Source organism: Sciurus carolinensis, chromosome 11 (genome assembly GCF_902686445.1).
Source record: "Sciurus carolinensis chromosome 11, mSciCar1.2, whole genome shotgun sequence".
NCBI lineage: Eukaryota > Metazoa > Chordata > Mammalia > Rodentia > Sciuridae > Sciurus > Sciurus carolinensis.
The window spans coordinates 25,082,493-25,143,440 of NC_062223.1; the positions used below are offsets into that span (position 1 = coordinate 25,082,493).

General features: G+C 35.0%; 3 protein-coding genes and 2 pseudogenes across 3 annotated transcripts; 1 reads left to right on the forward strand and 4 right to left on the reverse strand.

Annotated features, from left to right (window-relative positions):
• The first annotated feature begins 4 nt into the window (after nucleotides 1–4).
• On the forward strand, nucleotides 5–940 carry LOC124959246 (olfactory receptor 4S2-like). The gene has a single exon (XM_047517817.1). It carries the CDS (start codon nucleotides 5–7, stop codon nucleotides 938–940), a length of 936 nt encoding a protein of 311 aa, XP_047373773.1.
• A 24,913-nt stretch (nucleotides 941–25,853) lies between these two features.
• LOC124960090 (olfactory receptor 4S2) lies at nucleotides 25,854–26,792 on the reverse strand. The gene has a single exon (XM_047518647.1). The coding sequence runs from the start codon at nucleotides 26,790–26,792 to the stop codon at nucleotides 25,854–25,856; it is 939 nt and encodes a 312-aa protein (XP_047374603.1).
• An 8,630-nt stretch (nucleotides 26,793–35,422) lies between these two features.
• Nucleotides 35,423–36,350, reverse strand: LOC124959247 (olfactory receptor 4P4-like; annotated as a pseudogene).
• Nucleotides 36,351–48,933: 12,583 nt separating this feature from the next.
• Nucleotides 48,934–49,851, reverse strand: LOC124959248 (olfactory receptor 4P4-like). Its single transcript, XM_047517818.1, has one exon. The coding sequence runs from the start codon at nucleotides 49,849–49,851 to the stop codon at nucleotides 48,934–48,936; it is 918 nt and encodes a 305-aa protein (XP_047373774.1).
• Nucleotides 49,852–59,290: 9,439 nt separating this feature from the next.
• LOC124959249 (olfactory receptor 4P4-like) lies at nucleotides 59,291–60,236 on the reverse strand (annotated as a pseudogene).
• Nucleotides 60,237–60,948: the final 712 nt, after the last annotated feature.

Genomic DNA, 60,948 nt, shown 5'->3' on the forward strand with positions numbered 1-60,948 from the left:
TTACATGGAAAAAATAAACAATGTAACCGAATTTATTTTCTGGGGACTTTCTAAAAATCCAGAGGTTGAAGGAGTCTGCTTTGTGGTGTTCTTATTCTTTTACACAGTTATTCTTCTGGGAAACCTCCTCATCATGCTGACCATTTTCATGGGGAATCTTCTGAAGTCTCCCATGTATTTCTTCCTCAACTCCTTGTCTTTTGTGGACATTTGTTTCTCTTCAGCCACAGCACCCAAGACGATTGTTGACCTGTTAGCAAAGAACAAAACTATCTCGTATGAAGGGTGCATATTGCAACTCTTTGGGGTGCATTTCTTTGGAAGCACTGAGATTTTTATCCTTATTGTAATGGCCTATGATCGTTATGTGGCCATCTGCAAACCCCTGCACTATATGACCATCATGGATCGGGAGAAGTGCCATAAAATGTTGCTGGGGACCTGGGTAGGTGGGTTCATACACACTGTCATCCCTGTGTCCCTAGTAGTTCAGCTACCCTTCTGTGGACCCAATGAGATCGATCACTACTTCTGTGATGTCCGCCCTGTGCTCAAACTTGCCTGCACAGACACACATGTTATTGGTGGTGTTGTGACAGCCAACAGTGGTACCGTCACTCTGGGGAGCTTTGTGATATTGCTCATCTCCTATACTGCCATTCTGGTGTCTCTGAGAAAGCAGTCAGCAGAAGGAAGACGCAAAGCTCTGTCCACGTGTGGAGCCCACATTGCGGTGGTCATTATCTTTTTTGGTCCCTGTACTTTCACATACATGCGCCCTGATGTTACATTTACAGAGGATAAGATGGTGGCTGTGTTTTACACCATTATCACTCCCATGCTAAACCCCATGATTTACACACTGAGAAATGCAGAAGTAAAGAATGCCATGAAAAAAATATGGGTTAAGAAGGCTTTCTGGAATGCTAACAGCAAATAGTTGGAAATAATAATTCAAACTGGATGACTGTAAATGTGGAAGCCTTAGTTAATGAACAAAATAATAACATCAGAGGGTTTTCAGAAGTAACACATGAAATAAACACTCATAGCACAGAATTATTCTTCATCATGATCAATATATTTACTACTTCACAATCACATAATGTTTTAAATATCCAATGCCAGAGAGTCTTAATATGCTCAGAATCTCAGCTTGATCAGAGTAAGCATCATTGTTTTCTCCTCCTACCCTTTGTCTCTTGTCATTTTCTTTAAGTGATTAAAAACCTACTATGAAATATTTAGGATTATTTCTGGCATTGCAAACTATGTTTGGAACATATTAGAGAATCAATAATATATAAATTGGATGAATGATAGAATACATAAAAACATCAAATCTTACCTAATGAATTTTTATGTAAGTCTCACAAAACAGTGAAAACTCAGTCTAGTAATCTTGGAATGGGAGCAGAGGTGTGTTAAGAAAGTTGTAGATAAAACACAATCTTGAAAGATAGAAGAATTTGCTTTCATGTGTTGGTCTTGGGAAAAAATTCTTTTCCACTCTTAGGTTTGATTTTCTTTATACACACACTACTGTCTCCAACTCCCGTCAACTGTTACCATCTCACAAAATTCCTTCTTCTGACTCTCATCTTTGCTTGCCGTTTCTACCAGCTATAAGTGACTACCAGCCAAAGTCAAGAGTGAATGTAAGCAAACCACATTTGAGAACCAGCTACTGTGACTTCATCTCAAGTGTAAATGCAGCCTAATTAAATGCATGTGTTGAAAACAATAATCCTACAATATTTTTTTGAACCAAACAGCTTTACTGAATATAGTAAGCCATTTATTATTGACTGGACTAACACTATTTTCATCTCTGGGTCCCAGAGAGTCCCATAGTGGACAGATATTCTTTTCTTGATGTTAACTTTTATGTGCCCCAGTGGTAGATTCTTTTCCCTTACCATTTTTTCCCTCACTGCACATTATTCTTCATGGTAAATGAACATGTCTGAGATTGTCTCTCTGCCATTGTTTCCTTATCACAACCACAAATCTAATAGTATAGATGCTGCATCAACTTAGAATTGTGTTTATAATTGGGGTGGAGTATAATATGGTAAAGAGTGTGGTGCTCAAAAGTGATATCTGGTGTGGCTGAATTCCCAAAAATAAAGATGGAGATATTTTAAGTCTGCAAGATATCTATATAAGGAGCTATAAAAAAAGGGTAAGGCTTGCTTTAAAACTATGCATGTCCATGGCTAGTGCCCAGCTTGGAGAAGCATGCACTGGGCTTCCATGTGCCTCTAGTAGATCAATCATTAAATGAAAATTAGATTTATGCTCCTCACTGTATGTTGATCATTAATGTCACCTTCTGGGGTTTTCTGGAAATATAACAAACTATTTTTAAGACAGTCTGATTCATTTAGCCAGGAATATGAGCTATGCCAATATCTGTATTTTTAACTCTGTCCTGTGGTTATTTTCATACAGTCAATGGAACATCTGTGTACTCAGATTTAAAAATCTAGGAATAGATGATTCTTGATGTACTTAGAACACAGGAGATGTATGCATCAATGGGATTCTAACAGCACCATCTGTTCTGCTAAAACTGAACTGAATTTAGAAAACGGGGTTAAAAGTATGTTTTCCATTTGATAACTTTTTTCCACAACTGTCTTTCCACTGTGCCATTGAACTAAAGGATTAATGCTGTGGGGGTATTGGTGACATCAGAATGATGAGTCCCTGAGAAAATTGCAGTTTCCTGATTTGTGCTTTTGAAAGATAAAGTTGAACACATGACAGAGTACTCAAGTCTCCCTCAGTGACTTTATAAACTCATACTTGTCCACAAAATTCCCTGAGTCACTCTCCATCAGAGGATCTCAGAGTCTAGTGTGATTCCTAAGAAGATGTACGAGAAACATGAGAACTGACACTCTCTGCAGTCTAGAGAGAGGAAATGGTCCACAGAACCTTTGATTCTGTGGATGCAAAAGCAAAAGCATGACTGCCACCCTGGGGTACAACAGCATGAGTTTGGTTGGAAACTTGATAAAAAGTTGAAATGATTCTAATTTTCAAGATGAAAAATACTAAAGTTTTTTATTCCTGCATTTTTCATTCAGTGGCTATACTCCTCTCCCCTGGACAAGCACAAACCATTGGAGACACATTTCTAAGCAAGGCTCAATGAAATACATAACCATGTTTTTAATATTTGCCCATGCATCATCCTTTTCTTAATTAAATATATCCAGAAATGAAAACAGGTCTCATATATAGGGGTACTTCTTGGTTTCTGAGTGAGAATGCTTTATTTTCCAGTGTTCCGTTGCGCCCAGTTCTTGTATGCTGGGCAGTTGTGCAATCTTACTGGTAGAGTAAGAGAACATTGCTACTTTGTGCATGAGAAAGAAAAGCTACCTGGAGGAACCGGGGCCCACCTTGAAATCTGGAATTAAGCATAGCCACATCCAGCCTAAATCATCTGAATCCCATCTTCCCAAAGACACATCAAAAGCATTAAATGTAATTTTTTTTTATTAATCATGCATTATAGAATGAACTTTTGCAGAAAGTTACCAACCTTGCTCTTTCAAGAATAGTACTGCCAAATAGAAGAAGAAATGCTAAGATACATTACATTCTTATAAATAAAAATCACAAAAACATTTACAGTAAGATCCCTTGAAAGAAATAATGTAAAAACTCAAGCTACAGATAATGGACATGAGAGATAGAACATATTCTGGTTTCTATCCATAATATCCAGGCATGAAATAATTATGGATGATATGCAACTGTAATATCAGCTACTTGTAAGGTTGAGGCAGGAGGATCACACTAGTTTGAGACAAGCCTCACACTTGTCTCACTAAAATCAAATAAAACAAAATAAAATAAAGTAAAAATAATGAGAGGACCGGGAATGTAACTCAGTGGTAAAGCACTCCTGAGTTCAGTCTCCAGTAACCGGAATACATACATACATACATACATACATGCATGCATACATACATACATACACACATACTTAAGCCTAAGTATGCAGCCAACTTCTCTGCCACTATTTTTCCATGAATCCCACAAATGAAGAATATCCTACTAACCCAATACTTGTGTTGATTCCCTTTCACCCTGATTTTTTTGACAATTATGAGGATTAAAAAATAAATCAGAGTCATATTAACATATACTCTTGTAAGACCTGTTAATTTGGGGTAGAAATGAAATAGTCAAATTTTCACAGTAACTGAAATCATTTTGCTATTGGAACATGTTGCCCATATACACATCAATTACAAGCTTACTGAAAATATACACCAGAATCAGACACCTGTCTAGGCAGCAATGAATGTTCTGGTGAGCTTCAACTTTCTGAATTGGATGATCCCACCAGGGGTACCCTCTAGATCAACAACCAACCTCAAAACCAGAACCTGACTTGATGTCCAGTGGTCTTCTTATTTCTTTTTCAGTATATCCCATTTCTAAACCTCATCTCATTGTTTTAAATTCCCTAATTTTTCAAGTCAGACTCATCCTTAGTATCTTGAAAGTGAAACACTGTGCCAAAAACTTTATTTTTACCCTAGTACCATTTTCTACAAACTCGCTCATGACCTGGACACTTGGATCCTGCTGTCATAGGAGGGTCCATAATTCAATATCTTAATGGGGACTGTGAATAGGTGACAGAGCAGCAGAAAAAGGCAGCCCTGTGTTTCTCATATTTGAAAACCTGATGAATATTCACCCGTCTCTAAGATCAAGTTCTGCAGTTATGTGGTGTGTTGCAGATGATACAGGTGATCAGAGTTCCCTTCCAAGTCACAGACGTTGAAAATTCATACATAAATGGAGCAATTTCCTCATCTGACTTAAGTTCCAGTTTTCAGCAAATTTTACTTCCTTTTTTTTCCTAGTTTTACTGCAGTATAATTGACAAACTTTAATCTTATGTAGTCACTGTATACTATGTGATAATATGACCCACACATACATTATGAAATACTTACCACAATTAAACTGATTCATATGTCCAATGCCACATTCACTTTCCTTGTATGAGGTATGTATGTGTGTGTGCTATGAGCTTGCTTAATTGATAGCCTTTCTTCCTTCCTAGGATGAGGATACTCATTTGCTTAGTTCGAAAGCTAAAATAAACCCCTCAATGCTATTCACATGCCTCATCTGCAGAGAGCAATAACTAATTGCACACCAGGAACATCCACTTTCTTACCTGTGTGCTTACCTGACTTTGGGCCCTAAATCAAGATGAAGAACCTCCACTCTGCACATTTACAAAGAGTATCATGAAAATGTAATCATGAAAATACATTGATAAGTTTAAAGAAAGATGTCATCTCATGGAGGTAGCGTGGAATGGTGATTGCCAAGAGGTGGGGCAGTTGGGTAGGAGGACCTGGGGAGAAGATAGTGAAGGCATACAAAATTTCAGTGGATAGAATTTCAAGAGATTCATTATATACCATGGTGATTGTGATTAATGACAATAGACTGTACTCTAAGAATCTGAAGAGAGTAGATATCAAATGTTCTCCTCCATTAAATGAGGAGTATATGAAGTTAAACCTTGTGTTGTTTTGCTGGAGTTAGCCATTCCACACTTTATGATATAGAGCACTATGTATTCTTGCTAAATGCATGAATTTCTATTAGTTAATTAGAGGGGAACATTGAAAAAATTCTTTATTCATCTTGAGACTTCTAAGTACTGGAATACATCACCAGTTGGGTATAACATTGATCAAAATAACTTTGATAAATATATTGTGAATAGTATAATCACATTGCAATTTTTACATTTTAAGCATAATTCGATTTAAAAAAATAAATTAAACAATACATACTTTTTCAATTGATTTATTGTATGTATAGCAATGAAAATCTCAAAAGGAAGTGCTTGGAAATTCACTTTATTTGTAAGAGAGATCTCTGTTAAGATATATTTGCTACTTAAAGAAGAGCACAACTACCAAATCATATAGTCTTTATAATGGTCATTATAAAGTAGGATAATTCCTATTAAGTTTGAAATAAGAAAGAAAAAACTAATTTATAATATGAAATGAACTTGGAATATCATGAAATCTAAGTTATCATTAAGGGAGTAAAGAAATATAGTTGTTGCTTTTGGCTGGTGTTTTGTGTCTTTTTTTAATTAAATGGCAATAATTGGGAAAAACTTGAGTATATTTCAAATCTATTGTGATTGCTTTTATCTCTGAAATTCCTGGCAATATTGGTGTGTTCCTAACTTTTTCTCTTGTCTATGATGTAGGGGCTCCTATAATAAAAGAAACAACATGAGGTTTTTTTCAGATGTTAGTATCATTCATATGCACATAAATATATAACATATAAGTAATAGTAACAGTACTGATTGGTAGACACATAGAACTTACTCTGAGGAAGCATTATACAAAAGGACAATTTATAATATGGCCTTTAGAAGTTTCCAACTTGCCTTGAATGTTATAATAGTACTTTAAGTCTTTTCCTATCTGAAATAAGTTAGACATTACATAGAGCAGTCCTCAGATGTCTGGAGTGCCCCCTGCCCCAGTGCAGCATCACTCTGGGAGGTGAAGTCTTCTCAACCTGTTCTTTCCCTCAGGACGCCCCTCTTCATATCTACTGCTGTAACTTGTAATTTTGCCCAAGTTCCAAGAAGATAGATGCCCATGGAGACTTATTGCAACACATGGCCTATTCAATAGCCTCCCATAATCAAATAGATTTAGACAATTGAGTCCAAAAATCCCAAGACTCGTTCTTCAAAAGTGTCCTCCTAGCATGCAAACTTCCCAATAGTGAATTCAGATCTTCTTCTATGCAAAACTCTCTCCTTTCACATTGGGAGCTTTGCTTATGTCATGATGAATATTTGGCTCTATATTTTGGTCTGTAGGTATTGAAGGTCTGTGGTACCATTTGGGGAGAAGAACAAAAGTCAGTCTTTGGAGATTCTGTCCTAGTTGAACTCATCATGCATTCATCAGTCAAAGGAAAACTATTGTTTGGGTGACAGGCAGAGGACTGACTCCAAAGACTAAAAGTTCACATAGTTTTCAAGTTCAAGATTTTAGGTCTTCTCACCCATATTTGTCCTTTCCATCTTGGAATATACTCCACAAGATAATGCTGAGGCTGTGATTTTTAGAGTCCACAAGTTTTGTTTGGAATAGCTGCTAAGTAACTTTCATAGAAATTGAACATGGAAACTCCTACTTAGAAGTAGAAAAAAAAATAAAAAAAAACACTCCTGGTGTTTTCAAGGGCAGGAATTTGGGATTGTTCAGATGTCATTAGGCCTGTCTCAATAGAGGTTTGAGTTCCAACTTCATAGTCCATATTCTTTGGGTGCTACATACCTTGGGGCAGCAGAAACTTGGATGTCTCTAGCAACAAGAACAAAAATTGCCCTTCTGAGCTGTACTGTGACCTCTCCTTGAAGGTTGAAGCAGAAGCCCTTGCTGTGGCCCATGTGGCCCACGTACATTTTAGAAGCAGGTGGCCTTGACTGAAGCTGCAAATGATTCATCTCCCAAAACTTAGTAAGAGTTATTCTGTCTGAATTATGTGTATTCAATGATCAAATAAAATGTTGATCTTATGAATTATAATAATGATAAATAGAGATTCTTAATACCTGTTATCTATCATATTTAACAGAATATTTTCACATCTTTCTCTTCTGGTGAGATGCTTCTGATGATAGTTGCTCCACTGCCTTTTGTTCTATAGAATTGTTCACTAGCTTTAACATTTATATATTTTCAAAGTTTAGTTAAGATTGAATTCACAAACTCAAAGTGTTTAATTTGAGGACATTTACAACATAGGGTTGTGCAGCCATCAACATAATCTTAAGTTTAGAACACTGTTCATCCTTCAAAGAGAAACTTATAGTCTTAGCAAGAACCATTCATGCCTCACAACCAGCATCTTGACCAGTCCTTGGGGAACCCTAATATCCATCATTGTATGTTTGCTTTTGAGGTGTTTATCAAACAAACAAACAAACAAACAAAAAACATACAATATATGGCCTTTTGTAACACACTTCTTTAACCATTATTTATTTAAAGTTCTTGTAGAATGTTTATTACAGAATTAATATTATTGTAGAATGTAGTATTATTTCCTTTTACTATCAAATAATATTCCATTTATCAGTTGGTTGGTTTATGGTTTCTAGATTCTGGCTATTTTGAATAATGCTGCTAGAAGTATAGAGTACAAGTTTTTGTGAAAAGGTATGTTCATTTCTCTTGGGTGTTTCCCTAACAATGGAATTGCTAGGTCACACCACGACTACATACGGAACCTGCTGAGGAACTGTCAAATGTTTTTTTCAGAGTGGAAACCCTCTTCTGTGTTTCCGTTGGCAATGTTTGAGAGCTCCAGTTGCTCCACACCATGGCTGCTCTTGCTATTTTCTGTCTACTATCTACTATGATTCTGGAGTGTGCTGTGGCATCTCAGTGTGACTTTGGTTGGTCTCTCTTAAAAGCTCAAAGATTTAAATATTTTTTCATGTGCTTTTGACTTCTTGCATAAATTTTGTGGAGAAAATATTATCTGTACATTTTCCCTTCTAATTGGCTTATTTTTCTTCTTAGTATGAAGTGTGTTTTTTTATACATATTCTGGAAATAAGTTCCCTTCCTAGATACCAGATTTGCTAGTATTTCTTCTACTCTGTGTGCAAGATTTTAACTTTGCTAATGACATACTTTTCAGAAGGAAAATCTCTTAATTTTGATGATGTGTAACATATATTCAAAGTTACTATTATGTACTAATATTTCAAAAATATTCTATAACTTACATTTATGGAAATCAGATTAATCAATTGCAGTGTCTTCTAACTTATTCTATAAAAACAAACACTAGTTTTGACAATTTTTATCTTAAGATTAGAGTAATAAATTAATTTGAATACAATTTTAACTGAGATCAAACTTACATCCATGAAGGGCAGAGATTTAAAATATAGGCTTTAATGTAAAATAGAAAGTGACAGAGCTTTCTTATACCTCCTGCCTGTACCCAAGTTGAGGGCCATCTTGGACAAGATGGCACCTGGCAGTGAGCCAAAGGGCACTGGCTACCAAAATAAGGAAGTACCCAAAAAGGCTGCTTGCTTACTAGTTCCTTGGAGACTTATGATGTGTTAACGTCAGGCTCAAGGATTGGCTATCCAATATCATGCTGCGCGTGGACAGCTTGTGATTCATATAGTGTTATGCTGGCATTCCTCTGCATGCTCTCCTGCATGAGAGAAAGCTTTGCTATAATTGGCTGATAAGCTAGGAGCCTGGGGGAGGAGAGAGGGAGAGGGAGGTAGAAGGAAGATAGAGAGAGAACAAAAGAGACAGAAAACAGGGAGGATGCAATAAATCTCGTCAACTAAAGATTTGTGGTGTCTCCTTTCTCCACTCTGGTTCCACTGGACAGAACATACCCACGGAACACTTCCTCATAATTGCCATTCCCCACCAAAGTGATGCAGTTGTTATAACTGATGAAACTGCATGGTCATATGATTTTTTGCAAAACAGTTAACAATAGGCTTCACTCTTTATGAATATTCTGTGGGTTTTGACTAACATGTGATGGCAGAACACATATTTATAGTAACATGCAAATTAAAGTTTTATATTTTCCACAATGGCATATAGTTGAAATCATGCAATATTAATTTTTGCATTCTGGTTCCATTTACTAGTAATGTGCTTATAAATTTCCTCTGTGTTTTTCCCATGCTTTGAAGTGTTATTTCTTTTTAATAGAGAATAATAGTCCATTCATTTTATATGTAATATGGATATACCACAGCTTATCTATTTATTAACCTTCTGAAAGACATCTTGATTTCTTTTAATTTTGGCAATCAGTTTTGAGAACACTGATACAAATATCTATACACAGCGTTTGTGTAGACATAAGTCTCCAACTTGTTTTGTGAATAAAAAGGGTCGTGATTGTTAAATCTTATAGTAAGGGTGTAGAAAAGAAACTGCCGATCATTCAATGTGGTTCTACCATTTTCCATTCCTAGTGGCAGTGACTGAGAGTTCCTGTTTCTGTACACCTACACTGCTTTTGGATTTGGACATTTTATTTTATTGTCCAGCAGTATTTAATTTTTGTCTTGATTTGCATTCTCCAGTGACATACGTTGAGGAGCTTCATCAGCTTATAAGTAGCCTATCTTCTCTGATGATGTGTCTACTAAAGTCTTTGACCCAATTTTTAATAAGGTTGGTGGTTGCTGTATTATTACTGAGTTTTAAGGATTCTTTGTGTAATTTGGATAACAGTGACTTTTATTAGAAAATTTTTTGCTAATATTTTCTCCAAATCTGTGGTTTGCTTTTTAATTATCTTATATTGTGTTTTACAGAAAGGAAAAAATAAATGTTATGAAAATCAGAACACCAACTCTTTCATCTTCATGAATGTCTGCTTTATCTCCATGGCAGCCCCTCAATGGATTATGGATTTTGTGACCCAGCAAGAACATCAATTCCTACAATGGCTGCATAGTCCAGATATTTATGTTATCTTCTTTGGTGCCTCCAAGATTTTCATCCTGGTGTCCCTGGCTATGACCACTGTGAAGCCATCTGCAGGCCCCTTCACTCTCTGATCATCTTGAGCAGCCAATGTTCATTATGAGGGGTGTGTGCTGCATCCACAGTTGCAAGCCTTGAAGAATAAAGACCCCTATTCCCTCTCTTTCTGTTGCTTTATGTCTGTAACTGTACACACTGGAAATGAATCAGATTATCCCCAGGATGCTCACACTTGCAAATTTGGCAGTCTGTAACTTATTCTGCCCTTCACAATTCCACACATAAAGGACATACTAATATTGTTATTGGAACAAAGTATAAAAATTGTATTTACCTCCTGATTTCGGAAAAAAGATGTTGTAATGGAAATACCTACCACAGGTAGAAATATGCCCTATGCACTCCCATTTGGTGGTTTTCATTGCAGTAAAAAATAAGGTAATGTCAAAAAATGTACATGTTGTATATTTTAACTCTTTCACTTAACAATTTTTGCTTCTAAAAAATGCAATGCAGTGTACTTATTCTGCTCACATTTGACTAATGTAAGTTAACTATGAATTAATTCTTCGTACAATAATAGCAGATCAAGGAGGTTCCAGCTTAGATACTTAGATATTGATCTGGAAAAGATTACCTCCTGGAGGGATTATCCAATTCAGGTAAGTGAAGGTGAACAGAAAAGTCTATAGCTGCGGGGTCTAGATCTATATATTTGATCAAACCCAGGGATGCCTTACCACCTCTGAAGTACATCACCAACCTTTTTAAATTTTGTGAGTGTCTTGCTAAGTTTCTTAATACCTTACTAAGTCACAGAGACTGATCTCAAAATTGAAATCCTTCTTCAGCCTCCAGAGTTGCCGGGATTACAGAGGTGAGCCACCCTGCCCAGCTCTGTAGCATATTTATAATAAACATGTTCTTTTTGTGCATGTAGTCAGCGTTATTAACTCCCAAATTAAATTTATTGTGAGAACACTGTCATCTTTTGTCCCTAAATAAACAGACCTTCTTCTGTTTTACCATGTGTCCTATTTACATTTGTATTTATCTTTTCTTAACTTTCCCTTAACAATTAGTCAACAAAAGAGGGATGAAAGGGGATTTTACCATGCATAGCCAATATTAAATTTATCTCTTTTTATGTGTCTAAGGAAGAAATAGTGGAAGGGAAGTTCATTTTTTAAAATTTTAAATGAAAAAGGATGTTATTATTTTTATCAGCAAAGGCTGTGCACTAAGTGACATCTGCCATTGCTATAACACTGTAAGACTGGCAGTTGATATTGTCATCATGTATCTATAAAATAAAATGCTGTTGTTGATCATACTTGCACTCTGCATAACAGGGAGAGTCTGAGTTCTCATGCAAATTGGCCGTGTCCCTCATAACAATCAAGAGGAGACTCCCTGAGGTCCTCCAGGGGGATTAGCTCAGTAACTTCTGTGAATGACCTAAGTTTATGAAGTCACTGATGGAAACTTGAGTATTATCATATGTTCCACTTCTTAGTTTGAGCTCTTGGACTCTATGAAATACATCATTTTGAAAGTTTGCACAAACCTTAAATCCATCACTCCTTTCTTTCTTCCTCTTCTTTTTTAAAAAGTCATTTGTTCAGCTAAACCCAGATAATAAAAATATGAACATTATATCCTGGATTTTTTCATAAGAAAAAGGAAGAATGTGACATGGGTATTAAGGGGAAAGAAAAAACAAGGAAGCAAGCATAAAGTGAAATATAATAAGAGGAACAGGAAATGAAAAAGCAATACTAGTCACGTTTAAAAGTCAATATTAATTAAGGCTTTTACTTAAAAACCTAGAAGAATATAGACCACCCTTACAGTTCAGTTCAGGAAAATATCATAAATGAAAATGACCCTACCTCATGGAGAATTATACAGAAATGGATATATACCCAATTAGGTAGAAAAGCAGTGAACCCCCATATCACAATTAAATGCACACTATTGCATTCAAATAGAAATTTCAAAAGAGTAGCACAATTAAACTTTTATCAATGAAATAAAACACATTGTAATATTATATGAAATTACTATTAAATATGAAGATCCAAGGTTATTAACTCAAGGAACAAAGTACGGAATCATAAAATTACTTGTGCTTGATGAATTGGTTTGACTCAGGGTAAGGTCCTCAATGTGAGAGGTTTTAAAATAATGTGAAGATTTTTTACCTTCATAAAAATTTCAAAAGAAACCTCTACATTAAATCTCATTGTAAGGGTTGTGATTTGTTTCTGATTATGGTGGAAGTCTTTGAGAAAACACTCTCCCCATGGTCATTATGATATTACATCAATGCTTTAAAATTTACCTTATAAACAGAGAAAAGAGCATTCCTGGTCAAAGATTTCATGGAATGATAGTTTTCATTAGGTGAGAGAATCAGGAAAGCTGATGTCTAGAATCCTTTGTGTTTAGGGAATCAGAAATATCCAGGTACTGATTATTCAGAAAACAATTCCTCAAGCATTATTTATTTCATTCTGGACATTTGCACCAAAATTATACTAGGGAGACACAGGAAAAAAGGAAAACTCAAACCCTGCAAAATACTGATGAGATTCCTTTGTTCTGTAACAAATATAGTGTGTTTTATGCCATAGGAATTTGCGCAACAACCGTGTTTAAATATTTGTAATGTAACTGCAAGACACTATGTAATTACAGAGAAAAACATTAGGATGATAAGATGATAAAGTGCATCCATATGTAACCAAGAGGCAGGGTAGTAAAAGTATGATAAGAAGATGGCAACATGTGCCTGTATTCCCAGAGGTTCTGGAGGCTGAGGCAGGAGGATTGTGAGTTCAAAGCCAGTCTCAGCAAAAGCAAGGAGCTAAGCAACTGACTGAGACCTTGTCTCTAAATAAAATACAAAATAGGACTGGAGTTGTAGTTCAGTAGTCAACTGTCCCTGAGTTTAATCCCCAGTATCTCCCTCCCACTAGAAAAGGAAAATGTCAATCATTGCAAAATGTCACTTTGCATCAAAGCAAAGTGAGAGGCTCTTCCGCTTTTAAATGATTAGAAAGGGGAGGGGGTAGAATCTTTTTAAGTAGGTCTTGATTTCAGGAGATATAAGATTTCTAGAATTTTGTGGTATAGACACTAGAGGAGAAGGAGTGTGGAAATGCTCATTTTCTTCTAAAGCAGTCAAACAACATAATTCACAGTTGTTAAAAAATTCTATGATTTGGGTTCTCTTATACTGAAGTGATTCTCAGTGGAGAATAGTACTTTTTGCTAAATTCAGCATGAAAGCAACAGAGGAAGAAATGTGTCCAGCAGGGACATGTGCCTCATTTTGAATCTGAATTGCAATATTGTTATTATATTGTACCATCATCGTTATCATTAGTGTGTAATGCAGACTAAACTTGAAAGAGTCCAAAAGCAGAAAGTCTCTGGGGAAAGAGTGCTGCAGAAAGTCTAACTGAGAGTGCCAGGTTCAACAGCAGCGGGAAGCAATGAACTAGACAATCAATGAAGGGATGGGGTTACAGGGGCATGACCTACAATGACAGGAATTGTTTAAGTCTGTGACATGACTTTATGAAGAACCTAACAAGTCCCTTAGTCAGAGTAACTCCATGTGCCCTTTTCTATTAAAACTTAAAGTGGTCTCACTAGTATGCCTGCAACTCCAACACAGTAGCTCCACTTAAATTAAATCCATTTAAATTAAACCAAGCATTTCCTAAGCCTATCATAATAATCACTGAAGGACAATCTTTTCCTGAAATGTTGAGTTCACCTAGATGGAGAGAACTCATATATTCTGGAAGAAGACAAAAAATTGGAAAGACACATGAGGGATGTAGATATTAAAGGCCACTCTTTCCTTCGTATGTCTTGTTGTTGTTATTGGTACATTTTTCACTTACTTGACAAATGTTTAAAATGCCAAGCCAGAGTAAACCCTGGGGAATCCTCCATCACTCTGAGTTTAAAGGTAGAAAAATATCCTGAGACTCCATTTCCCCTCTTTCAAATCAAACAGGGTTTCCTCATCTCCACAAATTTCTTCTTTTCTGTTTATTTTCTATCTTTATTCTAACCTACAGGAGAAATTCACTATCAAGGTGGAAATTACTATCCACATGGTGAAAATGAAATTAAAAGCCTGTCCTTTCACAAATGAGATAACCAAAGCTCCTTAGTGGTGAATGATTTACCCAGTTTACAGCAATGCCATTCCAGAGTCAGGGTTGTGTAAGAGTCCTCTTCTTTCAACCGTACACTCCAGTACCTCTTCACTGTAGGAGCTTGAGCTCAGCAGGGACCATAAGGTCATCCACAGAAATACCTGAAGGGGATCCTGCAGAAGTCACTCAGTCTTGACATACCAAGGACACCTTAGCGGATGTAGTGACCAGACTTGGCAGTATTCAGAAGGGACAATATGGACATGTTTTTACTTCTATGATCAAAGTAAGGGAATTTCAGATATACAGTTAACTCGATATCCCCAGAGTGCTTCCAAATATTGATTATATCTTTTATAGGATGAGAACTAAGTGAATTATTATCCACAAATAATATTAACAAAAATATCTAAGATAAACTCTTGATTAGTTAAGTGACTTTGTTAACACTTAGATGTGATTTATTATTCTGGACTTATTTCCTCATTCAAAGTGAATACATTGGATGTATTATTGAGGAAAAATGATGAGAATACATGCACTATAACTAATGTAGAGATGTACGACCATCCACAGTCAGTACCCATTTTTCCATCTTCCACTACTGTGTTCATTGGTTTATTCTGAGTTGGAAATAAGTGCTGATCTTCTTTCTGTTTTTTTGTTTTTCAGGTAATGTAATTCTTTGGGGAACTTGGCCTACTGGATCCATTACATGGAAAAAATCAAAAGTCACTGAGTTCATCTTCTGGGGCCTTTCTCAGAACCCAGAAGTGGAAGAAGTCTGTTTTGTGGTGTTCTCCTTCTTACACACAGTGATTCTGCTGGGAAACCTTCTCATCATGCTGACAGTTTGCATGGGCAACCTCTTCAACTCTCCAATGTATTTCTTTCTCAACTTCTTGTCTTCTTGACATTTGTTATTCTTCAGTCACAGCACCCAAGATGATTGTTGACCTGTTAGCAAAGAACAAAACTATCTCTTATGCAGGGTGCATGCTGCAACTCTGTGGGGTGCATTTCCTTGGAAGCACTGAGGACCTGCTTCTCCAAGTGGCCCTCAAAGCCTCTCCATCTGTTGCTCAGACATCACTGTGGTTTTCCTGTTCTTCTTGTCCTTTTCTTCACCTACGTCAGGGCTGGTTCTGCCAGCAATGACAAAGTATATGCTCTGTTGACACCATTGTTTTTCCCTCGTTTAGTGCCCTCATTTACACTCTGAGAAATGCAGACATGAAGAATGGGACAGGGAGAGAGTGGGGCCAAGACAAGTTGAAGGACACTGGAACCTCTGGTGTTGGAGCCCTTTGCCTGATCCAGTTCCCTACCCAGAATCAATGTCAGCAAACACAGCAGTGACAAGGTGGGATGTGGCATCACCCAGAGGAGCAAGTCTTGAGAAGGGAAGACCCCTGAGCACTCTCTTTCTGTTGCTTTACTTCTCTGATATTTCACACAAGAGAAATAGGTCATATGACCTCTAAGTCCCTCCCAGCTCTGACATTCTTTAACTTATACTGTCCTTCACCATCCCATACAAAACGGGCTTTATAATTCTGTTATTAGGGCAAAGTATAAGAACTGTAGGTCTGTCCTGCTTTAGGAAACAAACATCTTGTCTGAAAAACTTGCTATAAGTCTAAAGAGCTGCTAACTGCCTTCATTCATCAGTTTTCATTGCAGCATAAAATATGAAACTGACTGAGCCCAACTGCTCACCCCACACTGCAGACAGACTCCTCCATACTTCAGATGGACCTGGTCACTGAGCCCGCCCCCCCCCCCACTGCAGAGGGACACTGTGCCTGCCCCCTGTGCTGACTAAGCACACCCTCTCTGGGGTTCCCCAGCTTCTTTGGAGGATGGTGTAGGCATTTTGAGTTATTCATGAGAGCGTGGCCATTATCATTGGAAGGGCAGCTCCCTTCCTGAGATACCTACAGGAGACTGGAGGCCCTTTGACAGGTACCTCTATTTACTCACTTACATCCTACACCCTTCCCCATCCTCTTTTTTCACAACTAAAAATACCATAAATATTAATCAAACTCATCCTGTTTATTACAATAATGTTAAAGTCTTTATAGGGTTATCTGCATTTTCTCAGTATTGGGTACTGCTCTTGTTGATCTCCCCTTCAAAGGAGAGGTACTGGAAAATGCAGGGTCACATTAAGCCTGCAGGGGGAAAATTTTGGTACCTCTGATCTTCACTGATAGAGGGGAATATATAGAAACAATATGAAAAAAACAGGAAAAAATTGTCCCTAACAAACCAAGAGGCTATTTTGATAGAATCCAATGACAGCATGACAGTAGAAATGTCAGAAAAAGAATTTAGAATGTGCATAATTAAAATGATCTGTGAAGCAAAAGATAAGAAAAGAGAGCAAATGCAGGCAATGCATGGTCATTCCAGTAAACAGTTAAAAAAGCAAAAGCAGGAAGAAAAAGAACACTTCAATAAAGAGATAGAGATTCTGAAAAAGAAAACAGAAATACCTTAAATGAAAGAAACAATAACCCAAACTGAAAACTCAATAGAAAGCATCACCAACAGAATAGATCTGCTGGAAGACAGAATCTCAGACAATGAAGACAAAATATTTAATCTTGAAAATAAAGCTGAGCAAACTGAGATTTTAAGAAGTCATGAACAGAACCTCTGAGAATTATTGGATATCATGAAAAGACCAAATTTAAGAATTTAATTGGGATTGAGTAAGGCACAAAGATACAAACCAAAGAAATGAACAACCTGTTCAATGAAATAATATCAGCAAATTTCCTAAACCTGAAAAATGAAATGGAAAATCAAATACAAGAGGCTTACAGAACACCAGGTGCACAAAATTACAACAGATCAACACCAGGACACATTATAATGAAAATACATCACATACGAGATAAAGATAGGATTTCAAAGACTGCGAGAGAAAAGTATCAGATTACATATAAAGGGAAACCAATAAAGATATCAGCAGATTTCTCAGCCAAGACTCTGAAAGCAAGAAGGGTCTGGAACAATATATTTCAAGCACTGAAAGAACATGGATGCCAACCAAGAATCCTATATCCAGCAAAACTAACTTTCAGATTTGATGATGAAATAAAATCTTTCCATGATAAACAAAAGTTAAAAGGATTTACAAATAGAAAACCTGCACTACAGAACATTCTCAGCAAAATATTTCATGAGGAGGAAGTGAGAAACAACAATACAAGTCAGCAAAGGGAGGAACTACCCTAAAGGAAAAGTCAATCAAAGAAGAAACCATGTTAAAAACAAAAAAGTGAGCCAAAATGAGCAGGAATACAAATCATATCACAATAATAGCCCTGAATGTTAATGGCCTAAATGCAATAATCAAAAGACATAGACTGGCAGACTGGATGAAAAAGAAAGACCCAGCAATATACTGTCTCCGAGAGACTCATCACATAGAAAAAACATCCATAGACTAAAGGTGAAAGGATGGGGGAAAATATACCATGTATATGGACCCAGTAAAAAAGCAGGGGTTTCCATCCTTATGTCAGATAAAGTGGACTTCAAACCTAAGTTAGTCAGAAAGGATAAAGAAGGACATTTCACACTGCTTAAGGGAGGCATAAAACAGCAAGACATAACAATTTTAAATATTTAAGACCCAAACAATGGAACATCCATGTACATCAAACAAACCCTTCTCAATTTTAAGAATTAAATAGACCAAAACAAATAATAGTGGGGAACTTTAACACACTGCTCTCACCATACGATAGATCCCCCAAACAAAAACTGAACAAAGAAATTATATAATTAAATAATACAATCAATGCTATCGACTTAATGGACATTTACAGAGTAATTCATCCATCATTGAGCAAATATACTTTCTTCTCAGCAGCTCATGAATCTTTCTCCAAAATAGACCATATGCTATGCCACAAAGAAGCCATTAGTAAATACAAAAAAATAGAGATACTATCTTGTGTCCTATCAGACCATAATAGAATGAAATTAGAAATCAATTATAAAATAACAAATAAAAACTACTCATACACCTGGAGACTAAATAATATGCTATTGAATGATGCAATGATAACAGAAATCATCAGGGAAGAAATACAAAAATTCTTAGAGGTAAATAAGAACAGTGACACAACTTATCAAAATCTCTGGGACACTCTGAAAGCAGTAGTAAGAAGAAAGTTCATTGCATTGAGATCATGCATTAAAAAAATAAAAAGTCAACAACTAAATGAACTAATTACATCTCAAAGCCCTAGAAAAAAATTAACAGATCAATACCAAAAATAGTAGAAGACAGGAAATAATTAAAATCAGAGCTGAAATCAATGAAATTGAAACAAGAGAAATAATTCAAAAAATTGCCAAAAAAGTTGGTTCTTTGAAAAAGTAAACAAAATTGATAAACTCCTAGCCACCCTAATGAAGAGAAGGAGAGAGAAAATTCAAATTACTAGAATTTGTGATGAAAAAGGAAAGAGCAAGACAGACACCATTGAAATACATAACATAAATAGAAGCTACTTTGAAAATCTATAATCCAACAAAATAGAAAATATCAAAGACATTGACAAATTTTTAGAGATATATGATCCCTCCAAACTGAATCAGGAAGATGTACACAATTTAAAAAGATCAATTTCAGGCACCAAAATAGGAGAAACTATCAAAAGCCTACCAACCAAGAAAAGTTCAGGACCAGATGGATTCTCAGCTGAATTCTACAACACCTTTAAAGAAGAAATAATACCAATACTCCTCAAAGTATTCCAGGAAAGAGAAAAGGAGGGAACACTTCCAGATTCATTCAATGATGCTAATATCACTCTGATGCCAAAACCAGACAAAGACACATCAAGGAAAGAAAACTTTATACCAATATCCCTGATGAACATAGGTGCAAAAATTCTTAACAAAATACTTGCAAATCACATCCAAAAATATATTAAAAAGATAGTGCACCATGATCAAGTGGGGTTTATATCAGGGATGCAAGGTTGGTTCAACATCTGGAAATCAATAAATGTAATTCATCACATCAATAGACTTAAAGTTAAGAATCATATGATCCCAAATGACTTAAAATCAGCAAACTACAGTAACACAGCCATATCAATGTTTATAGCAGCTCAATTCATAATAGCTAGATTGTGGAACCAACCTAGATGCCCTTCAACATATGAATGGATACAGAAACACTGGTATATATACACAATGGAATACTATTCAGACATAAAGAATAATAATATTATGGCATTTGCAAATAAATGGACGGAATTGGAGAATATCATGCTAAGTGAAATAAGCCAAGCCCCAAAACCAAAGGCCGAATGTTTTCCCTGATAAGTAGAGGATGATTTATAATGGGAGTGGGGGTGGGGAATGAGAGAATAATGGGGGAACTTTAGAATATGTAGAAGAAAATGAGAGGGAGGGGGTATGAAAAATGGTGGAATGAGACAGATATCATTGCCCTGTGTACATGTATGATTACACAAATGGTATGAATATGCATTGTGTACAACCATAGAAATGAAATTATGTACCCCATTTGTGTACAATGAATGAAAATGCAGTCTGTAAAAAATTAAAAGCTAAATACAAATTTTAAAAAATCATATGATAATTTCAATAGATACTGAGAAAGCATTTGATAAAATACAGCACCCCTTCATGATTAAAGCACTAGAAAAATTAGGAATAGTAAGAATATACCTCAACATTGTAAAGGCTATCTACGCCAAGTCCATGGCCAACAACATTCTTAATGGAGAAAAAGTGAAAGCATTCCCTCTAAAAACTGAAACAAGACAGGGGTGCCCTTCTTCAGCACTTCTATTCAACATTTTCCTTGAAAAAATTACCAGAGCAATTAGACATACCAAAGACATACCAAAGAAATTAAGGGATACAAATAGAAAAAGAAGAACTTAAGCAGTCACTATTTGCTGATGGCATGATCCTATATTTAGAAGATCCAAAAAGCTCCACTAGAACACTTCTGGTACTAATCAATGAATTCAGTAAAGTAGCAGGATATAAAATCAATATGTGTAAATCTAATGCATTTCTATTCATAAGTGATGAATCCTCTGAGAGAGAAATTAGGAAAACCACTCCATTCACAATAGCCTCAAAAAAATAAAATAAAAATACTTGGGAATCAATCTAACAAAAGAGGTGAAAGAACTCTGCAATGAAAACTACAAAACAGTAAAGAAAGAAATTGAAGAAAACCTAAGAAGATGGAAAGATCTCCCATGTTCTTGGATAGACAGAATTAACTTTGTCAAAATGTTCATTCTACCAAAGGCACTATACAGATTCAATGCAATTCCGATTAAAATCCCATTGATATTCCCCATAGAAATAGAGAAAGCAATCATGAACTTCATCTGGAATAACAAGAGATCTTGAATAGCCAAAAACAGTCCTGAATAGAAAAATTGAAGCAGGAGGTATCACAATACCAGACCTTAAACTATACTACAGAGCAATAGTAACAAAAACGGCATGGTGTTGGCACCAGAAAAGACAGGCAGACCAATGGTTCAGAATAAAGGACACAGAGACAAAACCACATAAATACAGTCACCTCGTACTAGACAAAGGAGCCAAAAACATACAATGGAGAAAAAATAGCCTGTTCAACAAATGGTGCTGGCAAAACTGGAAATCCATATGCAGTAAAATGAAATGAAACCTCTATCTCTCACCCTGCACAAAACTCAACTCGAAGTGGATCAAGTACTTAGAAATTGGACCAGAGGCCCTGCATCTAATAGAAGAAAAAGTAGGCCCGGATCTTCAACATGTTGGCTTAGGATCAGACTTCCTCAACAAGACTCCTAAAGCACAAGAAATGAAAGCAAGAATCAATAAATAGGATGGACTCAAACTAAAAAACTTTTTCTCAACAGAGGATACAATCAAGAACATGAAGAGAGAGACTACAGAGTGGGAAGAAATCTTTTCCAAATGCACTTTAGATAGAGCACTTATCTCCAAAATTTATAAAGAGCTTACAAAACTTTACACGAAAAATACAAAAACCCAGTTAATAAATGGGCCAAGGAACTGGACAGACACTTTATAGAAGACATACAGGCAATTAATAAATATATGAAAAAGTGTTCAATATCTCTAGTAATTAGAGAAATGCAAATTAAAACAACTCTAATATTTCAACTTATTCTAATTAGAATGGTTCTTATTATCAAGAACACAAACAATAATAGATGTTGGCATGGATGTGGGGAAAAAGGCACACTTTTACATTGCTGATGGAGTTGCAAATTGGTGCAGCCACTCTGGAAAACAGTGTGGAGAATCCTCAGAAAACTTGGAATAGACACATCTTTTGACCCAGTTATCCCACTCCTCGGTTTATAACCAAAGGACTTAAAATCAGCATACTATAGTAACATAGCCACATCAATAGTTATAGTAACTCAGTTCACAATAACTAGACCGTGAAACCAACTTATATGCCCTTCAACAGATGAATGGATAAAAAAACTGTGGTGTATATATACAATGGAATATTACGTAGCCATATAGAAAAAAAATATTATGTCATTTGCAAATGAATGGATGGAATTGGAGAATATCATGCTAAGTGAAATAAGCCAATCCCAAAATACCAAATGCTGAATGTTTTCTCTGATAAGTAGAGAATGATATATAATGGGGTTGGAGGGTGTGGGGAGTGAGAGAAGAATGGGGGAACTTTAGATTATGTAGAAGGAAATGAGAGGGAGGGGTACATGAAAAATGGTGGAATGAGACAGACCATTACATGAATACCATTACATGAATGGTATGAATCTACTTCGTGTACAACCATGGAAATGAAATGATGTACCCCATTTGGTACAATGAATCAAAATGCAGTCTGTAAAAAATTAAGAAATAAACTAAAAAAGAGATATTTAAAAAAAATGAAACCATTTCAAAACATGAATGTGTTGTGTATTTTAGCTCTTTCAAATTAACAACATGTATTTCTAACAATATACATTGCAATGTAATTATACCACTGATATTTTACTATTAGGAGTTGGTGTAATTAATTCTTAGTACCCTAGTGGTGGTGTATTTCAGTAATTAGAACATTGAAATGTGAAGATGAACATTATTTTTTTTCAAACTTTCAAGTTTACCACTATGACTATATTTATACCCTCATTTTTCAACATTTTTATTGGTTCATTGCAGTTGTACATAATGATGGGATTTGTTCTTATATATTCATACATGCACACAAGATAACAATGAAATTTGGCCAATTTACTCCCACCTTCCCACCTCTCACCCCTGGGTCCCTTCCCTCCACTGATCTCCCTAAAACTCAAATTTCTAGAAGATCCACCTGACCCACTTCTTTTCCTTCTTCCTCTTTAGCTTTCACATATGAGAGAAAAGATTCGATCCTTCATCTTTTGAATTTGATTGATATCACTTAACATTATGGTCTCTAGGTCTATCCATGTTCCCGCAAATGCTATAATTTCACTTTTCCTTATGGCTGAATAAAATTCCTTTGTGTATATATACCACATTTTCTTTATTCATTCATCCATTGAGGGATACCAAGGCTGGTTCTATTGTTGATATTGTCAGTTGTGCTTCTATAAAGGTATGTATGCAAGTATCGCTGTAGGAAAATGACTTTAATTCTTCAGGATAAATACTGAGGAGTTATACACTCATTTTAAAAATCTTTATAATTCCTCAAAAGGACATTGTTGATAAGTGTACAACATTAAATATTTCCCAATCTGTGCGATGCTTTTAAATTAGAATAAAATTGTAGATTAAAAAATGGATATTACTGGGATACAATTTGTTAATCTTTACATAAAGCAAGCATATAGCACTGAATTTTTTTTTTTTTTGGTACCAGGATTGAACTCTAGCCCTCAACTACTGAGCCACATCCCAGCCCTAATTTGTATTTTATTTAGAGACAGGGTCTCACTGAGTTTCTTAGCACCTCACTTTTGCTGAGACTAACTGAACTCATGATTCTCCTGCCTCAGCCTCCAGAGCCATTGGGATTACAGGTATGAGCCTCTACACCTGGCTTGAAATTTTTATTATAACATTCAAACTATTCAAATTAATATCCTCTTCATACATGGGTAGTCTGATCTTGGATTAAGAACTGGGAAAAGTCCGAGTTTTCCATGATTTTTTTTTTTTATGTTTTTGTTGATGCACAGCTTGCCTTTATTGTATTTGCCTATTTTTATGTGGTGCTGAGGACGGAACCCAGTGCCTCAAGAGTGCTAGGCAAGCCCTTGGCCACTGAGCTACCGCCCCAGTCCCAGTTTTCATGATTCTTGTTCACCTCCTTCTGAGGAATCATCAGAAATCCACCTGATTTCTCCAATAGGGACTGACTCAGAAAACTTCATGAACAAGTGTAACTTTATAAAGTGGCTGGTGAAAACTTGAATACTCTTTTATATGTCTTAATACTGGTGTCTGTGAATCAAAAATATGGCATCTACTACCTTCCCTGGGACATCAGACTATGATAATAATATTATTATTAACAATAATAATCAATTTGTGTAAAGGCATAAAACCAAGAGTACTGTATCAAATGCATGATATTTATTTATTATATAGTTTTGTAAGCTCAACTCAATTTTAGCTCTTTGTTTACTCAACAGCATAACATGTGGGGAAACATATTCAAAACATGTGTTGAAATCTATCAACTCATAGAATTCTTACATTCTAAGAATATAAAGAATCTTCAAGTTCCATCTTCCCAAATCTGTTTCCAGACATGTCACTGACTGCACAGAAATTAACAGGGAAACTTGTTTAAAATGTAGACCTTTAACCTGAGCCTAATTGATAAGAATCTCTTTTGAACAGTCCATTTGTGCATGAAAAAGAAATGCTTTCAAGGTATATCATGATGAGTTTGCAAAGCATTGACCTAGTCCTTTCAAATTAAAAAAAAAAAAAAAAGAAATGGAGGCATATAGAGACCCAGTAAATGAAGTCTAAAGTGGGAAAATCAACATAAAATTGTATTGTTCAAGCACAATGCCTAAACATGTTTTTAAATTCAGACATCTGATGGAATTTTTAAATCCTTTTTTACCTTTAGTTCTCTAGCTACATCAATACCATATGTTGTTTTTAAGCACTATGGTTCTTTCCGTGAATAATGTTCATACTCTAGTCCCAATCTTAGACAAAAACTCAAGAATAAACAGTAGCATGGATAATAGATTTCAGGAAAATACAATGAAACAGAGATAGAGGTCATTGGTGCTGTGTACAGTTACTAAAGAAAAATAAATTTCAACAAATATCAAATCAAATTTGGAGCAAATATCAATTCAAACAAGAAAGTAATAATTATCCAGGATGAGATTATTACTGAGATGTTGCAACTGAAAAGGGGACTATTTATTGCAGGTTAATCAGTCCAATCTTCTTATTGTTTGAATACAATGAGCACAAGAGTTTGAAAAAGTTTCTTCCTAAGACCAAGTGATGAAAACGAATCTTCTGTCTTTTCAGCTTAGACGTTAGTTCTTTGACATTCTGCAAACACCTCCCCTCTCAGTCTAGGTCTATTAGGTTAAGTTTTCCCTATCTTTTGAATACTTTAGATAGAACATTAGCTTCGATATGTTGCTTTTTTCTGTATTCTACAATCCATGCAATATATACATATGAGAGCTTAATATGCACCAATCATAGAAACAGCTTTAAATAATACTTCATAGGATATTCGCATTAAAAAATGACAAAAATCATAAAATGAAGAAGAAACTAACGATGCTGAATATGATCATGCTTAGGATTCTTTGTAACAAGAATATACTATCACACAGATTTCACGAAATTACCTGATTACAAAATAAGTATGAAAACAAAGATCATAACTTTCTTCTGTAAAATATGTTATTCTCTCATTTGTTCTTCCCTCAAATTCTGTGAATTTGTTCTGTTGTCTTTACCGTACAGAGGAGTTAACCACAGTGGAGAAAATTTAAGATCATTCATAAGATCATTCCACTTAAATTATTACTCCCAACTATTTGCCACTGGTTCAAAACAACTTTTTGCCCCACAGTTTCTTCATAGCATTTTTTACTTCTGCATTTCTCAGTGTGTAAATTAGAGGATTCAACATTGGAGTGATAATGGTGTAAAATACAGCCACCATCTTATCCTCTGAGAAGGTAGTGTCAGGCCTCATGTACATAAAAGTACAGGGACCAAAAAATATGATGACCACTGCAATGTGGGAGCCACAGGTGGACAGAGCTTTGCGTCTTCCTTCCACTGACTGCTTTCTCAGAGACACCAGAATGACACTGTAGGAGATGAGCAAGATCACAAAGCTTCCCAGAGCAATGGTACCACTGTTGGCTGTTACAACAACACCAACAATATAGGTGTCTGTGCAGGCAAGCTTCAGTACAGGGTGCACATCGCAGAAGTAGTGATCAATCTCATTGGGTCCACAGAAGGGTAATTGGACTACCAGAGCCACTTGGATAATGGAGTGTAAGAACCCACCTACCCAGGTCCCCAGCAACATTTTGTTGCATCTCTCCCGGTCCATGATGGTCATATAGTGCAGGGGTTTACAGATGGCCACATAACGATCATAGGCCATTACAGTAAGGATGAAGATCTCAGTGCAACCAAAGAAATGCACCCCAAAGAGTTGCAGCATGCACCCTGCATAAGAGATAGTTTTGTTCTTTGCTAACAGGTCAACAATCATCTTTGGTGCTGTGACCGAAGAATAACAAATGTCTACAAAAGACAAGAAGTTGAGAAAGAAATACATGGGAGACTTGAACAGGTTGCCCATGCAAACTGTCAGCATGATGAGAAGGTTTCCCAGAAGAATCACTGTGTAGAAGAAGGAGAACACCACAAAACAGACTTCCTCCACTTCTGGGTTCTGAGAAAGGCCCCAGAAGATGAACTCAGATACATTGTTTATTTTTTCCATGGGATGAGTCCATATGCCCATCTTCCCAAGGGACAAATTACCTGAAGGACACAAGAAAAGGACTATCATCATTTATTTCTAACTCAAAACAAATGAATACTTTTAGTAGTTGATAATAGAAAAACTAATAGTTAGTCTTGGTTGGCAAATATGCTTAAAATTAAATTGCATATTTTCCAATTATCTTACTTCTATAAAATATTCATTTTTTTCACTTCAGAGAAAGAAACAGTGTCCAGAGAGATAACATAAATCCCCTGAGTCTCACTAGTTATCAGGTATCTTTCCTCTGCTATGTATTAAGGTTTTTTTCCAAATAATTTTTTTTTTACTTATGATTGATACATATTATTTATACAGAATTATAAGATTCATTTTGGCATACTTGTATTTACATTAAATGTAATTTGATCAAAATAGTTTTTATTTTGTATAAGGCACTCTAAGTTTGAAAGAACATCTGTTTGGGGAAACTAATATTTGTATATAAGAAAATGTTTTCTGATCCTACAATATGTACAATCAGAAAATATGAGGAGTTATATATCATTTATGTATGATTTATCAAAATGCATAAATGCATTCTACTGTCATGTATAACTAATTAGAAAAAATAAAAGATTAATAAAAATTTTAAAAAGAAAGTATATAGGTCTTGAGTCAGTAACCAGATCTCTTGAATTTTAAGCAAACGTTCACATAAATTTCATCAAGTAAACTAGAATGTTCCCCCATCCCCCAAGATGATCTAACTGACTTCAATAATTGGTTAAACTGCAGAGTAAAGCATGTTCTGTTCCCTCTCAGTTTGAGTGTGCCACTCTTCCTCTCCTCATTAGAGAGGCTAGTGTTAATTTAATGCAATGGTGCCAGAACAAAGTTTCTTTCAAAATGCTTAAAAATATGTTTTTCTTCATTTTAGATGCATAAGTAAAAATACATGTCCTCACTTTCCTTGCTGAGTATTTCCATGCCTGTTCAAAATATCTACTCATGGGTCCTCAAGGACTTGGGACTATAGACTTCCATAGGTTCTCCTTCTGAGACTGTATCTTGTCTAAATGGCTGCATAGCCCCTTATTTGATTCCAAGCTCCAGATGTGGTGTGAGGTCATAGAAAGAGAATGAAAATTATGAAAATTAGACTGAATTGATGCTGTTGTAACATGGGTACATTGTTTAACTTCCCAGAGCTTCCATCATCTCATTTGTGAAAGGACAAGAGTTTCACTCTATCACTTATCATGTTAGCACTTATTGCTACTATGAAATTAAGTCACTTTTGTAAGCATGGATTAATCAAAACACATTTCTCTCTTAACTGGATCTATGTAAAAGGGAGGGGGAAAAGGCAGCATTCAGTCCTTTAATGTCCACAGTTTTTGCATGTCCTTCTGGTATTTCCAGTTATGGTAGTTGCATTATATCTCCCAGTGTGGAAGAATAAGTATTTCAGGAAGATATTACCATTGAATGCTAACTAAAATTAATTTAAGATGAGGAGGAAGTATAACTTAAAGAGATGAACATTCAGTGGTGGATTTCCAGGCACAGTAGTAGAGATTACTGGTAGGTTTTAGTGGAAATGTGTGTGGAATAATTGTAAAGGGTTCTTCCTTAAATCAAGCCAAGGATGTAAATGGTTCTTCTAGTTCCAGACTGTGCTGCTGAGAATCCACTGAATTTAGTGCTTACCACTACTGATCTCTGTGTTGCACGGATCCCACCCATTCCTCTGTTGTGCTTGGCACTTCCACCTTTGGGGAAATTGCAGGTCATTGTTCCACCAAGGCTGTGTATTGGATTCGGTAGTCATTACGGTGCTGCCTTCTATTAGGCATTACAAAATGATGATAGTAATGACTGCAATTGTAATAGCAAGAATGTAATTCAGATTTGGGATCAAGCACAATCCCTACTTTTATATGTTCATACACCTTTAGTTTTTTCATTGATCTTAAAAACAACCTATTCTCCAGTAAGCATCCCTCAATTTAATGCAGATCACAGCATAGAATTCTTGGCAAATATCACTTACATTGCTCGATTCTCTAGAACAAACCAGGCACATGCACACAAGCTGAGGAACTATTCCTCTAGTATCCAAAACACAAGGTCCTAGAGGAAACCTTATCTCTCCTTAAACCAAGCCCCATCCCAAAGATGCCTTCCTGCCCTTGCTGAGCATTTGAACCTGACACCACAATATCCTTTGAAATGATTGGCATTTTCCTATTGTGGCACTTATGACACCCTATCTCACAGTCATGTATAGAAAACCCTTTACCTTATCATCATCTTAATAACTTTATTCTCCATTTACTTTAGAAAGTGGTGTATTGTATTGCAATTTTATTACAACTGTAGAAAATCTAAGAATTTAAATGAATTTCCCTTTCCAACAAACATTCTGTATTCATTAAAAAAAAAAGAAAAAGAAAATCTCACCAGTATTTTCCAGCTCTTGAATTTGCTTTATTTTTCTCTCTTCTTAGAAAATGTGAGTGCAGAAAATCAAATTAAAGAGTGATACCTGAGAAATTGCTTTGTAAATGGTTAGCACCAGAGAATCCCAGACACCTTAAATTCAAAAGCTGGTAGAAGTTAGTCTTTGTTGTTCGTGGTTATCTCACCTGCTTAAATCTGCAGTTTCACAGTACTTTTGACAATAAATGCTCTTTTATTTTCTACTTCTTATAGAGTCTGCTTAAAGAAAATAAAGCAAAATGATAATGACCTTGGGGAAAGCTTTTCCCCAAAGTTGTCCTCCATAGACAATACCAAATTACAGACCTAACATTGAACTTTAATTTCCAGGATTCTTCAACTAAAATAAATAAATAAATAAAAACTTAAATTTGCAAGTCAATCAATTTATCGCATCATAATGATAACTCAAAGCAATTAAGCAAACAAATAATTTTTATGATTGTATACCTTCTTCATTGAGTCTGTGTGGTTCAATACATGTATTAAATAGTACACACTTAATATACCATATTAAAATATATATGTTATTAATGGAACTTTAATTGTTCTACTCTTTTGAAATCCCTATTTGAATATAAAATGGTTCATTCAATTATGTTCTTGGATTTCTTTGTTTTTCTCCTTCATTAAGTCTATGCTGATTTCTGCAGGAAATATGAGGTTCATTTCTGGCCTGTATTTGAGATAAATAGTGGTTTGGCTGTAATTCATTTACTTTTTTTTAGAACCTTATACATAATAGTTGGGTTTATTTTGACAAAGAGGTAAATACATATAGATTTTTTCCATTTCAGTTCCCAGTATTATCCCCTCCTCTTCCTTCCTCTCTTCCTCTTATATCCTTCCCCTAATCTATTGGTCTTCATTGAACTTATTTATTTTTAGGGGTGCATTAGAGTAATACATAAAATTGGAATGCATTGTGATATATTCACATATGAACATAGCATAATCCAGTCACCTTTATTACCCAGTTTTGTTTTCTTTTGTTTTGTTTTTGTATCAAGAATTGAACCCAGATACAAAACCCCACACCCTAGCCCTTTGGATTTTTTGTTTTCTGACAGTGTCTCCATAAGTTGCTTACTCTGAACTTTCAAACCTCCTGCCTCAGCCTCTGCATTTACTTTTGATTACAAATCATTATGGTTGATTTGTGACCAATAACTCTCTTGCTTTTTCCTTTCCTACTCATATTATTTCCTTTCCTTCCTACTTGTCCTTTTTACTTTCTCCTTCCTACATTGACCTCACTATCTCCTTCCTTTCTCACACAGTTTGCAAAAAGGAAAAGACATCTTGTTCAGACCCCCACTATCTATAGAATTAGCAGAGAAATGCCTAAAACATCAAGAGCATGATGAAGGTGCAGTGTGCCCAGATTTGAGGGAACGCTCAACATGAGTAAGTACTGTATGGGTTTCCTATTGCTGCTGCAACAAAGTACTGCAAATTAAGTAGCTTAAATCAATATAAATTCAATGCCTTAGAATTCTCGAGGTCAGAAATCTAAATTTGGTCTCATTGAACTAAAATAAAAGCTCTGGGAATTGCATTCTATATGAACTCTACATTAAAATTAATTTCCTTAATTCTTCCATCTTCTGAAGACTGACTTCTTCCTTCCAGGCTTTTCCCCCATCTTTAAAACCAGTGGTATCACTTCTTCAAATCTCTCTAGGACTCTAACCTCCTCTTTTGCCTCTTTCTTCTACCAGAAAATTTGTGAATAAATTGGACCCACCTGGATAATTCAGGATAATAACCTTGTTTTAAGGTCAACTGATTACTAAGTGTGCTTCCAACTATACTCTGGATCTCTATTTATAATGTACTAAAAACTACTCATAAGTTCTGTGAACTAGGTCTCAGACCTTTTTGGGAACCCACATTCTGCTTACCACAGTTAGTTCAGCAGTTAGTTGGGTGGTTGGGAAAGGCAATCTGCCTTCTTTTTTGCCCACTTGTAAAAAAATGTGGTTTAAGATCTTGGAGAAGTTTTTAATGTGTTTTTGGATAAAATACTAAATATTACACAAATAATATAATATTAATGTTCATATCAAAGTTCATATTTCACACATGAAAATATGAGCAAGAAAATGATATCAGATGACAGTAGTTTCTTTGATGGTAAAAGTCAATTATATGGTAAGGGATAGTGGAATGATAAAAACTATTATAATAAAGCATATTGTCAAGTACAGCACATATATAGTTGCATCAACATAAATGCACCACTCAATTAATTATATAAAATTAACTCTACTGCATCAAGGAATAAAACTTTTCAGCACACCAGAAACCTATCTTATGACCCTTACCCATCATTACTGCATTCCCACCCAAAAACCTCACTTGATTCTGCATGTACTTTAATCATTTTTCTATGTAAAATCTAAGTAATAAGTCTTTTAGGCTTTTGGGGTATGTAAAATAGGCTCTTGAGTTAGGTGAGAGATATGTGTAAGAGTCAACTAGCTAAACAGAGACTTCCTCAAGGGAAGTTCCATGTCTTAGAAAATAAGAAGAAAATTTAGAAAGTCACAGGTCAGAATTTACATGATTCTTGTCATGAAAAGATCTGAGAAATTATAAAGCAAAGTCTCAGAAAAAGCAGATGAATGGTGAAAAGGTGACCTGTCAATCATTGCTCCTTTACTGTGCTCTGATGACCTGACCCCTAGGTACACCCTGAGCCTCATGCAAATGTTCTAAAAGCATTATTTATTCAACTAACAAACAAATGGTGAAAATAACTTTATGCCATATTCACTATTATTTTAGAGGTTAACTGTTCTGAACTTTGAAATAAGCAACACAAAAAATATGGATAAAACTAAGAAGATGGGAAAGTACCTTGGATATTTGAAGGAAAACAAAAATAAATAAACAAAAATAAACTTGAGCAGGTTGCATATGAAGTCATGTACAAGCTGAGCCTGGAGATGTCACATGGACCCATGTCATTTGAAGGTAGGAAGATTGTGTTTTATTAAGTGTAGGATAAAAATCCAATGCAAGGTGCTCTACAGAGAAGAGATATGATCCAAACATGATTTCAAAAGGGCCATTTGGACTACAATATCAGAATAGTTTGTTGGGAAACAAAGTTAAAGCACAGAGAATTTTCTGGAAGATATTATAGTATGTTGGGGGCAGGAAGTATCAAAGCATTAATGGCAATGATGAAATTAGGGAAATTTTAAAGGTATAATTCTTTAAATATATTGTTAAATAAGATGTAAGGAATAGAGTAGTGAAAGAGATTGCAAGATATTTAGTATAAACGATAACATCATAGGCACTATGATATGGTGAGATGAAGAACCCTAGGGAAAAAAGATTTTTGTGGGAAATGAAGGACAGATTTTTAAATATGAAACTGAGATCCAGTTGGAGATGAGACTTCTCTTGAATGTGCAAATTATCTTAAGTGGTACATAAGTATTATACTTACTTGAATTCATATGGAATGCATCTTTCCATCTTTTCATACTCTGGTCAATCTCACTTCATCCACTTTAAAGCTCAGTTAGGGAATGTTTGCTCTGAGAAGCCCTCTCTGATCCCAGTTTGATTAACAGGTTCCATGAACTCTTAGCACATCATGAACATACTTATAATTGCACTCACTAAATTGGGTTGCAATTTTATGATCCCATTACAATGTTAGCAAACCAACACAGGTAAGGAATGATGTCTTATTGAATTTGGTAATCCCAAAGTCTACCATAGGTAGTTTGACACAACACAGGTTTATTTTTATCCGGAAAATAAATAAAATACTACATTGAATGTTTCTCCTGGTCTTTTATAAGTTGAGAGTTCCTAATATCTGAAATCAGCATCTGTGAAAAAATAGAAGGAAGAAAAAGACAATGTTACTTGTCCTCTTGGGTCTCACACAGAATCCAAAAGAGCCAAATGTACTTTGTTTTCTTGTTCTTCTACATTTTGCCCTCGGTGTGCAACCTCCTTGTGTCCTGACTGACACTGCCAGTAAGACCCTGGGTTCACTGGTTTTCTTTCTTGCTTTTTTATCGTTTAAGAATCTATTCCCCAGTCTTTTCTCTGAAATCAATTTCAGACTTGTTCTTCTGAGAAAATGTCATATCATTACAATTTTATCTAACTGGATTTTTACAGAGCACTCTTTTGGCAATTTCATCTTTCTTCTCCTTTGAGATATTTCTTCTGTTGGCAATGGCTACGACTGCTCTGTGGACATCTGTAAGCCCTTCCATCATCTGGTTATCAGGAGGCCCTGGGTATGTGCTGAGCTGTTGGGAGGTTTTTTTCATAAGTAGTTCAATGTATCTTAATATCACCTTAACTGTGTTCATTTATTTTTCACTCTATTTTGTCTTCTGAGTAATTTATCTGCATATAACTTCAGATCATTGATTACTTCTTAAGATACAGCTACTATGTTTTATCCCTCAAGTTTCTAATAAAAATATTCTTTTTCTTATTTATTAAAGTTATTGTATTTGCTTTGTATTAGATGGTTTAGATTTTTATGCTATGAAAATTCTTATATTTTTATAAAATAAACATAGTCATATTAAATTTTGTGCCTAACTGCAAAAAATGCATTCTTTGTACTCTTTACTCTGACATAGCTGTTTCCAACTGCATTTCCTCCTGTCTTAAGTAATTTTTTATGGAGCAATTGTATGGATACTAAATAATTCCAACTTCATTTTTTGTTTTCTATATGAATGTTTTTATTCAAATTATGCCAGAATTAGAAGCCCCTGGAAAGTTCTTACTTTTTTATATGATTTCTTTGCACATGCTTGTGGCTGTTTTTGTGCAGTGAGAATCTGTTTGCAGGAACACATGGCTTTCTTCCTTTACTGTGAGTATATGTAATAGATATTTTCTAAGAAAATAAATACAAAATTTACTCATCTTTATTTAGTATGTCAAGCTTCTCCATTTGCTGCAGAGAAGATCTTATTTCATAAAACTTCCCAACAGTGATTATGTGTTAATGTTGGTAGCATAACTTAATGAGGCATCCCTGACAGTTATACTTTATTTTTTAGCTCTCATGGCTAAATTACTCTTTTCAGAACTTTCTTCATTTTGCCAATGATTGACAGGCAGTTGTGTTAATTAGCATACCACATATACCATTACATAGATCCTACAAGGGCCAGGGGCTTCAAGTATTTCTAAGTTTTTGATTAAACTCATCCCAGTAGTTTTCCATGGAAAATAAATATTTTTGTTTTGAGTTTAATATCTTTCATTTTATAGCAGAACATATTATGGTAGAGAATTGAAATAAATGCACACTACCTTTCTTAAAATGTTATGTATTAATTACAATACAAAATAAATAGAAGATGCATTATCAAGAAGGCATGTTCCAAAGTGTTCAAAGCAGCACTATACATAATTTCCGTAAAGGGGAAACAACTCAAGTTCTACCAATATGCAAATGTAAAAAATAATCATTATAAATTCATATAATGATATCATACACATTATTGAAAATAATTAAATGTTTCACAAATTTAAGGAATGACTCACAAATCTAATAAAGACAAGACAAATACTAAAATGCATAATCTGTGTCATTCTTATTTTACAAAGTATATGTACAAGTAAAATAATTTTAGAGATGAAGATGATGGTTCCATGAAGTTATTCATTGTAAAGAGAATGAGGAGGGCTTCTAGTATAGTGACAGTTTCTGATGCAATGTGGTTGCTGATTACTTGGTAGTGCTCAGTGTGTGAAAAGTCAGAATGTATATTGGTAATACATGCAATTGTCTGTATGTTTACGTTGCAGTGGAAAGTTTTAAAAAATGAAAGCAAGATATTGTTCAGCTTTTCAGTACGTGAAGGCATGAAAAGCATAACTTTTTCAACACATTACCATGTAATCTTTCATTTAAAATAATCATTCATTGTTCATGTAAGCACAGACTAATGACTAAGTAAGATGGAGCAGAGTATCAATAAGAATAATGCTCAATTTGTTGGTGAAGACTCAAGGCAGAATCATGAAACAGATAAGACATGCTCCTTTTTGATCACTTTTGTCTCCAAACCATGAGAATAGGAGAATTTCAAGAATGGCTCTCACTGAGGATTGTTTTCTCATGGTACCATGGTATGAAAAGCAGAAAATGATTCACAAATTTACTTTCTTTCCAGAAGTGTCTGATGACACCAAACTTTTCTCAAAGCATCCTTTATCTCTTGTGTTTCTCAGTGTGTAGATCAGAGGGTTGAACGTGGGAGCAATGATGGTGTAGAAAAGAGCAAACACTTTGTCTTCTGGGAAAGTTGTGGCTGGTCTAATGTAGATGAATAGTGCAGGTACAAAAAACAGGACCACAACAGTTGTGTGGGAACTGCAAGTAGAAACAGCTTTGCTGTGGCTCTGCATGGAATATCCCCTTATGGTATACAATATGAAAAAATAAGAAAATCAAGACACCAAAAGTCCCAGAGCAATTAACCCTGAATTAGCAATGACTAAGAGACCTATTATGTGTGTATTAGAACAGGCCAATTTCAGCAAAGGATACACACCACAGAAGTAGTGATCTATCTCATTGGGGCCACAGAACGGTAAGAATATAGTGAGAAGAAACTGACTGGCAGAGTGTATAAATCCCCTAGTCCAGCATGCCTGGATGATTGTGTTGCACCTCCGCCTGCTCATGATGGCAGCATAGTGCAGGGGCTTGCAGATGACCACGTAGCGGTCATAGGCCATCCCCGTGAGGATGAAGATCTCCATGCCTCCAAATAAATGTGTGGTAAAGAGCTGTGCCATGCAGTTATTATAGGAAATGGTCTTCTCTTCAACCAATAAGTCAGTCATTAATTTAGGGGTCACTGTGGATGTGTAGCAGAGATCAGAGAGGGAGAGGTAATTGAGGAAGAAATACATGGACTGGTTGATGAGCTGAGTGCATGTGATAGAAACCATTATGAGCACATTTCCCATCCAAATAGCAATGTAGCAAACTAAAAATAATACAAAGCAGAGGATTTCTATGTTCTTATTGTGGGAAAGTCCCAGGAGAATAAATATAGTGATATTATTGCTTTTTTCCATGGCCAGGGTAGATAGAACACATAAAGCACCTGAAATGACATGATTGGTGAGCTTACATTCACAAGTATTTGCCGAAAAGTGATTATTGTCTTTTTGAGGAACCAAACTAGGTTTAATTACTTTCATTATGGTATCTAACAGAATAAAAACCCAGTGTTCAATTAAAATGACTCTCAAGACTCCCAGTGAATACATACTGCATTATTTCTATTACCACTTCTACAAATCGTTATCAACTCCTGCCTTAGTAAGCACCAATGCTTTTTTTCAAATAACAAAATTAATATTTTATTTTGGGTAATACCTACTCCTAAATCTTAATGAAATAGGCCGTAGCCCCCTATAAATAATGTTGCTCTGACTTTCTGAGACTCAAAATGCTTTAAGGAAACAGGGGTATATCACATAGCTGATGTATTTTTCCTCATGTACCAACTATTTAAATTGTTTTATTATGGAATATACATTATCTTAAGTTAAAAACTAAGGAAATATTTTAAGATGCAATGCTCTTTCTCTAAGAAGGTGAAGCAAGTCTTAACAAATATTTTTATTTGGTTTCTTGTTATTTGTTTTCTTTAAAGTTTTAGTGAAAATTCTGTGCTGACACTTTAACACACATAAAAGCTGAATCTGATGATTAATTTGAGGAAAGAAACAAAATGTTTTGAACCACCAAATAAACCTAAACATTAAGTACCAGAAAAGACTGTGCATTGGGTAATGTTATACTAAAGTTTGCCTTCAGTGCAGAATATCAGATTTTGGAAGTCAAATTCCTTTTAACCTTCTGATTGGAGGGTAGGGATTTTTTCTGAATTCATCTAATACAATCATTTTGTCCAGTCCCACAAACTCTCCAGTCAGTGACAAGTCCATACGGGAATGAGGTTTAGAAGGAGACCGTTTGTGAGGTAGGCTCTATTTTTTGCATCATATGTATTTACCTTGTGGGTCAAAAATTTCATCTGAGTAAAAATAATATGGAATTACATAACTTGAGCAATACATATATTTGTGGTATTCAAATAATAATGAAATATGAAGTTGTTTTGTAAATTATAGTGGTATTTGTACAGAAGTTATTGAAACATTGGGAAAAACAATCTGATAATCTTTACTCTGTCAAATAGGATAACATTTAAGAAGATTAAAACATTTTGCATCTAATGTTACTCAATCAGACTCTTAATTTTCCTTTTTTCTCAACTGGGAAGTTTCAATTCCAAATCAATAAAAATATTTGAGTAGTGGGCATATCATCACCAGTAAAAGTCATTTCAATGCAAAAGAATTTGGTCCCATAAACTAACACCATTGTACTGGGTGCTAAGACCCAGTGCTAAGCAACATCATGGATGCTGCTGAAATATAACATGGAATTATTATCATGTTCCATCAACATGTTCCATCAATTTTGGTTTCCATTATTTTAAATTAAAGTACTTATAATTAATTCTTACCAAAATAACAGCCTTTTGGTAGTGTAAATTTTCTGCCCTAATCTTACAATTAATTTCTTAATCAAATTCTATTTACAATCCCTCCACAATTCTCCATGATATTAGGCAAATTTTGTTACCAACAGAGTGAAAAACTTGTTTGTAATAGTTTATCTTCCCCCAAATTGAGCTACAGTAATATTTTCCATTAAATAAGAAAAGTCATTTTATTTCATTTGAAAAAAAATGATATATTGAACTTACGTGATATGAATTATTCTTCAAAGAGATTTATAAGCATTTTTGTTTTAATAAACCAAATCATATAAATGTGATTTAAAACCCATCTGAAATATACTGCTTAACTGCTATCAAGCATATACACTCTTAAATATAATTGAACCTCAAAGCAAAGCACAATTCAAAATGTTCTCAGGTAAAGTCTCTGTATTCATCTGTCTTCACTGATCTTTATTGATTCAGGTAATCAAATCATCTCAATTCACAAGGCAGTGGCTGGTGATTAATTTCTCTACCAATTTTTCTATGTGAAAAATAGATTAGTACTACATTTTACTACCACAATGAGTAATGTATGAGTAAAAATATAATAAACTGAAGTTTTAAGACAATATAATAATTAATCATAATTTAGAGGCAATCCCTGGTTATATGTCTTAGCTCAATCACTAACTTCAGATTTGATGTTTACAAATTTGGTACTTTCTCTTTGAAAAAGAGCTTTACTTCATTTTAAATACAGGAAAATATATTTGACTATATAATTAGACTTTAGTGCAGAGAATCAACCTTGAAAATAGATGAGGAAGAGTATTTTAAAGAATAAAATAATGGATGAATGATAATTTCACTGTGCTAACATCAATGCAGCACATAGAGAAATAAATAAAAATTACTTTATGTTTATACAGTTTAAAAAAAAACCTGTTCATAGTAACACAACAAGTGTTCTGGTCTTAAAAAATGATTTTTCTGATTCCGGAGACTGAGTTCATAAGCACATTATGGGTCCTATCAAAAGTTAAAAAAAAAAAAAGCAAAACAAAACAAAACAAAAAAACACTGTACAGCAGCAGAATAAATTGGACATTAACTCTGGCCATCTACTTTTGAAATGTGTGTACACGTCTAAATCTCAGGCAAATCCAGAACTCCTGAATATCAGTTGGTATTCCATGTTAGTCAACTGAATTGACCTGGAAAATTATAAAAGCAACAAACTAAACTATACAGAAACCAGTCCTAGAAATAACAAATGCACAGCTCACACACTTCTCCAGGAAGCAAAAGTCTTTATTCCCTCAAGCATGATTGCAGTGCCGGTTCTCACAGACACTTAGGGATGGGGACCTTACACTCTTGCCCATAAGTCTCCGTAAAGTGAGGGAATCAGTCTCCTTGATCTTTAAGAATCCTGCCCAAAATGTTGTGCTCTGCAGAATTCCAATCATATTCTTCTTAGCCAAGGTCTACTACCTCTTTAGAGTTGTAACAGCATGTTCCTCTTTACGTGAGTTACCCCAAGAGAGTGGGCAGCTTTATTCTGATATTGACCTTATTTTTCTAGATTATGACATCCCACCACCAATGGACACTCCATTCCTCTTGGAACTTCATGATTTCTTAATCTTAGTCAATAGAATTTGCAAACAGATCAAGTTTGAAAATGAGATGCACATTAGTATGTTTTCTTAATGAGGAAGTAAAAGTGTATTTTCAACAAATATCACATATTTATGTAAGTAATAGTAAGAAAGAAAGAAGGAAAGAAAAAAGAATTTGTGTAGGTTCTTAACTGATTTTGAATATTTTCTTTTCTTTTTATAGTCTTATCTGTTCTCTCTTTACTGAAATGACAGTCATCCCTTAACTAAATTATTTCCTTGTGACTTTTGACTTGACATCGTTAGCACAGGGTTACTGATTTTTCACTTTCTGTTTTTCCCAATTTAGTCATGAACAAATACAAAATTCATATCATTTTGTAACTACTGTCACAGGTCACGTCACTGCATCAAATAATAGACAGGAGGTCACCCCATAAGGAAAGATAAAAGTTTGAAGCAGGAGTACTTGGTTTTTAAAAAGTAGTTAATCAAAGCCTTTAGAGAGCCAAATTAGTCCTGAGTTTTACCAGGTTCAAATATAAGTAGGATTTTAGATGTGCATTATATCCTAAAGACACATTTTTACTTCCTTCCAGATTTTGCTTATTTACAGAATGTGAACTCTTTATACCAAAGTAATCAACTCACCAGTTAGCATCCTTTTAGAGTCCAGTTATCAGAGCAACTCTACAACTGGATTATAAATATATTGCAAAAAAGACACTTTACAGCATGTACTTCAAATCCCATTCACCACAGAATTTTGATGACTGGGAGGTGCTGTTGATGCAATTTAAGTTCTTTTTCCCCATCTCTGCAACCTGAGGAGAAAGCTGTAGTTCTGGTCCTCATGTTAAGAAATCATTCTCACCAATTCCCAGGCAGCATTTTATCATGTTCTCTGGGGAAGAAGTGTGTGTTTGTGTGTGCTTCAAACATTTCTGTCTAATGTAAGTTTTCTAGAAAATTACAAACCTGTAGAACTTCATTTCATATCTATTTTACCAAATACTCACCAAAATGCTCATCAACAAACAGTACAGTCAAAAATCCTGTAATTTTCCCCTAGTTCTATATAATTAAAAAATACCTTTTTGTACATCTATGCTGAAAACTAGTGTTTATTACTGATTTCCTCTGTGAGCTTTGCTAAGAGAGTAAATATTTAGCAAATAAGCAAACATGTTGCTGGACACTATGGCACACACCTGTAATCTCAACAGCTTGGGAGGCTGAGGCAGGAGGATGCTAGTTCAAAACCAGCCTCAGGAAAAGCAAGACTGCTAAGCAGCTCAGTGAGACTCTGACTCTAAATAAAATACAAAATAGGGCTAGAGATGTGACCCAGTGGTCTAGTGCTCCTGAGTTCAATTCGTGGTACAAAAACAAAAGGAAACAAAACAAAAGAAAAAATCAAGTAAACATGTAGCAGGCATGAGCAAAGGGATGGTATACATCTTTATAATGTCCCTAGGATCATGTAATTTAGTATACTTAGGCTTTCTCAGAAAACTGATGCTTTTATGATTGCATAAAGTGCCCTGTAACCTCTGACAGATCACATTTCCATCGTGTACTTTGTTAGAAATTAATATTTCTTCAGCTTGCTTTGGTGTTTTTGTGCTGTATCTTTTTTCATGCCTTTACTTACATTATTGTCTTTTAATTGATGTATTTAGAATGTGAACTCTTTATACCAAAGTAATCAACTCACCAGTTAGCATCCTTTTAGAGTCCAGTTATCAGAGCAACTCTACAACTGGATTATAAATATATTGCAAAAAAGACACTTTACAGCATGTACTTCAAATCCCATTCACCACAGAATTTTGATGACTGAAGGAAATTAGAATATATTTGGTTTAAAGTCTGTCATCCTACCAATCATTTTATAAGCTATTCAACTCTTTCTGGTCTTTGTTTTATGTAATCTGCTTCACTGACTTTGACTTATTTTAAAAATACATTTTTCTCTTCTGATTTGAGTTATTATTTTTGCAGCATTTGACTGTCACGTACACCTAATTAGAACAAATTAAAAAATTAATAAAAATTTAAAAAAATTTGTGTATTCTCTCTAGAGATAGTAACATTCTTTTATGTGATTATGCTATCAAATAATACACCTACTCTCACGTGATTAAGGAATCTTAGAATTTTCCCAATAACTCTCCCTCAAGGATCACTGTGGGAGGCCATCCTTATTTAGCAGAGTCCCACTAGGATGACCCAAGTGACACAGAGGCCTAGCTTCTAAGAACTCCGGGGAAGTATGTGGTGCTGCGTGGTAGTGGTTCCCTGTCACCTGGAATTTTCCCCCTAAGAAAATGGGTCCCCTAACTCCACCCTATCCTGTCCATCACAGAAGAAGCTCCTCCCAGTCCTTGCCCCTTTACCTGTGTCTATAAATAAAAGAGAGTTGGGCCACTGAGGTTGAATGTTGTAAAGAGGCCAGAGCTAATATGGCCGCACCATCACACTCCCTCTCTCGTAAAAGAGTGTTGGATTTCTTGTGTTTATTGAGTAGATAAGTTTTTTGGGTAATAGAAAAAATGCCAACATCCTCCTCTGGCAGTCAACCTTTTTCTCCTCCATGAAGGACGAGGCAGAGAGGACACTGACCGATCACACCATTGTTACTTTATCTTTTAGTTTTTGCTATACTATAAACAGTATGCTTTTACTCCCATTGCTGTAAATGGTCTTCTCTTAGAAACCTATCTTTCTGAGTCTGACTTTTAGAGCAATTAAAAATAAGAGAAAGAAAAATAACGGTAGATGGTGAGAAAACAATGTCTAGGTTGGATCCTGTAGTACTGCTTTAGAGGCAGAGATTTTAGTATGAATTTATCTTCAGCTCACACACACACACACACACACACAGAGCAACAGAGATAAGCAATCATACACATATAAGCAATCACAAATACTTTGGCATTCAAAGGTTAGAATACATAAGTATAGGACCTAATTCTTAATTCCGAGAGTAGAAGAAATTTACTGTCAACCCATTCAAAACAAGCCTACCTGCCATGTTCACTACCTATCTCTTGTTGGCAAATACCATATTCCAATAGCAGGGAAAGAGGACTCTTAGGGGAAATGGTTGTTTCCAAGACACCAATAGGGGAAAAAAAAGGTAAGTTTTGAGAATCTTACAATTCTTAAAATTGTGTGCTCAAAAAAAAAAAAAGATACATATTAATGAAGCAGAGGGACCAACATGATAGCAAATGACCAAAGATGGAATAATTAAAGTGACAAAGTAAGTAATGTAGCATTATATTTACACCGAAAGCATAGAATGAATATAAATAAGTCTATACTAATACAGATTAAAAAAGACTAATAGTAAACAAATAAATGGGAGAGAAGAGAAAAAACTTTTAAAGAGATGATTCCATAAATGTATGTAATAAATCTTTCTCTAAAAATATTTCCAAAAAATTACTACCACCACAGGGTGTGAACTATATCATTCATAGTTCCTGTGCATCTACACTGACTATTTAGTGTATCAATCCAAAGACAAGATTAGGTACAGGGACTATAGTAACTTTTACTGTGCAGAGACATGGTAAACAAAAACTGTCTTAACCAAGTAATAATATTTGCATAACATTGATATCATGTGAAGATGATTGAGATGACATAACAGGTAGGATTTCTAATATTTTTAGTATTATATCCAAAACAACATAATTCAGATTGGGGAGTATCTGATCAGTATTCCTCAAGATTCTGGTGGAAAAATAGTAAGAAAGACAAAAACAGAAGTGATCAGGGTCAGAGGAGACAGTAAGGAGACAAGGTAACTAAATGCAATATGGTATCCTGAATTGAATCCTGGAATGCAGAGAGGTTATTAAGGTAAGAACTGATAAGATCCAAATAAAGTCTGAAATGCAGTTAATAGGAATGTGTTAATGTTTTTTTCTGAATATTGACAAATGAACCATGGCATTACAAATTGTTAGAACTGGAAAAACTGTATAACTGCCATTCTGACTGGAGTGAGATGGAATCTCAGTGTAGTTTTAATTTGCACTTCTCTAATTGCTACAGATGTTGAATATTTTTTCATATATTTTTTGACCATTTGTATTTTTCTGTGAAGTGTTTGTTCTGTTCCTTTGCCCATTTATTGATTGGGTCAGTTATTTTTCTGGTGTCAAGTTTATTGAGTTCTTTGTATATCCTGGAAATTAATGCCTTATCTGAGGTACTCCTGGTGATGATTTTCTCCCAGTCTGTATAATCTCTGTACACATTCTTGATTGTTTCCTTTGCTGTGAAGAAGATTTTCAGTTTGATACCTTCCCAGTTATTGATGCTTGATTTAACTTCTTATGTGTTAGGAGTCTTGTTGATGAATTCATTTCCCAAGCCAACATGATGGAGAGTTGGGCCTACATTTTCCTCTCTTAAGTGCAGGGTCTCTAGTCTAAAGCCTAGGTCTTTAATCCTCTCGGAGTTGAGTTTTGTGTAGGGTGATATATAGGGGTTCTATTTCATTCTATTACATAAGATTTCCAATTTTCCTAGCACCACTTGTTGAAGAGGCTATTTTTTCTCCAATGTACATTTCTGGTGCCTTGTCTAGGACAAGATAACTGTATTTATGTGGATGTGTCTTCTAATCAGTTCCATCACTCAGGTCAGAATGGCAGTTATAGAGAATACAAGTAACAATAAATGTTGGTTAGGATGTGGGGAGAAAGGTACTCTCATACATTGTTGGTGGGATTGTATATTGGTACAACCACTATGGAAAGCTGTACAAGGATTCCTTAGAGAATTTGGAATGGAACCACATTTTGACCCAGTTATACCACTCCATGGTCTATACCTAAAGGGCTTAAAAACAGCACAATACAGTGATGCAGTCACATCCATGTTTACAGCAGCTTAACTCACAATAGCCAAGCTATGGAAACAACCCAAGTGACCTTCTAAGATGAATGGATTAAGAAAATGTAATTAATATATATATATATACACACACACACACACACATATATATATACACACACATATATATACACACACGCACACATGGAATTACTGAACTACAAAAAAGAATAAAATTATGGCATTTGCTGGTCAACGGATGGAACTGGAAACTGCTATGCTAAGTGAAATAAGTCAATCCCCCCAAACCAAAGGCAGAATGTTCTCTCTGATTTGTGAATGCTAACTGAAAACAAGGGAGGTCAGGAGGAGAATAATAGAAATCCATTGTACTAGACAAAGGGAAATGAAGGGAAGGGAGTGGGGAGGGGAACAGAAAATATAGTAGAATTAATTGCACATAAATTTCCTAGCCTTGTATTTGTGTACACAACCAGAGTAACTCCACATTGTGACAACCACAAGAGTGGGAACCTAAATAGAGTAAGTTATACTGTATGCATGTATATTCTGCCAAAATACACTCTAAAGTCATGTATACCTAAAATTAAAAGATTAATTTTTTTTTTATTGTAAACAAATGGGATAGATTTTGATTCTCTGTACATGTAGTAAAGGCATACAATTCATGTAATAATAAATTTACACAGGGCAATGTTGTTTCATTCATTCTGCCATTTTTCCCCCTTCTCCCCCACACCACCCACCCCTCTTTTCCCTCTATACAGTCCTTCCTTCCTCCATTCTTGCCCCCCTCCCTAACCCTAACCCTAAACCTAACCCTAACCCTAACACTAACCCCTCCCACTTCACACTATGTGTCATCATTCGCATATCAGCAAAACCATTTGTCCTTTGGTTTTTTGAGATTGACTTATCTCACTTAGCATGATATTCTCCAATTTCATCCATTTGCCTGCAGATGCCATAATTTTATCATTCTTTATGGCTGAGTAATATTCCTTTGTGTATATATACCACAGTTTCTTTATCCATTCATCAATTGAAGGACATCTAGGTTGGTTTCACAATCTGGCTGTTATGAATTGAGCAACTATGAACATTGATGTGACTGTATCTCTGTAGTATGCTGATTTTAAGTCCTTTGGGTATAGGCCAAGGAGTGGGATAGCTAAGAGAAGAAATTTAAAAAATTGGGTAGAACTATATTTTATACAGAAACTATATATTCTTGCAAATTTTCTGTAAGTGTAAAATGATTCCAAAACAATCTTTTAAAATTTTTCATAAGCCCTTCAATTAAAGGTAACCTAATTTAATCCATGATAAAATATCAAATATATAATCAGTTTCACAATGAAAATAAATGTTGTCATTCTACTTTTTCAATGACCATCAATACTTCAAAAATAAAATACAACAAAGAAATTTACTATGATCTCTGTAGAACCATAGTCAATAATATTTAATTCAAACTTTCTGAATATTTTTCTCTTATTTTTATTCTTTGTGTTTTCATGTTTGTGTTATTTATTTGTAACTTTAAATCTTGCATATAACATTCAGTTGTATATAGACTTTTTCTTATTAAAATTCTTGCTGTACATTATTTTGCTGAAGGAAATTCAAAATTGTGAGATAAGAAACAGAGTGAAGGTATTTTTCAAAATAATGTATTCTAACTTACATGAAATAGGCTTGTATAATAAATAACACCATATTTTTATGTTCAGACAATAAATATGTATCAAAAAAAATCAGAATATATAGTGATAAAGGCACACCGTGTTTGCAACAGTAAGAGCTGTTAGGGAACCAGCCAAGATGCTCACCAATCAATGATGTGAGAAAGAAAAATGATGTATATAGACACTTTGGAATTTTACTCAGCCATAAAGAAGAATGAAATTATGCCAGTCACTGGTAAATGGATGGAACTTGAGAAAATCACATCCAGTGAAATAATCCAGGCTCAGAAAGACAAGGATCAATATTTTTCTCTTACATGTGGAAACTAGACAAAAGTAAGGGGGCAAACATGAATGGGGGAGAATCCCATGAAAGAGAGATGAGTAGGGTAGAGGAAGTGGATACATGGGGAGGCAGGAGGGATGGGAAGAGAGAACCTGCAGAATGAAATGGACCAAATTATGCTATGTGCATAAGTGAATAGATCTCAGTGAATGTCACCTTTATGTACATCCATAAAGCACTAATTTAAAAAAATCTATAAATAAATAGAAAGAAGACCAGTAGAACAGAAGAAAGAGAGCAGGGGTAGGGAGCAGTTGAGGGAAATAGGAAGTCTTAGGGACTACGTGGGTTAAAGTATTTTCCATGTCTCTAAGAGTATACCCAAATGGATCCTGATATTATGTAAAAGTGTAATGTACTAATAAAAATAAAAAGAAAGGTCAAGAATGGTTGGTGTCATTAGGAAAGAATTCCTAAGGGTCAGGACATTTGAATGGCCCATAGGAAGTTAGGCAGTATCTGATTAAGAAAATAGGAAGCAGGTAGATCATGTAGATGAGGGGGGAACAGGAGGATCAAAGGTATGGAAGTGAGGTGCCCACGGTGAGAGTTCAAAAGAAAGGAAATTGCCAGTTCACCTATGATCTGCTTGTGAGTGGTGGGGCATGGCTAAGAACTGGGAACAGTTTATTTATAACAAAGTTCCTTTACTCAGTTGAGAGGTTCGTACGTTCTAATTGAATCAAGAATTTAGAAGTTCAGAAGGTGAAGCTAGTGAAAGTTGTGTCCATCACTAAGTTCCTTGTTCGGGAATCAAGGGGGAATCAAAGCCATTATGTGTTCAGAGGAATCCCAGAAATGACCAGAGGACCAATTGTGCTGTTTTGGAATACGGTTTAATTCCTTGCATGAGTTTCCTGGGTCTAAAGCAGGGAGGGGCTTTCTTTCATATGCATTTTATTTTATTTTTTCAGTTTCACATTATGAACCTTATTATGTTGCAAGTTTTACTTAGAGATTTTATATTAAAAAATTACAAAAGTTAGTTGATTTAGTCAAATTGACATAGTAAAGAAGGGTTAAAATTTGAAATACAGTTTTGTACTATAAAACACTTTACTCTCCCCAAAGTTGATCTGGAATTAATCTGAGTGTCCTTTGATAATGGGAACAGAAAGTACCAATTTCTTCTGGCTTCATCTTGAGTACTTTACCTTGATTCATTTATTATTTTATTAGGAAATTTTTCAATATTTATTCTTCAAGAAAGACACATGAGGTATTTTATCTATAAGCCCACATAAAAATGAAGTATTACTGTTGTTTTGCTTTATCATGAAATGCAAATCTGACAAAAAATCTGTCATTTTAAAAATGTTCCCCTCAAACATTCAGACTTTGCCAAATAGCCATTATGTTGTTTTTGTTAAAGAAAAGAACTTTAAATCAGGCAATATTTTGTTTTCACAGTAACTTGACAAAATAGTAATTTACCAAGTTCTTCTACTAAAACAATTTACCTCGCCTTTATTTTTATGCCTTTTATTTTTCTGTGTATAATCACTAGAGTGAGTATTGTATTCACGTGTTCTAAAACACTGCATTTTAACTATAATCCTACTCATAATCTTGTTAATTTCTTCTCTCTTATTTGCCCTTTCTTCCTTCCTTTCTTCCTTCCTTTCTCCTTTCCTCTCTGTTTCTTCCCCACTCCCTCTCTATCTCTCCCCCGCCCCTCTCTTTCCTCCCTCCCCTTTCATTTTTCTAGTACTGGAGATTGAACCCAGGTGCTTTCCCACTGAATTATGTCTCCACCACTTTTTACATTTGAGTATTTTGGTTTGAGATAGGGTCTTAGTAAATTACTCAGGCTGACCTCACACTTGTGACTAATTGTAATTATATTTATAATTTATATTCATATTTATATTTATAATTTATATATAATATGTATTATATATAATTATACTAATTATAGTTATAATTATCAACTAATTATTGTCTTATTAATTTCTGAAATGTTATGCTTTACTTATTTTATTCTTTATGGGATTTTTTTAAACTATCAAAAATAGAATAGCAAAGAGTAAGTTACCAACATTTTGAGTAATTAATTTTGTGTTACCTTTGCTAGTTATATTTATCCAATGATTATCAACATAGTTAATGCTCAGGAACCACTTTAAACCAGAAATTATTATTCTTACTATTGTTATATGGATTTCTTGTTATGTAATGAATACCACTGGAGGTCTTTTAGGTGAAAATATTATCACAAATTAAAGTTCTTTATTTAATTTATAGACAATAACTTCTCCTTTGCCACAGAGAACTTGCATAACATAGCCTAGCCACTAATCTTGTAATGTGTAATAAATTATCATGAAGGTTTTCCTCTTTATGTCATGATTCACTGCCCAAAATTATCCTTACTGTATCCTGAATTACTTTCACACATGTAACCCTACTCACAGTATCTAATTAAGCTACAAAATAACTACATTTCTGACTCAATTTTTGCACAGTAGAAATAGTGTTAGATTAGTAGTTATATTTTACCTCTAAATCAACTCTTGGCATTCATAAAATGACACCAACAGTATAATTAAGCACTAAGATCAATTTCTAGCTCTATACTTCTCCACACAGCCCTTTTTTATTTTCAAGTTAGTTATGTGTTTGACACCAGACTTTTCTGATGGCATGCTTCATCTCTGTATTTCTCAAAGTATAGACTAAGGGGTTGAACATAGGAGCGATGATGGTGTAAAATAGTGCAAACACTTTATCTTCTGGAAAAGTGGTAGGAGGTCTAAGGTAGATAAAGATGGAAGGTCCAAAAAATAAAACTATCACGGTGACGTGAGACCCACAAGTAGAGAGGGCTTTGCGTCTTCCCTCAGCTGAATGATGTCTTAAAGTGCACAGTATAATGACATAAGAGACAAACAAAACCCAGAATGTCACTAAGGTAACCATGCCTGAATTAGCAATCACCAGGACACCAGCAGTAGTGGTATCACTGCAGGCAAGTTTTAGCAAAGGGAAAATGTCACAAAAATAGTGATCGATTTTATTAGGGCCACATAATGGCAGCTGGATTGCCATAAAAAACTGAGGAAAGGAATGGACAGCCCCACCAGCCCAAGCAGCTAGAACCAGGAGGTGGCACCTTGCTTTGCTCATGATAATCAGGTAGTGAAGAGGTCTGCAGATGGCAACATAGCGATCGAAGGCCATGATTGTGAGGATGAAGACTTCAATTCTTCCAAAAAAATGTATGGCAAAGACTTGGAACATGCAGTTACCATAGGAGATGGTTTTTCTTTTCACCAGCAGGTCACCAATCAGTTTGGGTGTCACACAGGAGGTATAGCAGATGTCCATAGAAGACAAGTGGCAGAGGAAATAGTACATTGGCTGGTGAAATAGGGGGCTGCACTGAATGGAGATAAGGATCAGAAGGTTTCCCAGCAAAAGGGCGATGTAACAGAGTAAGAAGAGCACAAAGCACAATGTTTGTGTGCTTCGTTCATCAGAAAGTCCTAGAAGAATAAATTCTGAGACGTTCCTCTGGTTTTCCATATGTCTCAGTTTGTCTTATAAACATGAGTTTAGTATCTAAAAAGAAAGGACACCTTTGCTGTGGGAAACTTATACACAAGTCATCAAATGCAGTCATTCAGAAATTCAAAATCTGTGCCTTTAAAATCAGCTTGGGTGATGAAAATATCATAGATATGGCATTAAGTATGGTCCATACTGTGAAAAAAAAAAATTCCATTTACACAAGTCTATTGTCATCAAGGAGATAAATTTCCCCCATTTTCTAATTTTCCTCTCACCATGACTTTAGTATTGCTGTAAACTTTCCTAATACACGTTATGTATTTATGATAATCTATGATATGTATTAATACTGATATAATATAAATATTTGTATCACCATCCTAACATATGTATTCCTGAATGTATTTGTATTCATATATAATATAATTGATTTGTATAGTGTGACAATACTTTATAACAAAGTGAAAATAATTATCATAGGGCTCAAGTGTTAATACCAGATAGGACTTCAATATTTTTTATTTTTTTAACCAAATTTTTGCTTATTCTCTTACAACTAAGAGAATTAAAATGACAACCCAGTACCTAAATGTTTCTAATATTCAGAGATTTTGTATTAACCGAACTTTACCCTTATAATTATCTTATTTTCACTGTTACTATAGTAATTAGAATCAGAGCAAACTTACTAATATTTTATGAGAAATTAATTACACAATATAAGTATAGATGCTGTCTAAATTTATTCTCGTGAATTCTGTTATCTGCCTTTTAAACGTCAGAAAAATTCAACAAGGAACTCAGTACACAGAATTAACTCTCTTCCCTTCTATACCACTTATGAACCTTGACATAATTTTTAATCTCTGTAAACTTTAATTTCTACATCTATAAATTGGGATATTATTATACAATAAAACCTTTTGATAAGGAACCCAAGAATTATTATGGAACACCTCAGTCTCATACATGATTAACAGTCACACGTTAGTTTTATCTTAGGTTGTGTAAGAGCAGTTTCTGACATTGCCATGCACACGTACATAAACAAGTTCAGTGAAGAAATAAGGAAAAGCATATAACAAAACAGATATGAGAGTAATTGAGAAATTTCCATTTTAACAACCCATTACTAAAACTAAATAAAATTATTGTGAAAGATAATTTGCTGTTGTTCTTTGAGCATTGCTTAACACTTGTCACTAGGCTGAACTTTTTCATGCATTTTAAATTATACTCAAAAGTATTTGACATTTTTGGTAGGGTTGAATACAAATTCTACATTCCTCTTAATTTTACTATCAAGATAATAAGAGTAATTACTCTTGTAGTTAAAATAAAGATTCTATTTTACATAATTTCAAATTTGCTACATCTGGTGTCAGAATATGACATGCAGTAAACTTACCTTAGATGAATCTGATGATTAGAGTGCACTTTAAGGTGGCACATTTTTGAAAGTTGGGAAATTATTTCTTCCTGTTTGGGGATGTCAAAGTTAAACTATCCTGTTCAGAATATGGATAGGCACATAAGCACTAAAGCAGGACTCAATGAAGTTCACCACAACTTGAAGATTTTAGTGAAATCTTTGCCTCAACTATTCTCATTCTCATCTGTAGTTCTGCTTGTGGATAAAATGGATAACAAATTTCCATAGTAATCAAATTACCTTATGTTGTAAAAGAAGTCATAGTGTTCAATAGAGAAGAGGAAGATGATGGCAAGGGAGGGGAAGGGCATGAGAAAGTGCTGGGGGAAAATATCTACCACGTTATGCTCGTCCTTCCACCCATCTATCACAATGAATCCCACTTATGTATACAATGATAATGTACTAATTAAAATAATGGAAATTGCAATTGATAGGAGATCAGTAGAGTAGAGCAAGTAGATGGTGGGGGCAAGAGGAGGTGAAGGAAATGTGAGATCCTGGGAAAGAGAGTGAACAAATCGTGTAATGTGTATGTGTAAGTATAATGCACCAATGAAAAAGTTTAAGAAATTAAATACTTGGGAATGAAATTAAATAGAGTATTTTAAACAGCATGTATATCCTCCAAGAGCAATATCAAGGGTAATTTACAGACCAACAGGACTGAGTTGCTGTCAGGATAGCCTGAGACTAGGTGAGGAAGGTTGCGTCCCTACAAATTCTTCTCCAGTATCTAAATCTAATAACATACAGAGATTTGCAGACTCGTTCAGGTCAGTTCTCTCAAATTACTTCTGAATGTTAGCAGTCTTAAATCTTTTGCAGGTTTTTATCCATTAATAACCATTAACCATTAGAAATACAAGACTCACAGAACAAAAACAAATGTATTTTTAATTTCTCATGAAAGCAAATGCTATTTTAAGTCCTAGGAGTGATTCATTTTATACCTATTCCTGAAGAAATTTTGATTAAGAAGAGCAGAATTTAAACTTCAGGACAATGCAAGAATTGATAACTCCTTGCAAACTCTAAGAATGTATATTCCCAGAGGCATAAACAGATAATCATCAAATGCCTCTGAGCAACTATCAGAGGCAATGCCCTGGTGCCACTGTGCATTTTCTCGCTGTAAATTTACTTTTTACTTACTTTTGCCTGCATCAAGCACTGCTTCTCTGGAATATACAGAGAAATGCTCTGGTTATACAGATCAGTTCAGGAAATTCTGTCTGCTTTATTTTCATCTGGGAAAACAAAGCCTTGTGGAATAGTGTTATGTTAGTTTTCAGGAATATATGAGATGAGGAGGAGGAAGAGCAAAAAGAAGCTGAGATAAGTCTTTGTAGTTCAGAAACTGGGTTATTATCAACAGTGATATTCATGCTTACAGGAGACAGTTCATTAAAATTGGTGACAAGCAAGGTCAGAACCAAGATCTAGCTTTTCTTGCCAAGAGTTAACATTTATGTCACCCATGTCTATGGAATGGATGATAGAAGTGAAAAGGAAAATGAATACTCTACTGTTGCCCATGCACTTACCAGGGTGGAAAAAGTATATCATTAAGTGCCAACATACTGATAGTATGATAGGAAAACTGCACTCACTGCATATTAAAACTGTATTCATTTATTTGCTTTTATTTATAATGTTGGAGCAGGGTCTTGCTAGGTTTTCCAGGCTGGCCTCAAACTTGTGGTCAACCTGCCGAAGCCCCATGAGTAGCTGGAATGTCATGTGCCACTGTGCCAACCTAAACTGGGCAATTTCTTAATGGGAATATGTGCAATACAGGACTAAGAGACAATGAAATTCACTGTCACTTTGTATGTCCTTAAAGTATACTTTTGTTCTTAATTGAAATTTTGCTTACATATAACACCCAATAAATCTTAAGTATGCTAAATATTTTATAGTAAAAAAATTTCATATGCTACAAGGTTATTCAAATCTTTAGAATGAAATTATATAGAATCAATGACAAAAGCACATTCTCACCCAGCACAGTGGGTGGTGGAACTTCCCACAACCAGGGAAAATGGATAATACCCTGACCATTAGGTTTCATTGACTGGTTGGATTTGTGTGAAGATCAGGAAATGTTCAGCCCTGAGATCCTCATTTCATCAATATAGCTCAGCATTGAAATATACAATAAATTTCAGATAATTGCACAGTAATTCAACTTACCAAGATTTGTACCCCCAAAATAATTTGCAAATCGCAAAATGTTTAAAGGATCTATAGGTTTCCAAGAAGAATGGACTTCAAACACTCACTAAAATCATCAGGGATAAAGGAGAAGTAGACATTCATTCATCAGGGAAGCAGGCTGGGAAATCTGAATTTCAATCAAACAGCATCTTAACACAAGCATAGACCAAATGATTAAAAAGTATTTTATATTCATTCAAAAACTACTGCACATTTTTAAGTCTTAGCACTCTGTGTCTACAGAAAATTAGTTTACCTAAAGCAACATATAAACTTAAATGTCAAACCAGAATTAATAGGTCATTGAAAGCTCTAAGAAGCATATTCCTTGCTCATGAGATTTCTAAACAGTTCCTGGTTAAATCCTTCCAAGCCACTGTCCATGGTAATGGTGCCTGGTGCCCCTGTGTATGTTCCTTCCACCTGTGGGCTAGTCTGGATCAGGTACCAGTCCCCTGGAGATTCCATAATGCTGTAGCCAACAGGGCACTCAGGACAATTCCTGGTCTGTGCTCTTCTAGCTTTCTGAGGGATAGAAAGGGAAATGGCATAGCCTGTAATGGTATTATTTTAGCTTCAGGGAACATCTGAGATGGGGATGAACAAAGAGAACCAGAGACAGATGTTTGTATTTCAGACATGATCTATTACTGACCATAAGTATAGAGATTTGATAGGTCAATAAAATCGATGAAATGCAAGATCATAACTAGTAACAAATTAACTTTTGCCAGAGAGTAACATCACTGGGACAGATGGTTGAGGAATGGGAGAAAAAGAAAAGGAGAAATAAGAAAAATTAAAACTCTTTGCCCATACATTGGGCACTAGGTAAAGGATCCATCATAAGCTAAAGATCATGTGGAATATTCAGAGGAAAATGGTATTCAAAGGGCACCAAAGCTGTATTCTACTTATTCTTCACAGTGGACATCCATGGTTGTTGAAGCCTTAGCCACACACACTCCAGTTGGTGTCTCATTTCCAGCATGACAAATCCGTACATTTTAAGATTCCTCATAGTTTTAAAACTTCAGGAATGCAATTGAAAATACCTGATACTGTTGTCATTAAACTACTTAGCAAAATAATAGTAATACTCTGTTAAGAGATTACTAGGTGATTTACATCAACCATATATTCTATATTTGTAAGTTAACATAAGTATTATTAGTTCTATTAGATAAGAACATAGAAGCTTCTAGAGGCTTAAGAGCCAGCTTAAACAGTTAGAAAGCAGAAAGATGATAATGGGTTCTTCTACAGGGTTTGCTTCAAGAATTTGAAAGCTAAGGATTACTGAGTAGATGAAAGTTTATTACTCTAGTAAAAAAAGATTTCAAAACTCTGTGCTGTACAGTTTTTCGACTCCAACATTCACTCAAGTCACTCCAACTTCACTCAAGTCACTCCATGGAAGATTGTCTCTCACCCCTCTAACCACTTATCCTACAAACACACACTCCAGGATGCCCCTTAGAAGAATACAAATAATCCAATCAACAAATGGGCTAAGGAAATGAACAGACACTTCACAGAAGAAGATCTACAAGCAATCAACAAACATATGAAAAAATGTTCAACATCTCTAGTAATAAGAGAAATGCAAATCAAAACTACCCTAAGATTCCATCTCACCCCAATTAGAATGGCGATTATCAAGAACACAAGCAACAATAGGTGTTGGTGAGGATGTGGGGAAAAAGGTACACTCATACATTGCTGGTGGGGTTGCAAATTAGTGCAGCCACTCTGAAAAGCAGTATGGAGTTTCCTCAGAAAGCTTGGAATGGAACCACCATTTGACCCAGCTATCCCACTCCTTGGCCTATACCCAAAGGACTTAAAATCAGCATACTACAGAGATACAGCCACATCAATGTTCATTGCTACTCATTACACCATAGCCAGATTGTGGAACCAACCTAGATGTCCTTCACTGATGAATGGATAAAGAAACTGTGGCATATTTATACAATGGAATATTACTCAGCCATAAAGAATGATAAAATTATGGTATTTGCAGGCAAATGGATGAAATTGGAGAATATCATGCTAAGTGAGATAAGCCAATCACAAAAAAACAAAGGACAAATGGTTTCGCTGATATGCGAATGATGACACATAATGTGGGGTGGGAGGGGTTAGTGTTAGAGTTAGGGTTAGGGTTAGGGTTAGGGAGGGGGGCAAGAATGGAGGAAGGAAGGATTGTATAGAGGGAAAAGAGGGGTGGGAAGGGTGGGGGCAATGGGAGAAATAACAGAATGAATCAAACAACATTACCCTATGTAAATTTATGATTACACAAATGGTATGCCTTTACTCCATGTACAAACAGAGAAACAACATGTATCCCATTTGTTTACAATAAAAGAAAGAAATATGAACGGTGTTGCATTTAAGGCTTCAGATGTGAAATCCAACCAAAGTCACATACTTTCTATGTCATAAATATTTTAATTTCAATGGAGTTCAATATATCTTTACTAATGGTTCATACACTGAAAGCGAATAAAGATGATCCTGTCACTAAAGTCAAACACTACTGTCTCTGTGACTTTTCCTTCATGTTGACATGACTATTGAGACAGGAATAATTCAAATCAGGAAAGTCAGTAAAATTTAATTCAATTATTTTATTATCAATGTATGATTATTAATGATAGTAGAAGAAAATTTACATAGATATCATTAATAAATGATAAATAAACTTAGTTCATTTAAAAACTAATTGCCTATTAAGGGTCACAAAATCTTCTACATATAAAATTCTAAATTTACTTTTAAATTGTACATGTCTAAGATCTATTGTGAATTAAACTTGTTCTGGCAGTGAGGCATAAAGGGGATCCTGTTTGTATGTTTTGTATATAATAGAAAAGCATCCAATACTTCCAGAACACTGTGTTGAAAAAGCTACTTTTCTTTCCCAATTTGCTGACATAACTTTGCTAAAATTAATCATATAAATTCAAATCTACTTCCAAGTTCAACTGACATCTTTTCATCATTTTCATGTATAAGAATATAGCATTTATGTAAGAAATGTAAACTCTCCAAATTTGCTCTTTTTTAGGCTGAAGAAGCTAATTTACTTCCTGTGCATTTCCATATAAATAGTATGATATGTTTTCAAAATTATACAAATTGCATCTTCAGATTTTATTGGAAATTATTTCAATCCAGAGATTAACTTGAGAATGTTCACAATGTTGAGTAGTCTAGATCATAAGTTCATCTGTTTCTATTCATTAACATAATCAGATTCTCTTAGCAAGGATTTCAGTTGGTAGTGTACGTGTCTTGCTCATATTTTGTAACCAACGGCTGGGGATGTAGTTTACTTGTAGGGCACTTTCCTAGCATGGGTAAAGCCCTGGATTCAATCTCCAGCACTACAAAAACAAACATATTTAGTAACCATCATCCTTAAGAATTTTACATTGGTGATGACATTTTAACTTGGTTACGGTAATCATTTTGCAATGTATTTGTAAGTCAAACCATCACAGACAACTTAAATAAGTACAATTTTTTAATTCATCTATCATATCTGAAAAAATCTAAAAAAAAATATGAATGCAATTTCTGGTTTTTAACTGCCAGTACAAACTACACAAATGATCTTTGTATGTTGATCTCATTCCTCAAATTCACATTAAAAACTCAAAGTCATATGTATTGAGAAAAACATACTGAAAATGTCTTTAATCACAATAAATTGATGGTCTATGTAGAAATTCTAAGAAATATACAGGAAAAATCGTATAAGTATCTGAGATTGATGAGTCAGTAGGAATTCAGGAAGCTCCTGTTTAGTTTTATCTTTGGAAGATTTTGTAAATGATAAGTATTATTTTTCACTTGTGTATGGTAGATTTCACCTTTAAAGCTTTCTAAAGAGAGGTTAAGAGGATGAAATTATGAGCTGGACAAAAATATAGAATCCCAAAATCTATGTGAGACCCTACATCCTTCTGTGCCATATTCAAGTGACAGTCCAAGTTACCTCTGTGAGTTTAAACTAGATTGTGGCTCATTGTACATCAGAAAAATCATAACTCCAAATAAAATAGTACTATTTCATAAACTTTAGCTGATGCAACCAACCAGGACACATTTAGCAAAGTCAAAATGCTCTGGAAAATCAGTGACAGAGGTACATTGAAAAGAATGACTATTTGAAATCAGGAATGCTTTGAGATATCAAGGATATGTGATCAAAACCACAGGACTCTCTGGGGTTTTAAAGAGTATATGAGAATAGCCTACAAGTGCACAAATAAAACTTCTCAATGGATATCTAGATAAAGAGAGTAAAGAAAAAAGTAAAGAATAAAGAGGCTATGGTAGAGGGAGGAAATCAAACAAAATTAAGTGCCTTTTGCTAGGTTTGGCCTCCAGTCCTCTGTAAGTCCCCAACCAGGACTTCTAAACTACTTCCAGGCTGGCATTTCTGACAGTTCTCAAGTAATATGTTTGTTAGTATTAATGGAGTTCAGGTAACTTTAGAAAATCATTTAATAAAATTTAGTAATGATTGATATTTAAATTACCAAGAAACTCCCATGTAATTGTATAGATTTTTTAAATTTCCCATTTGCAATAATAAATATTTGCTAAATAAGTATGCTTATTTTCATATGCATGACAAAACATTTTATGTTTGTCCCACATATTTAATACATTGATGTTTTTGTAGATAAACGGCATCATGAGGTTCCTAAAAAGTGAATGATAGGAAAAACACCAAGCAATGAAAAAGCTAAACAACAAATTTTTTGCAGTATAATCAAATAACATTTTCAAAATTTATTCAATAAAAGTCTGTGGACATTTGAGAAAAGCAAAAAAGTGATAATAAAGTGCTTTGGTTTGGTTTTTGTTTTCTTTTGTTGCATAGCAGTCTTGCTATTAGGATTTCATTGATATATTCTCAAAATCTGCAAGGACTGAATGCTATAAATACATGTACACAATCATCCCACAACACAAAATGCATTTCTACACACCATATTTCTGTACTGAAAAAAAAATTCCAAATGCTCTGTAAAAATAATACAATAAGGCAACTAAAATCAAGGTATGAATAAAGTAACTAGTCAGAACCAACTTTGTTTTAGAATGGACAGATTATTTCCTGAAGATATTCCAGAGTTTTGCACAGTTTGGTGAGGGGAAAAGTGAATAGTTACATGTATCATAAGTTCTAAGATTTGAAACGTGAATAAAGGCAATCCTTGGTGACTTTTCCTTCATGTTGACATGACTATTGAGACAGGAATAATCCAAATCAGGAAAGTCAGTGAATTTTATCTCAATTATTTTATTATTAATGTACAATTGTTAATGACAGAAGGAGATAATCTAGACCCTTAAGAACAGTACATATCAGTAAATAAAAAGAGAAAATACTACTTTAGGAACAATTCCATGCTTGTTTACTTACTCCTTAAATATCAGAGTCAATTTCTAGACAAAATATATAAATTCAAAGAAATGTTAAAATACAGCACATAATCTTCTGGTTCAATCAAATGATAAAGACAAAATTCATAAGAAAAAACTAGAGTGGAACATAGGATTATTTAATAGATAGCAAATGTACACACAATACCAATATAATAAGAGGGAAAAATATAACTGATATATAGGCAGGTCTTCAAAATTTTCCTGAAGAAGAGAGTGGCAGGTGGAGATTATCTCTAAGATGTGAACTCTCCAGCATAGGATCTGAGTCTCAAATGAGGGCAGACTGGGGACACGGTGGGAAGCAGCTCGAATGTCTCCCTGCTCATTCAGTTATCGATGTGACATCCGAGCCCATACCTTCTGCATGGCAATTTTCATCTCCATATTTCTGAGTGTGTAGATGAGAGGATTCAGCATGGGGGCGACCACAGTGTAAAACACGGAGATTTCCTTGTCCTTGTTCTCACTGCCGGCAGGGAGCACGTAGGTGTAAATGCAGGGCACAAAAAATAGAACAACTACTGTCACATGAGAGCTACAGGTTGAGAGAGCTTTGTGCCGCTACAGGTTGAGAGAGCTTTGCGACTCCCTGCAGAAGATCTTGTCCTAAGGTGATATAAAATCAGTAGATAAGAAGCTACTAGAACAAGAAAAATCACAACTACCACCATCCCTGAGTTGGCGATCACTAAGATGCTAACAACGTGAATGTCTTTGCAGACCAATTTCAAAAGAGGCTTCACGTCACAAATGTAGTGATCTATCTGATTAGGACCACAAAAAGGCAGCCTGAGCATCATGAGCAATAGGGCAATGGAGTGCCAAAAACCCATCCCCCAGGCCACCACGACCAGCAGGTTGCCCTTCCTCCGGTTCATGATGACCTTGTAGTGTAACGGCTTTACGATGGCCACAGAGCATCAAGAGCCATGGACACCAAGATGAATATTTCCACACCTGCCAGCAAGTGGGCCGTGAAGAGCTGGGTCATGCAGCTGTTATAGGAAATGGTTTTCCTGGCTGCCGCCAAGTCCCTGATTAGCTGGGGAACCACGGTGGAGGTGTAGCGCAGGTCCATGAGGGAAAGGTGGCCCAGAAAGTAGTACATGGGCTGCTCAATGAGGGGACTGCAGGTGATGGTGAGCAAAATGAGGACGTTCCCCACTAAGACCGCCAGGTAACAAAGGAGGAAGAGGACAAAGAAGAGCAGTTCTATCTCCTTATTTGCCCAAAGTCCCATGAAAACAAATTCCATGACATTTTTCTGATGCCTCATGAAGTCAACTGGAATCCACGGTGCAGAGCAGAAACTTAATTCATCTGAAATGAGACAGAACATTGTATACCTTAATAGCCACTTTTCTGTTTTGGAAACTTTTATAAATTATAAAGCTATGTAGAAGAAACCGAGGTTTTATAGGTTTAATCTTTCAAATCTTTTTAGGTATAAATAATCATTACATTTATAATAATATTTAGTGAAAGCATGCTTTATACTTCAGACTTTTATAAACATTTTAAATGCATTTAACTCTCATAAAAACCCAGGAAGAAAGGTTCTGCTGTTCATTCTACACATGAAGTCATAGAGGAATAAAAGGGGTCAGTTAATTACACAACTCATTAAATTATTAAAAAGCAGACTAAAGATATGAACCTGGATCTGTTGCCAGATTCCACACCTCTAAGAGGCCTGCAACATTTTCCACAGATCAAATGGAACTGCAACTGAATACCATCCCTGTAATAAAAGTGAGGGGATCTTTCATTGTCTCTGTTATTTTTTTAACTCTATCATATTGAAGAAGACTTCTCCTTCTATATGTTACATATAATTTACCTATGAAATTTTATCTCACTACTAATTCCTAAATCCAGTGGAATTAATATTAATTTTTTTAAAGGTGCAAGACTCTTAATCATAGTAGAAAAATAGCCTGATAATAGTTTCCGTGCCTCTCCATGGTATGTTGGGTCCAAGTTCACGA

Bases quoted from the DNA above. Each gene is read 5' to 3' on its own strand.
- LOC124959246 (XM_047517817.1), top strand. From the start codon at position 5: ATGGAAAAAATAAACAATGTAACCGAATTTATTTTCTGGGGACTTTCT.
- LOC124960090 (XM_047518647.1), bottom strand. From the start codon at position 26,792: ATGGGCATATGGACTCATCCCATGGAAAAAATAAACAATGTATCTGAG.
- LOC124959248 (XM_047517818.1), bottom strand. From the start codon at position 49,851: ATGGAAAACCAGAGGAACGTCTCAGAATTTATTCTTCTAGGACTTTCT.